The sequence below is a fragment of the Podarcis cretensis genome (assembly GCF_951804945.1).
Source record: "Podarcis cretensis genome assembly, chromosome: 13".
NCBI classification, from domain to species: Eukaryota; Metazoa; Chordata; class Lepidosauria; order Squamata; family Lacertidae; genus Podarcis; species Podarcis cretensis.
The window spans coordinates 35,321,589-35,392,361 of record NC_137182.1 but is presented as its reverse complement, the minus strand read 5'-3'; the positions used below and the strand labels follow the sequence as shown (position 1 = coordinate 35,392,361).

The following is a 70,773-nucleotide window of genomic DNA, read 5'->3' as shown; positions in this document are numbered from 1 at the left end:
ATGCTTCTAACACCAAGACTCTGTCTTGAAGCATGTTAAGTATTTTATGTAAGTAAGTACTGTAAGTAAGTAAGTAAGTAAGTAAGTAAGTAAGTAAGTAAGTACAGTAAGTAAGTGTTTTGCATAATTATCAAATTTCAGCCTTGTACATACTAGGGGGCAATAGCCCTCAACTCATTTACCTGAGGTCCCACCTTCCAGCCCACCATTTTCCTCTGTGCCACAGGACTAAATCTGATCTGCTTCCTCAGATGCAGTGGAAGGGTGTGAACCTATGGCCAGTGTTGAAATAAAATTTGGCTGCCAGTTCAGTTGGTTTCTTTATGTGGAATAAGGAGGCGGCACCATCTTGTTCTTTGCCTCAGGTGGTTACATCTCTTGGGCCAACCTTGGGCCCAGAGAAGGCTAATTGTCTGTTGCCAAGTATTACCATGAGCAAAACAAAAACAAAAACAAAAAAACAAAAAACTTCCACACACATACACACATCAAGTCAGCTATAACACAGTGAAAGATGGGCCAGAACAACTAGAACATTAATGAAAACAGAGACTTGGATTTCAAATCCCGCTAGTCCAACTTGTCAAACAGAAAGAGCCATAGGTAAGGCAAATGAGCACACCTTTGAGTAGAAGAGGGTGGGGGAGTGAGGACCAGCTATGGATAAAAAATCCTGTCATTTTTCAACCAAGAATCGCTATCCAGGTTCACAAGCAATGCTAAACTAGTTAAGCCAACATCAAACCACAGTTTGCTAACAAACCATAGTTAATAAACCATAGTTGAACATTACATGAGAACAAGGCCACTATCTGCTGACATACATTTGTCTCCCTAGCGGAAAGGAATATGAGTTCCACTTGAAAGCCCAGTGTGTGAGAAACTCCTTTGTTTGCACTTATAAACCATGCATCTCCTTTTTTGGCTTTCTCCTACTCCCATTTTGACTCCTCTGAGAAGCAACTGATTCTCTCATCCTCAATTACCTTCCCTCCATTGTCTCCCCACACCATAGAAGCCAACTCCTAGGGACCAGGGTCCCTTCAGCCCCCCATAAAATATTTGAGGGGGCCACCTCGCTTCCCAAGTTGATGGGCACTGCCATTCAAATGGTGTCTGTGCACTGTATCTTGTGACTGATTATGCAGGGTGGGGCTTACCTGGGTCCCCAATATTTTCAAGCTGGCACCCCTGCCCCACACCATCACTCACCTTGTAGCAGCACAGGCAGTAGAAGCAGCCACACAGCTAACGAGAAGGGCACCATTGACATTGTAGTTGCTGCTTCTGTAATCCTGCTCTGAAGAGTCTCCTGAGTGGTTCTGCTCTGAGTCCAAGCAACAAATCCTCTGCTTCAATCTCAATTCTTTTGTTATCTGTGCCCCAAAATGTAATATCAATGGCCAAAAGTATTTCCCCCGAATCCTCTTGGTATCAGCAGGATGGCAAATCCTTGATCTCCCCTTGTATCTGGGATCTTCTATCTTCACCAGCTGTTGTGTTGCTAGACTTGCTGGTAGAGCTCAGGTGACCTTAATAGATGCACAGGAGAATGATGATGTTGATGACTTTGTTCCAGTTATCGTTGATTATGATAATACTTATTTAGTGTTATCAATATGCATGACACTTTTACAAAGTGCAAGGCGGCATGTTTCTACCCCATGGAACCTACAGGGTGGCATTCAATCTTTTGCTAGCAAACTTAGGTTGTACGATTAAAGTGGATTTGGAGCCCTTGTACAAAGAGCTACTTCCCTCCCAAAACCGAGCCTTTTTGCAGTAAGGAATGCGATGGGATAACTTTTTTTCTGGTGATAAAGAAAGTAACAGGATACAAAAGGCCCTGGGAAGTGTGGGATAACAACTGCTTGATGCAACATCGTCTAACCTCCCCAGAAACAAATTTAAAATGAATGCTCAATAAGTAGCTGATGCCATCTAATCTCCTCCTCACAAACTTTGTTCAAATGTATCAGGATGAATGCTCAAATAAACAGGTTGCCTCTAAAAGTGAGCTTACCTAGGGAGGAACGTGAACACTGAAAGATTACAAAGCTAGCAACTCACTATAAAACTGTTAATATCGCCAAAGGCAAAAGCTAGAGGCACTGTTTTTCCAAGGGTAGATACAAGGAAAGAGAGTTGCCAGTCTTTTGCTTAAAGCAGAGGATACTGCTTCCCTCCCACAGCTGCAGTAGAGCCCATGATCATATCTTAATACTCCTCTGACCATAAGAGCAATAAAGCTCTATGTAACTTCTTTACAACCCCTTTCTTGGCTGTGGAGCAAGTCTGTGATTTAATATACAATCTGAAGATGCTGTTTCACCTTTATACAAATAGGTTTTTGGCTCATGCTTTGAAGTGGTAGGAGTTGATTCTGGAAATAGTGCACACATCTGTTAAGCACAACCCTGTTGAAACCTCTTAGACTATCCTTCCATGCCTCTGAAAGTCCTGCTGGGGCAGGTGTGCTGAAGCTTTGGCCAACCAGATGTTGCTGAAAAACAACTTCCACCATCCCTGGCCATTGACTGATGGGAGTTGTAGTTCAGCAGCATTTGGAGGACCAAAGACTCTCAACTCCTGTGCTAGGGCCTAAGCATCCCTGGGAAACGCGGGATTGGATACCCTTGTGTATATTTAATAAATCCATATAGTAGAGATACATTTGTCCCTCTCCAGCTAAGAGCAGCTTAGGAAGGGAGGAGTGATTTACAAAGGGGTACCACAGAATGTCTGTGTTGGAAGGGACCATGATGGTCATGTAGTCTAACCTAAGGTTACCAGATGTCCCCGTTATCCAGGGAGAGTCCCTGAATTTACAACTCAGTCCCCATACAAAATCCATTGAGGTTGAAAAAAAATCTGGTAACCTTAGTCTAACCCCCTACTCCAAAGCATAAAGCAGCTAGAGGCTGTCACTTATCCCTGTATGAACCTTGAGCAAAGAACCGCCCGTTCCCTCCCGAGGAAGTCAGCTCCACTGTAGAACTTCTTAAGAAGTTGCATTTCCACCCATTGGTTCTAGGTTTGTCCTCCTCCTCAGCAGAGAACAAATCTGGCTCAACTTCTGCACGTTAACCCTTCAGACATTTGAAGACCACCACCATGGCTCCCTGAATCTTCTCTTCTCCAGGCTAAACATACCAAGCACTTTCAACCATTCCTCACAGGATTTGGTTTCCAGACATCTCACTATCCTCACTGTTCTCTTCAGGGCACCTGGTGTAGGGGGAAATGGCTGGGCTCCACCTTCCCACCCATGCTGCGGCTGCTTTTAGAAGAAGAAAATGATGTGGGGAGATCCAAGCATAGATCCCCCATGTAATATTAGAATCATAGAATTGTAGAGTTGCAAGGCACCCCAAGGGTCATACAGTCCAACCCCCTCAATTGCAGGAATATCAGCGTAAGACGGCCATCCAACCTCTGCTTAAAAACCTCAAATGCAGGAGAGTACACTGCCTTCCAGGGATGCGGGTGGCATTGTGGTCTAAACCACAGAGCCTAGGGCTTTCTGATCAGAAGGTCAGTGGTTCAAATCCCTGTGACGGGGTGAGCTCCCGTTGCTCGGTCCCTGCTCCTGCCAACCTAGCAGTTCAAAAGCACACAGTGCAAGTAGATAAATAGGTACTGCTCCAGCGGGAAGGTAAACGGCCTTTCTGTGCGCTGCTCTGGTACCATCTCTGAACTCTACCCATCTCTCATCTTCAAATATACAAGCATCCATTGCTGTTCCTACCTGGTTCTTTCTGGGTCCGTTCAATAAGAGTCCCGTATTTGACGATTTGCTCCTGCCTTTAAAGAGAAAAATCCTCTACACAAAGCTCCCCGATGCATTCTTTCTGTGAGATAGCATTATGTCTTAATCACTCAAAATAAACATATTAGCTTCCTGGTTTCAACAAAGGTTCGATACCATCTTTTGATTTTTAAATTGTTTAAAACAGCTGTCTGTGAAGGATGTGACTCAACTTGCACAGAGTGATGTTTTTGCAAAGGTGGGATTTGAAAAAGAAGAAGAAAAACTAAGGTGGAATGCCTCTGTGTATACACCATGCCTCCCTTCCCTGAAGGGAAACACGTAAAAAAAAAAAAGAGCCCCAAAAGTAGGTTAAATAAATAATCACTTGAGAGTTGAATGGTGTCTACAGAATGTAGACTTTAAATGTGAACTGAATCAAATTCCTTGCCTATTCTGAGTAATAATGCATGTTATATAATGCATCTAGTACTAACCTGCTAGATTCAATACTGTTTACCCCCACAAAACCCCAAATCGAACAGTTTCTATAAATACTAATATGGGAAATATGTATTGGGATATTTTATAAGCAAACATTATTCCTTATTATTTTGTTCCTGCTGTAGCTGAAATAGATTGACACACTCTCCATTGATACTAGGGGTAATGAAGGCCAGAGGTTCCCAAGACTTCATATGAAAAGAAGAAATCAGCAGATTTTCTACAGTTTTTACTGCTTGAGGTTCTCAGAGTTCTGAGTTGTGCTTGTTGACTTACATCATTTCAATTAAGAGGCAAACATCCATGGGTTAATGGCTGCTGCACATCAATGTGCATAGTGCCCAGAGATGGTCAAATTATTTTAGCACCAGAGGTAGAAAATTCCATATTTGGCTTAAGGGTTTTGTTGTTGTTGTTAAAATAATAATAATAACGTAAAAACCCAAAAGTGCCCAAGAGATTTGGAAGGTTTTTACTGTATAACTAAAGATACAATCAAACAACAAGCTGTTAAGTCCTTGTCAGCCTTTGAACATAGCAAGGGTCCAGGTGTCACAGTAATATAAAAATTTTAATAGCCTTAGACAGAGAGGACTTTGCCAGGTTGGAAACAAGCTGGGAGGTTGTTCTACATACCAAGCATGATTTAGCCAGATGGAATAATATGTGGTAAATTCTTCTCTCTGTTTTAGCTAAGCTCATATACAGGAAACCATTAAAAAAACTTCTTAATTTTTATTTTCTTTTTGTAAATCCTTTTGTAGTACTTGGGTTTATTATAGCCAAGGGCAATATAAATGTTGTGAAATAATTTAACTACAAACACTATTTAAAGGTCACCTTACCACGACTGAGATTTCCTGTTTTATCCTGAATCTCTCTTCTCAATGTTGGTGCTGCAGATCCAGGAAAAACCTATACTACCAGTTATGATGGGCCTGCCCACCAGTGGCCAAATTTTGGGACCTGATTTTTCTGACATTAATTTAATTACAAAACAGTAAGTCTTTTCTGTGGGGTGTCTGGGACAGATTGAATAAAGACTGTTGCAACAATACTCTGGTCGAACACCTACTAGGTGCAGCACAAATGCTTATAGCCAAAAGTTGGAAATATCTGGAGGGGATTAGCAAAGAGACTTAGTACAGACAGTTCTTTTTTAAAAAAATAGTGATAATGGAAATGAAAAACAACAACAACCAACCAACCTCTATTAAAAGAGTCCCACTTTTGGGGGGACTCCTATGACAGCACTTTATGGCTCAACTGCAAGGGAACTGCAGGCAAAAGAAATGGAAAAGATGGGGCACATAGTTCATGCCCACACTGTACTTTTAAAGCATGGGGCTCCTGCAAAGGATCATGGGAGCTGGGAATTGTTGCTCCATGAGGAGTAAATGATAGGTCCCAGAATTCTTTGATGGAAACAATATGTCTTAAATGTTCTTTAAGAATAGTTTAATGGAAATTTAATACTGAAATTGTCAAGGCCGATGGCTAGTACAGTTCGGCTGATAAAACATACCAGCACAGAGATTAAACTGGCATGCCTGTAATCTCATTCTCACTGACTTACTTTTTACAGTATTACTTCTTAGTCAGTTGTAAGGAGCCTTACTGTAGAGTCAAGATAATAAGAGTATTTTTTTTAAAAAAACCCTCAATAGGCGATATATGTATTTTATTTTTTTAAAAAATTGTGACAACATGATGTGTCACTCACTGGTGTGACTCATTTTTTTTTAAGAAGTCAAGCCTGGGAACTTCTGGTTGAGACAGTTTTTCAGAAACCTGCACCATCTTTCTCACACTCACCTTAATGAGGGCAATTCAAGGAATTTATTGAACTTACCTTCAGTTTCCTTGTCCTCCAGGGATGGGCAAATCTGTACATTTTGGTTTCTGTCAGTTTGTCACTTTTCCAGTATTAAGTTCAGTTCTCCACATTTTTACATCAGCTTGCATTAAAAAAAAATGCCCTCAGGAAAACTCACCAGCATTTTTGTAAGAATTTCTCTTAAAATACATTAAAAAATTCCTTCCAGTAGCACCTTAGAGATCAACTAAGTTTGTTAGACAGCATCTTAAAAAGCAGAGACATCACCTTGCTGACAAAGGTCCGTATAGTTAAAGCTATGGTTTTCCAGTAGTGATGTATGGAAGTGAGAGCTGGACCATAAAGAAGGCTGATCGCCAAATAATTGATGCTTTTGAATTATGGTGCTGGAGGAGACTCTTGAGAATCCCATGGACTTCAAGAAGATCAAACCTCTCTATTCTTAAGGAAATCAGCCCTGAGTGCTCACTGGAAGGACAGTTCGTGAAGCTGAGGCTCCGATACTTTGGCCACCTCATGAGAAGAGAAGACTCCCTGGAAAAGACCCTGATGTTGGGAAAGATGGAGGGCACAAGGAGAAGGGGACGACAGAGGACGAGATGGTTGGACAGTGTTCTCGAAGCTACCAGCATGAGTTTGATCAAACTGTGGGAGGCAGTGGAAGGCAGTAGTGCCTGGTGTGCTCTGGTCCATGGGGTCACGAAGAGTCAGACACGACTAAACAACAACAACAAGTTTGTTATTGGGACGAGTTTTTGTGTGCATGCACACTTCTTCAGATACCTGAAGCATACACATGAAAGCTCATACCAATAACCAACTTAGTTGGTCTCTAAGGTGCTACTGGAAGGAATTTTTTTATTTTGTTTTGACTACAGCAGACCAGGATGGCTACCTATCTGTAACTAGATTCTTAAAATACATGTTTGTATGCAATTTTGCCCAATATACCTGTTGCAAGTTTCTCCTAGTCAATGAAGACAGACATGGGTTCTTTGAGAAAGGTCTTGTTTATTAAGCTGTGCAGTGGCTTCAGAGAGATATTTGCGTGGACAGGCGGAGTCCCCAGATCCCGAGTGGTCCCCCCCCGTCATGTGGAATAACGACTCTAGACAACGTGCTATGGGATTAAATTGGCCACAACTTTATTAAATTTCAATTTGGCTCAGGCATTGGGCGTTCTCCCTCCCCAGTCCCCAGCCGGGGACCTAGGGAGCATCAGGGTTATCCAGTGTGTGTGTGTGGGATGGGCCGGCTCTGGAGAATATATGTTCAAGCAGAGATAGCCGCCCCCATTACGCTGCCGCAGGGGAGAGCAATGACGACCTTTCGGCGTACGGCCAAAGCCTCCCTTCAAAAACCCCTTTAACGGGGAACCCTGGTATCGCCGCCGCAAAGAGGAAGATGGACTAAAGGATTCCGCCCAAGGCCTGATACCGCCAAAGTTGTGACGTTTTGCTACGGGAAAGGTGAAACCTGCCAATGCAGGGAAATTCCTTTCCGGCCCTTTAACAGCGACCTTATCGTAGCAGCGCCCGCATACCTGTGGAGAAAGGTTAACCTGCAAAACCTATGAAGAAAAGTTAACCTGCAAAAGAAGACATTAACTGAGGGTGGGTAGGGTGGGAGAAGCTCTGGAGCCAAGTGAGGATTACCAGGTAAGATCCACCCTCTATTGTGTGGGCAGGTAATCCCTCCCCCTACCTGGCCTGGTTTCCCTGGCAACGCTTCTCCCAGGTGGGATTGGACAACTCACTGGGGTAGACGGGGACCTCCAGGTATCCCACCTGAGGGAAGGCAAAGCCTATGCTGATGGGGCCACTCCAGATCCAGGGCTGCACGCGTCCACACAAAGGGCGCCCTCCATTTTAAGTGGGGAGCGGTCATTCTCAAAGACTGAGTCCCAAATATAGGCGGGGGCTCCTTTATATAGATTGTGACAAACAACATCTATATCAGTCCTATAGCAAAATGCATGTATAAGCAAGATTATACACCCGTTACACACAACTCTCACCATTCCCTTATCTTGTAACATGTGTTACTCTTACTGTTCCAGGAACCTTACCCCCCCCCCCATCTCTGGCTATGGAGGAATTTACAAAAGACCTTCTGGTAATCTCTCGGGTGAGGGATGTTGTGACAAATAGATTCTAACTTCTTCTTCCCTCATACCCAATTTTGTAAAACAAACAAACAAACAAACAAACAAACAAACAAACAAACAAACAAACAAACAACTTCCCCATATCTAATGCATTTTTGTATGTTCCCTCCCCCAAAACTATGCATTCTGTGCACACTTTGCCAGAGTAGTTGCATTTTTGTACACATTGCTTGGTTGGAGAGTTGCATTGTGAAATTCAGAGAAGCATGAATTTTGAAGTACGGGGCTGTGTTTGGGTTCACCTAGGGACAAAGCATCCAAGATTTCCACTGCCTTGTTATGATCCCTTGGGAAGAGCTCTCCTGAAGGCAACTTCAGCCCATCTCCCCTTCTGTTTCTCTAGGCATGTTAACAACCAGTAGCGTAGTCCAACTGGTCTATGCAATTGGAGGAGGGAGGACACAACAAACTCTTGACTGTGTTCAGAAAACAGTACATGCAGCCCAGAAATGCAAGTGAGCAATTTATTTCATAGGATCACATAAAACACGGAAATGGGAGTGGGGAATAGTGAGTATGTAGCTCAACATGGAAATGAAGCACTGTGGAATGTTGGTCTAACTGTTCCTACACTGGAACAAATTCAACACAGCTAACCCCATTCTCAACTGCACTGGCAACTTGTGATGTAAGTTTATTTATTCATTTAATTCCATCTACAAATCACGTCCCATAAAATATTTCAAAGTGATTTCACAATTCCATATATGAAAACAATCTGGCATATGCAAACAATTAAAAACAATCTCTAATCCAAATTGCATACAGACTGGGATAAAGAGCCATGCTGTTGGTTTAAGAGGTCAAGAGCAATGAGGAAGTTGGCAACAATCCCATTCAAAAGGCTCTTGGCCTAGTTGGGTTTTGAATGATTGACAGGGAGCACTGTTTAGACAATTGAATGAGTGCCACGCAGCCAGAGGCTAGAGGATGAACAGAAGTGTAGAGTTGGAAGGGACTCCGATGGTCATCTAGTCAACAACCCCTGGAAATGCAGGAATCTCAGTTAGACATTACATGACAGATGACCATCCAACCTCTGCTTAAAAACCTCCAAAGGAGGACAGTTAATTGCCTCTCATGGGAGTCTGTTCCACTGTTGAACAGCTCTTACTATCAGAAAGTTCTTCCTGGTGTTTGATTGGAATCTCCTTTCTTGTAACTTGAATCCATTGGTTCAGGTTCTAGCATCCGAAGCAGGAGAAAACAAGCTTGCTACATCCTCCATGCAACAGCCCTTTGGATATTTGAAGGTGGCTATCATATCTCCTCTCAGTTGCTGCGGCAGGGAGACGGGGTTGCCAGAGGGTTGGACAGCAGTTATTTCATCAAGATTGTGCAGTAGGAAGTTGACCAGTAGGACATGATCCCTCAGCCTGGGCAGAGTGGAGGATTAGAGGAACTGAACAGTTTTAAAGAGACATTAACTTGGGGTCCAGATCACAAGACATAGGATGTCTGAGCAGGATGCAGACTGTGGTGTGGGAAGCTTTTTATCCAGCCTTTAACTTGGTGCCCTCCAGATGTTTTGGAGCAGAGCTTCCACCATCTCTGACCATTGGTCATGGTGACAGGAGCCAATGGGAATTGTGGTCCATGATATTTGGAGAGTTCCTAGTCAGGGAGAGCTGCTTTAATCCTTTGCCCTTTCTGGTCCTGATCAAACCCAGTATCCTGAGCCCTGAAATTTGCAGTAGGAGGAAACAGCTAGTTGATGTTCCTTTCGTTTACTTAATAACTTTTTAATGATTGCTAAGCGGAAGAAAGGTTCGCATTTATCCTGATGCTGAATTGTTTAATGTTTCTACAAGGAGGGGGCTTAGACTGGTGAGAACTGGCTCCTGGTGTGAGATGCAGGGATAATTGTACACACTGCCACCCACAAATTTCCACTCATAATTCTGCCAACGGGAATCCACCCAAACCCTCAGGCTTTTCCAGCGTAGTTTCCCTCTTGAGTCCCCTAATCCTTTCCCCCACTATTAAGTCTAATCCAGGTGGTGACAAGGCTCTTCTTCTATAAATTCATTGTTACCTCTTCTGGTTCTGTTCCCCACTGCAATATTTATATGGCTGAATGACAGGTGGAGGAGATGTCTAGGGAGCAGAATACACGTGATGGTTACATGGTGTACAATATGGGTGGGATCTAGAGGGCTTTGGGTAGCAGGCGGGACTACTGGGTTCTTTCTCCAGCTATCACTCAGTCACAGTGGGGATTTGGTTCTGCAGCCAGTCCTAGAAGGGGACTTCTAGTGGGTGAGATTGGAGCAGGACCCCTGGGTTCTCTTAAAGGAAACAGGATGCCTAGTGATTGTAAAGGCTAAGAGCCAGCGTACCCGAATTCTCAGAAGATTTAGCTCATAAAATTTCATAGATTTGTGGTGGGGTCACAAGTGAGTTAAAACAATGTTGTCCGGTGGACTTTAGACTCTCTACAATCCAAGTTGGTTCACCATGTTTTTTAGGGAGAAGTAACAGAAAGAGTGAATCGGTTGACACTCTGGAGTTTCCTACCCTACTTTTGGTTGGACTCCTGGGTTCTTCCTGTTTTTTTGGGGAACATTAGTTCCCTTTTGGTTGGGTATAACAGCTTCTTAGACTCCTTCGTAAACCTGATTGTCTGCCTGGAGATATCTGCTCATCCGGTCCTTCCCTACACTGAGGTCGCCAGACAAGAGGGACAAGGTCTACACCATGGCCACAAAAACAATGGGGTTCTTGTTTCTTCTGATGCTGCCCCTGATGAACAGTGAGTACAAGAAATAGTTCCTGCCTTTCTCTATACTCTCCCCCTGTATGCTTGATTATTGCACACATCTTCATTCCCATTCTGACTTTATTTATATGAAGCCACATAGGATTTAAAGAAAATACATTTATTAATACGAAACATTTGTAGACCACATTTTTAACAAATCACAAAGTGGTTAATAGTTAGACATTTTTTAAAGACAAAATAATGAAGCCATTTAAAACAAAGCAGTACAATCAAAATTACCCAAATTACAGAAAAGTCAGAAGAAAATGAGACCCAAGGGCAACACACCATGTCACTCAAATGCCTGCCAGAAGAGAAGGGTGTTACATCCTTTCTGGAGCTATACAGCTGCAAATAAAACCTTTAAAGTGTGTTTTAGGTGCAATATACAATGTGACACTGGATGGTGCTGGTGAGCCTTATGGAGAATTCAATGTATTTTTAAAAACATTGTTTTTTTATTATTTAAAAAAGCATTTTCAGAATGGTTTTTATATGCGTGTGTGGAATCCCCCTTGGTAAAGGAGTTTCTTAACATTTTATTCAGTATTTGTTTTTCAGCTATGTACATAATTCTTGTCCATCGCATCTGAATATGTTGAATGCATAGGTGAACAAAACCATCGTGGCACAGAAGCATGGGACACATTTCGAACCTTTCCCATTTATTTTTTAAAAGTAAATATTTATAACAAAATAAATAGTTATAACTATTAAGAACAACATTTACAGTAGAGAAGATCTTTCGTGCAAATAAATCTCGAAATACTATACCCTCTTCATAAAGTCAACAGAAAGGAAATATTTTGGGCACAGTTTGCTGGCTGAGGAACAATATGATTTGGCAGAAGCCCAACTGTGGTGGCAGAATATCAGCTACAGAGCCATCATGGCAGGGATCATTCCCAGGATCAGGGAGGAAAGGGCCATTTTAAAAAAATAAAAAAATAAAGCAAATAAACATGCACCTAGATTGTAAGGGGTTAAAATACCATTAATTCAGAACTTTTTAACAATTTCTCTTTATATATACACACATTATGTGCGTGTTGAGTACAAATTAAACACCAGAGAAGGTAAATTATCACTGAAACACACCGGCAATGGTTTTTGTGCTTTAGCCTAAAGTTTTTGTGTTATCTCTTTAAAAATATTGTTGTACATCTGATGACCAATTGGAAAATACAACCTAATTTGGTTATATACTGTTGTGTTATGAGATGACACTTGGTGATATAAAAGTCCTGTCTCTGGTGGTATTAAATCAGGGATGAATTAATTAGCAGATGGGGATTGTCACTAGCAGCGGTGGAGGAAGCCGCGAGGGCACCTGGGGTGAGGGTGGGGTGAGGGCGGGGCGCACTGCGGGGCCTCCGAGGCATCTGCCTGCCTCCTCCCACTCAGCTGCCCTACAGTTGAGGGGGAGGCAGCGGGCGGACCATTTGGGCAGTGTGGAGCCTGCAGAGGCCCAAGCCACTGCGTCTCTCCCAGGAGAGACACATGGCTCGGACGTGCTGCAGGCCCCGCAGTGAGTGCCACCCGGCATTTGGTCGCCCCCCTCAGTGGTGACACCTGGGGTGGCCTGCACCCACTGCACCCTCCTTCCTCCACCCCTGGTCACTGGACTGTGTAGTGATTAAGCAACGAAAGAGCAAGTATGATCCTACTGAAGGGGCATTCCTTGGGCTGGGAAGTGTCTCTAGCATTTTCCCACGAGCCCCTTAGAATAGGGGAGTGATGTTTTTAACCAGGGTTGTGGGATATAATAATAATAATAATAATAATAATAATAATAATAATAATAATAATTTATTTATACCCAGCCCATCTGGCTGGGTTTCCCCAGCCACTCTGGGTGGCTCCCAATCAAGTGTTAAAAACAGTACAGCGTTAAATATTAAAAACTTCCCTGAACAGGGCTGCCTTCAGATGTCTTTTAAAGATAGGATAGCTGCTTATTTCCTTCACATCTGAAGGGAGAGTGTTCCACAGGGTGGGCGCCACTACCGAGAAGACCCTCTGTCTGGTTCCCTGTAACCTCACTTCTCGCAATGAGGGAACCACCAGAAGGCCCTCGGCGCTGGATCTCAGTGTCCGGGCTGAACGATGGTACATGGGGGCACAGCTAGGCTCCAGTTGAAAACTTTCTTTTCCCAAATCATGGTTGTGTTGAAAGAGTGTTGTGTGATTAGGAGACCATGAATAGATACATGTACATCTGCAGGATTCCCTCCCCACCCCCAGTGGAGTGGGGAGTACATGGTGAAGTAAAACACTGAAAGAGGAGAGCAGGCCAATCCCTCACAAAAATGGAAAAGAATAGCGCTGGTACATTTTGTTTCATATCTTGCTTCTATAGAATCTTACTCCTTTTCTTTTAAATGAAAGCTGGAATCTGGGGTTATATTTATGGGGGTGGGGAGCAAGGAAGCTACTCCCTCCACTTCTTTGTGGGCACCCATGCATGGATGAAGAGTTCAGATTTTTTTAAAAAAGAATGCTGAAACCTAAAAATGCCCTGGAAGCTACACTCTCAGAGCTGAAATGCCATTTCCTTGAATGTCGCTGTGCCTGCAATTTGGTGACAGCTGCTCTGTGGTGAGGAAAAGGCACTTTGCATGTTGTCAGGAGAACAGTCGTCTTTCTGATGGCTCTGCTAAGCCCTGGCACTGAAAAGGGATTATGGCAAATTCTGTATGAATGTACATGTGAGAGATTTTCTGCTTCAATGTTTCCATTGCTGTCTTAGATACTGCATTGGATGATTTGTTGCAGATATTAATATTGCACAGTTTTGAAACGACTGGAAGCATAAGAACTGACTCCTTCTGGAATAAATTATTGTCCAGGCGCATAAAAATATTATTCAAAATTTTACTGGCATGACTCTTTAAAACGAAACAGAATACAGTAAGTGATTCCTCCAAAACACCCATGCAATGTCTTGTGCTGTCCAGCACAGGCTCAGCATCTTACAAAATATGAAATAATCCAGACCAACCTAGGAGCAAAGGCCTCTCCTTCTCCACAGTCTGCATTCCAGCCTCCAGGCTGTTTACTCTCCCTTCAGGAGAGCTTCATTTACATCTTCACTCCATTGAGTTTGGGAGACAACAACAACAACTTATTTATACCCCACCCATCTGGCTGGGTTTCCCCGGCTACTCTGGGCAGCTCCCAATAAAACATTAAAAACTTCCCTAAACAGGGCTGCCTTCAGATGTTCTCTAAAAGTCAGGTAGTTGTTTATTTCCTTGACATCTGATGGGAGGGAGTTCCACAGAAAACTCCCTTCAAAATGGAAATTTTGCAACCTAATACCTCTCACATGATCTAAGGTTACAACACCCTCATGTTAACTACCAGTGGACAACAATCCATTAGTTAATCATTAACTTAGCAAGTGTTCCCTCAGCCTGTCTCATGCAAGGGCTAATTCTACTTCCCACAGCACAAAAAGCTCTGCAACTCCTGCACATTTTATTTTTTATTCATTTGCCGACAGGTAACACCTTTGTTTGTATGAGATAGCTGCAGGTGGAGAAAGAATGAGATTTGGTTCAACACTGCCCCCTGATGGATTGTTTGCATGCTGGAGCCTAAGGTGTGGCGGATCCGAAAGCTCACCTTCCCCTCTCACAGCCTCTTTCCCAACACTGTGACTTTAGGATGTAAATACATTATCTAAACATTATGAAAGGATAACTTAAGAGATATCTGCAGTGGCCGCCATGAGTGTTACAGGTGTTATGGTGACATTACATTTTTTTGAGGGGTGTGTGCAAGACTCCCCAAAACAGAGTGCAAAGGGATTACATGACATCACAGAAATGGCACAAGCAAATGGCAAGCACGCAAGTGCACAGTATTGCTATAAGCCGCATAAATGAGGCAGCCAGCAGAGGCAGCTCATTGCAGTGGTGCACTGTGAAGCCTTCCAGTGCAATCGGATACACGCTTACTTAGGTGCAGGTCTCATTGAGTCTATGCACACACCATACATCTAAAGCACTTTCCCACCTCCCAAGAATCATGGGGACTGCGGTTTGATAAGGGTGCTGGGAACTGTAGCTCTGTGAAGGGCAAGCTACAGTTTCCAGGACCCCCCCGCCTTCATTTATGCTTACTCCCCACCCCAAGCAAGTGTGCACAGGACTGCAGCTTCAGAGTTTGGAGGATTTTTGAAAAATAAAAAGATACATCCTCTTCCCAATGCTAATAATAATTTACTTCTTTTTCCCTCCACCCCCCTTTCTTGAATTCTTTCCTCAGGGGCAGATGAATTGTTTTCAGGTAAGAATGTCACCCGTGCAATACAAAGCAAACTAGCCACCTGGGCTCTGTCCTCAGGTTCAGCTTCAGAGTGGGTTCCTCATTTTGAGTGGAGGGGAAGCAAGGGGTGTGTGCCCTGGGAATTATGACCTGTGGATTCTCCAGAGCATGGGTCAGCAAACTAAGGCCCATGGGCCGGATCTGGCCAAAATTGCCCTCTGGATCCGGCCCGCAGACAGTCCTGAAATCGCAGCTTGGATCGGTGTGAGCATTTGGGCTGTGCCATTTTTTTGCATGGGGGGGGCACCATTTCCCCCCCTCCCTCACACACACTGCGGCGGCACCTTCTCACCTCTCCTCCTGGCTTCTCCCTGCCCTGCAGAAGGGAACTGGGCTTTGATTGGTGCCAGCCAATCCGAAGCCTCGCCGCCTACACGCTGAGGCGCAGCCCAGACTCGCCACCCGCCCGCTGGCCTCTCTGTCCATGGCCGCACTGTGGGCATCGTGATGGGCTGGAGCTTGGCATGCCTGCTGGCCCCGTGCCTGGCGCCTGGGAGAACTGGCCCAGAAAGGAGAGGTGCCACCGCTGGCTCCCAACCACAGGCAGGAGGAAACTGGTTTGCAAAAATGTGTGTATTATGCAAAACTGCATATGAACATATATATTAGGAGACATTTGCACTGTAAGCCTGATGAATTTTCCTGAGTGCTTTCCTTTCTCTGTTAAATCACAAACCGATGTGTAAATGTGGAGAAGTGAACTTCAATTTCGGAAACAGAGAAACTGAAACTGACATATTCACAGTCATCCCTGCTACAACATCAGGAGGACCACAGGCTCAAATTTGTACAGTAGAGGTTGGGCATCCTAGTGTAGAAAGGTAGGGTGACCTAGTACTTTCAGGCAGTTAGAACCCAAACAGGTGTGATGTGGGAGATCTGTGATTGGCTTTCCTTAATCCTCTCTTTTAAAGCTGGTGTGGGGAGCCCTGATTTTGACAGAAGCAATGGCATTGGGATCAAGCCTATTTCTGTGTGTGTGTGTGTGTGTGTGTGTGTGTGTGTGTGTGTGTGTATAGGAGAGATATGGAGGAAGGGAGGTTTAGAACATGAAAAAGGATGCTAAAATACATGCTGCCTCCCATAGGTATTATTAAGCAAAGAAGGAAAAGAAAATAAGATAATCTGGCCATGTTTGCTTTAGCTCCCAGGAGCTAAAATATCACCAACCTTTGGCAAGGAAACAATCAAAGTGCACTTTTCCAGCTGTGTTGTGATCTATGCATTTCCGTGTTCTTCTTTCCTCTTCAAGTCTGTGGTCAACCAGTGTTGTCTGACCGAATTGTGGGCGGCCAAGCCTCACAGATTGGAGCCTGGCCATGGCAGGTCAGTGTCGGTTGGAAGGGGAGGCATTTTTGCAGTGGGTCCCTCGTGGCACAACAGTGGGTTGTGTCAGCCGCTCACTGCTTTAGGTAAGTACCAGCAAGGAGGTAGTGACATTTCACCGGTGTGCTTCAGAAATGTCTCAGTCTTTCTGCCTGATGGGGCCAGCTAGGCATGGCAACACGAGCAGTTGCATTAATATCATGTTAAAATGAAAAGCTGGGGAGTCCCCTGATTTGGATTGGGACTCTGGTGGTGGTGTGTGTGGCATTTAACTCTATGGCGTTTAACCCTTTGACTCCCTGCTGACATTCCAGTCCGAATAAGGCCCTTTGCACCTGCTAATAACGCTAAAAAGGAACTTGTTCAGTGCAAAGGCTAATAGTATGGAGGTGTCAAGACTAGTATGGACCACTGTTGGCTTTGAATCACAGCCTGGAGGTTGCTGGATCCTGGGAAACCCATTTTTAAAATGCTCTTTGACTGTTAGTCAGCGACTCCATCCCTTGCTGCAGTATCACACCCCAATGCATTTTCTTTTTTGTTTCATTTCTGTTTCTCAGACTGAATCCTTTCTCAGACATCACCGTGACCTTGGGAGCATATCAACTTGCAAATCGAAGCTCTAAATCCCAGACCGTTCCTGTCACCCAAGTAATCCGTAACATAGCATTTAATGGGACTGGGACAAGAGGGGACATCGCCTTATTGAGGCTCCAAAGACCCGTGAACTATACCCCATACTTCCTCCCAGTGTGTGTGCCATTTCCTTCGGCTATGTTCCCTGAGGGCATGGCGTGCTTTGTGACTGGATGGGGAAACATTGGATTTGATGGTGAGAGCCTGGTGAGAACATGGGGTTGGAGGTCAACCTGAAATGAATTCTGAAAGAGAGTGGCATGTTTTGGGAGGGTTTATCCTTGAGTCATGGGGATCCCTTGAGCCAGAAGTGGCTCACCGGATAGCACAGATGGCTATTCTAGCTTCTTGACAGAGTGGTTGCTTACTGGTAGGGAGAGGGAATGGATCTGCTGGTGTTTGTGCAATGTCAACCTTCCCACACCTTGCCTCTCTCCCTCCTGGTGGCCACCACTGATAAGGCCCTGCTCTAACTGATGTGAGTCTAGTTTTTGTGAATGATGGTACCTGAAAGAAGCCTTTTTCAGAGGGGGAAAGGTTTATATGGGAAGATATGCTGATTAGACTCACGTCCTAAGCTGTTTACAGCTTTAAGGTTGACACCAGTACTTTAACTTAGCCCCCATAACTATTTGGAGGTAGCTGGTAAGGACATTTGAAAACTAGAATTGTATTCTCCCTGTGGCTGGCTCCAGAGAGTAGCCAGACCACCATGTTCCAGTAAGGCTTATCCCTTTTGTGTTGCCTGTTGACCCTTGACTACTGATTCAGTCACCGTGCAGATCTTTACAGTGCAACAGGTTTGTTAAACAGAGTCATATAGAGACTCTTAATTCAGGCCTGCAGCAGAGTTTCTCCTTGGCCACAAGAAGAAAGGGAGAAGGCAGTCTTGAGGCAGGGTTGCACAGGGTTGCACATTCACCATGCCTGAATGCAACTCACTTTTCTTCTCCTTTGCATTCTTAGAACCACTTCCATCCCCTCAGACGCTGCAACAAGTCCAGGTCTCTCTCATAGATGTTGACAGATGCAACGAGATGTTCAATGTGCCCCCAACTGGGTCCAATTCTGTCAAAGACACCATGATTTGCGCTGGATATAAAGAAGGAGGAAAGGACGCTTGCCTGGTGAGCAATTTGACAGTTGTCTTGAATGGTTTCTCAGTGTTTTCAGATGTTCCTGGCCTATTTCTCAGAGACTGCTACAGATGCTCAATAAGGTCTCTATGTGGTCAAGGAGCAGGAACTGAGATATTGGTTGCCTGGGGAGAGATTTCGAGGGGGCGTTATTATTCCCTGCTTCTGCTTGTTTGTTTCTAGGGTGATTCCGGGGGGCCCTTGGTCTGTGCCCAAAATGACTCCTGGTTCCTGGTTGGCATCGTGAGCTGGGGACAAGGCTGTGCACTCCCGTACCGCCCCGGCGTCTACACCAGAGTCACGTCCTATGGCGATTGGCTGCAGCGTTACGTTCCTGGCCTGCGGTTTGGAATTGTGCCCATCGCTCTGGAGGGGGGAGGGAACCATTTCAGACTTTTCACTTCCACTCCTCTTGTCACTTCCTCTCTTTCCCTCCTCCTGCCTTTCTTGCAGTGGGAATTCTTGAGGTGAGGAGTTCCTTGCCAGCTTGCTGCTGTAGAATCAGTGCTGAATTTGGGTACATTGTAGGCAGCCCTACATTGTAGGTTGTGGGGAACCTTTGGGCCTCAAGATGTTTCTGAATTACGACTCCCACTGGCCATACTCACTGTGACTGATGGGAGTTGTAGTTCAGCAGCACCTGGAGGGCCAAATGTTTCCCACACCTGGTTTCCTGCTTGAAGGATGATTTGGGTTGCAGCTTGAAGATCAGTAGGGCAAAGCATTTCTGTCCCATAGTAAGTGAAGGGTAGGTGCCATAATTGTTCTGGTTCCTGGACAAGAGATTACCAAAGCTCCGTAGAATTCTTCACCTTCTGCCTTCTTGTGACAAGATCCTCTCGTTTGAAAAGTAATAATATAATCAGGTTTCTAGTCCAAATAGCAGTGAAGACAAATGTGAAATCACGTTGACTATCCCAGGGGAAATCTCAGAAGCCAGGAAGGGGACTCACCCCCTGTTTGTGGGTCTTGCATGGGCTTCTGGTTGGCTATTGTGAGAAAAGAATGCTGGTCTGGATAGGCTAGTTCTCAAACTTTTTTCTCTGGGCCACACTTTCAGAATAAAATTTTCCTCATGCCACACCATTTTAAAAGTTGATAACCAATACATTGGAAAACAAAAAGAAACAACTCATAGCAGTGCTTGATTTATAACATAGAACACAGCTACTTTATAATATAATCATGGGATATCCAGAAAATATAAAACAATGCATACTACTACTACTACTACATCATTTGTACCCCACTCATGCAACTGGGTTGCCCCAACCACTCTGGGCATCTTTCAACAGAACTAGAATCACTCTCAAAAAATAATATTGATTGTCCTTGAATCTTCCTGCCACACTTGCCACCCTCTCCTTGTGAGGTTTGAAATCCAAAGAGCTAAGTCCGTTTTGGCGCTGGGCTGGGGAATGGGATAATGGAAAGTTTGTGTGTATATGTGTTAACACTGTGCTGAAATCTGTCATCCAATTTTTGGAAATATTTCTTTGTTGCAATAAAGGCTTCTGTTTATTTGCCTCATCACAGGTTGCTTTCAAATTACTTAATATTTCAGTGAGTTTGGGATTGAGCTTTCACCTTATCTTTCCAAGGGGGCTGAAAGTAGTGTGTGTTCCCCTTGACACAGAGGGTCAAAGAGTCTGACCCCCTGCAATGCAGGGATCTTTTTGCCCAATCCTTTGTGGGGCTTGAATCCACAAAACTGTGAGATTAAGAGTCTCATGCTCTACCAACTGAGCTATCAGCCAGGCAAACGAAAGCATCTGAGGATGGTGCAGAGCAGGTCTGAGCAGGGCTGTGGCTTGGAGAGAGTCTTGAGAGTCAGATAAAGGGGCAATACACCTACAATAAAACATGTTATTGACACAAGTGCATTCATGGCAGATTTATTCTGCTTTATTACTTCTGGGATGCTTCCCCAAAGCTGCCACATTATTGCTGCCTGGTGGAGTTATAGCACAACAAAAATGGAATACTCCCCCCCCCCCCGCACTAGAGAACATGTATGGCACAAAATGTTGCAGGATTTCAGCAGGTAATTACAGGATATACCTTGATTGGAAATGAAGCAGTAGAATGTCCTCCACCCCCCCAAAAAAAAGTTTTGCAGGAGCAAATATTATTGAAAACATGATCACTTATGCAGGCATGAATATAAATACTCATGATGCACAATTAAAGGGTCATCTGGAGGGTCGTTTGGCCCTAAATTCTGGGAATTTGCCCATGTGAATCAGGGCCTGCATGCTCCCTCTTGAGTACGCCTTCCTTGGTTCACAACAACACCATTTAGCAGTTCTACCACTGAGAAAATGGAATTTTCGCACAACGTAAGTTGCTGCGGGTTTTCATTTATTCCACAAAGAACTGGCACCAAGTTCGTATCCGGAAAAAGGCACACTAACAGGTATCCTGTTTTGTTTATTCAGGCTAACACAGCACAAGATGGATTTCTCCCTCCCTCCCTCCCTCCCTCCCTCCCTTGCCTTCGCCCCTGCCACTCTGCTTGGAGAAGTACCTTGTTTCTTGGAAGAGGGCCTTAGATCTAGGAATCTAAGTTGACCAAACTCATACGAATATCACAGCAAAACCTGACCAAGCTGGGAGGGGGCAAAAGGCCAGTAAGGCGTGGTTACCTGGAGGGGACAGAAAGCGTAGTGGGTGGGCAGACAGGTTGGGTCACATTCTCCCAGGAGGCTGCCAGGAAGTGCCTGCCTGTTTCGTGCTCACCTACGTTCTCGCAGAAGCAGAAGCAAACCTGGAGGGCTGTAGGTTTGAGGTTGCCCTGCTCCCCTGGAGGTGAGGCAGGGCCCTTCTGCACTATGAGAATCTTCCTCTCCTTTTTCTGCCTCTCTATGCCACCCCTGATACAGGGTAAGTCATTGTGTGTGTGTGCATGTGTGTGTGTGTGTGTGTGTGTGTGTGTGTGTGCGCACGTGCATGTATCTAAGATTCTCTTTCTCTGGATAAAACTCAAGTGGGTGGTAGTTTCCAGTGGGGTATCTGGGCTGTTTGGGAAGAGGCAGAGGTGATAACAGGGAAGTTACTACTCCAGAGTTTTGCTTTAGAATATAAGAAAGGAGGTGACACTAGGACTTCATTGGTTAGAAAGTAGATTATCCTCCTCCCCCGCATCTGCTTTGAAGACAAGTGATTATATAGGACTGTGTTTTACATTCTGTGGAATCATGTCTCTGTGCAAATGATGTTCCATGCTAGATACTGTGCCCTTGCTGACTCTGCTCACCAGCCCCTTGTCATTCCTCCAGATTCACCCCGTAGAGCTTTCCCTTCACACCCCATGCAGCTACTAAGTTTGCTCTTCACTTTCCCAACCTCATTTCCCAAGCCACTTCTCCCTTCTATCCTACAGCCCCACTTTGCACCCCATTTTCATCTTCACCCCATGTCCATATCTTCCTCTTTCTTTTGTGCAACCCCACTTGCACACAATCCACTTGCAGGGTAATCTCCTGCATCTTCTACCTCTCTTGCATTGCAGATACTGAACACCCTTTTCATTTTTTGTCCAACTATGAAGCCACCACCAGCTCCTATTCTTTAGACCCTTTCATGTCCTGGCATTCTGTTTCAACCCCATTTCCATGCCTCCTTCTCTCTCCTTTTTTGCAACCCCCTATGCAGTTTCCATTTTCTCTTCTGTTCTTTCTACTTTTCTCAGCTCTCCCTTGTACACAAATCAACCCTATTTCCACCTCCTCATCTTCCCCATTCTGCAGCCTCTTTTATGCCAACACTTTATTCGGATATATATTACAGTACTGTAGATTCTTAAGAGGAAGTACGTTGGCTTATTCTGCTAGAGAAGGCTAAATTCTGTTGATCAATGTTGTGTATATATATCTGTATATTACTACAAAATTTAGACGCCACCCCCAATTTCTATTTAACTGTGCCACGATTCTAGGAGGGTTCCAGAATCTCACCCAGTATCTGTGTTCCTTTGAGAATAAAAACGTGGCAGAGACTGTCATAGCTTTAGGAAATATTATCCATATATTTACACCTGTGTTTGCTTGGAGGGAGTTCAGATTTTACAGGATGGTCATTTCAAGCGTGGCTTGTTCCCTGCATTTCCCCCAGTGTCCCTTCAGCCATCCTGCCAAAGATGGATCTCTGTCTTTGTTTCCCCCTTCTCGTTCCCAGCACACCTTGCTAAATGCACTCTTTTCCTGTCACCTCACATGCACACCCTGTCACATTGCCAACCTCTGTCTGTTCAGGCCCAATGATTCCTCTTAGATGGGCCATCAACCCCTTTTGTCATGTTAACACCTCTATCCCTGGTGAGGCGTTGGCTTGGAAAGGAAGCTTAACCTGTATTTTTCCGCTGGTCTGGAATCTTAATATTAACAAGGTTCTGACATTCATTAATTTCTTGGCTTTAGGGGGTCCCTCCCCTCAGATTCATAACATCATATCTATCTATCTATCTATCTATCTATCTATCTATCTATGGGTGTCCACTTTGACAACACCCCCCAAAGGCTCATTCCTCTATTGTCTCCTGAGACAGACAGATGCCAACAATTTTTTCTCTTGTTAATAAAATATGTCTTCAAAATTACTGCACTGAATCTGGTAGACACAACACATGGTGTCAGGAGTGAAATACATTGTGTGAAACTTTTGAGGGCTATTCATCCTTTATTCTGTCACCTGAAACAGCTGAGGAATGGCCAGTTTTTGTTCCTCGTCTTTCCCTTCTCACTGTACTCAGACAATGGCAGAAGTGTGAGGGTGGTGGTGGTGGAGACCATCTGAGATGAAATTTGTGGTTTTAAACAATGACAGAGGTTTGACTAAAGCATGGATGGAATAACACAGAGGGTTTTTTATTAAAAAAGCAACAACCCCAAATCCTAGTTTTAACAAAGAGAAGTAGCAGAGATGTGCACTGTGTAAAGAGATGTGGAGATGTCATGGAGGGGATGGTCAGTTCCTGAGGAGTGGGAGGAGATCAAGGGTTTGGAGCTAGATGACACAGGGGAGCAGGTGGTGGTGAAATTGGGGTCCCAAGAAATATCTGAGCCAGAGAAGGGGACTAGGGATGAAGAAAGTCAGGAGCTGGATCTTGGGGAGGGTCCAAGCAGGTTGACAGAGAGGTGTGCTGCCCCTGTGTCACTGAGCACCTCTAGTCAGGCATCTCCTAAACTTGAGCTATTTGCCACACTGAGGGTTGTGTCCACCCCACTCTTCAATTGGAAGAGACAGAAGGTGTGCCGCTTCTTGGATCAGCATCTCTGCTTCTGCTCAGCCATGTAATTTGCCTGCTGTGCCTTTTAACTATTGCCCTGCCTCATTAAAGATTTTGGGAGAAACAGAAGCCTAAGTTTGAATTCTTCAGTGCGGGCCAGGACAACAACATCGAAGCTAACACCACAGAGCTGTTGCCAACTCTTTCTTCTGTTTTAAACTGCCACTCTCCCTGCCTTAGTGCCACCCCCTGCTCACTCTATTCAAACCTCCATCATTGTTTGAAACTACCAATTCCCCACTCTGTTTCCTCCATCCCTGCTTTTTTCAAACCTCTGGTGTTGCTTAAAACTGCCATTTCCCTATGTCCTTCCACTCCTGCTCTACTCTAACTTCTGCTGCTGCTTTAAACCACTGCCTCTGCACCCTCAGTGTTGATCCCTTCTTTCTCCCATGTCATGGCCGCTGCTGTTGTGCACCCTGCCTTCTCCTTTGCTCCCCTCCCCACACCCTGACATCAAGCTATCCAGGTTTGTGATGAGGCACTACAAATCCTGCAATGGGGGCTGCACGATTTTATGTATACAGGAAGATATTTGGGTGGGATGACTGCTGACCTTCTTGGGAGGCAGTAGGGCCTAGTGATTTGGGCAGATGAGTTGGGAAATGGGGGGCTCCCCAGTACCATCTCCAGTGGTGGAATGGGAGTGGGAGGCTGTACGGATGTTTGACGTTATTGAATGTGTTTCCTTCTCCAGACTTCATGCAGTTATTATGTGATAGAGATTAAAGGTAAAGGTAAAGGGACCCCTGACCATTAGGTCCAGTCGTGACCGACTCTGGGGTTGCGAGCTCATCTCACTCTATAGGCCGAGGGAGCCGGCGTTTGTCCGCAGACAGCTTCTGGATCATGTGGCCAGCATGACTAAGCCGCTTCTGGCAAACCAGAGCAGTGCACGGAAACGCTGTTTACCTTCCCACCGGAGCGGTACCTATTTATCTACTTGCTAGGTTGGCAGGAGCAGGGACCAAGCAATGGGAGCTCACCCCTTGGGGGGATTTGAACCACTGACCTTCTGATCGGCAAGTCCTGGGCTCTGTGGTTTAACCCACAGCGCCACCCGCGTCTGTGATAGAGATTACACAGGGCTAAAAGAGGTGGCATTTCAGCATTATTACAGGGCACACTCCTGCACAGGCTTCTCAGTTGTGAGTGACTGTGGGTTACGTCCCTCAGTTACCTGGATCCTTGTCTGTGTGAAGTTAACATTTCTGGAATGCATAGAGATGTGTGCTTGTGTATGTGGGAAAATATGGAATTAGGAAAGAGGATCAGGATTCCTGGGTTCATTCCCTAGCTTTGCAGGGGAATGCTGTCAAGGAGCCAGCACTCCTGACTTGGGGGTGGGCAACCAGAACTTTCTGGAAGCAGACTAGAGTGCAGTTTGCATAAGAGCAGGTGAGTATGGCTGCCAATTGAGCATTTTCTGGCTGGCTTGTCAGGCGTCTGGGTTGGCTGCCAGACTGCAAATGGGAAGCTCTAAGAAGAGAAAAGCTTTCTTGTTTTGTTTGCTTCCAGTTCTGGCTTCTTCCCCTGCTTGTTAGGTATTTTGCTAATTCAAAAACAATTTTCAACATGCATGCATTGTGCATGCAGGTATGCCTGTGCAGAAGAAAGTTCACCTGGAAATTTTTTTGGAAGTGTGTGTGCACTTGGAAGGCACCATGTGCTTGAAAAGGTCTTCCTGCTGGTGGCACCCAGTATGTGGAGATGTTGTCTTCCACTTTTCCAGTGTCCCGCCACTATTTGAAGATTGTTCTTTCCTAGTGAGCCATATTGGCAGACCCTCCCCACCCCCACCCCCATAATGTCCCTGGGCACAATTTGTATGTCATGACATTGTATCATTCTTAGTGACATTCTGTTCCAGGAACATGGACAGGCTCCAAAGAGCAGCCAAGTTCCTGCTTGAAGAGGAGGAAAGCCTTTTGTTTACATATATATATATATATATATATATATATATATATATATAGGGGGGGGGAGAGAAAATCCCATATATATATATTTAATTGCATTTTCAGTTTTACAAACAGTAACAAAAAAGAAATAAAAGGAAACAGAATACAAACAATGTATCCCCTTTGACTTCCCTCCCCCCTTTTGTGGATCATTATGTTATTATTTTCCTTTTGCATCTTCTCAATAATTCCAGTTATTATAAACCCTTAATCAATCCAAAATTCCATTTTTTACTATGAGATTTCTGTCAATCCAACTAATGTGTGTTTAAAATAATTTTTCAAATACGTTATATGCTTTACCAATTACTTATTATAATTTGATTCTTCCTGGTTCCTGATTCTTCCTGTAAGTTTTGCCATTTCAGCATAGTTCATTAGTTTTATCTGCCACTCTTCCTTGGCTGGACTGTATCTTCTTTCAATCTATGAGCTAGCAAAGTGGCAGCCGTGGTCGCATACATAAACACTTTCCTCTGGTATTCTTGGTTTCCTTGGACGGTTTAATGAGTCAGGATCTAACCAGACTCACTTTTTTTAATGACAAAGCAGTTGCATGCTGTTTGATTGGGGAACCAGCACAGAGGGAGGGGATGTTTAACCCTTTCCTACTGTGTCATTGTCATGATCTCAATGGCTCCCACCAATTCCAAATGGATCTCTAGAAGGATAGACAAATACAGCAGCCTTTTTCCAGGGGCAACTGAGTAACAATGTGTATTCTAAGTGCCTCTCTCCTAGTGCCACTACTTCCGTCATATCAGAAGTCCCATGTAGCCTCTGTGAAGTACAAACCACTTTCTGGAGTACCTGGTCATTGCACTCCTGCATCACATCTAGTTTGGTCTTTTGATCAAAAGTGTGGGATCTGTGACTGCAGTACATGGGTGGTATGTTTGCAATTCTTCCATACTGTTTGTCACATGCGCTAAGCACACCAACCTTTTGCAGAAAAATAAACTGCCTGAGGAGTTTACTCTGTTCGGGTCATTTACTCAGTTAATCCTATTTAACAGACTGAGTTTGCAGTGAGATCCTACTGTAAAAGTTTTTTTTTTTTGCTTCCATGCATTTAGGTATTTAGAGAAAGAATAAAAATTACCGGATTTTTCGCTCTATAGGACACACTTTTCCCCTCCAAAAATTAAGGGGAAATGTGTGTGCGTCCTATAGAGCGAAAAATACGGTCATAAATGCCAGTCCCCCCATTGCCCCGTCTCCTCCACCTTGCAAAATCTGCTTGCCAACGGGTGTCCTGTCGAAACTGCACTTTGTAGTCAATGTGACTCCCTGACTGCCTGGTTAGTGTGTAAAAGCTCAATCAATTCTTACAAACAGTTGAGGGGATGGATCTGTGTCTGAACTCTACCACTCCAGACTGTAGGTGAGAGTTCATATGGTTCAATGCCCACTTGCTTTGTGGGAAATAAATGAATGTCTCTTCACACAGAAAACTAGCATGTCAAGGGCAATGGTGGTAGCCTAACCTTAACCATGAAACACCAAGGCCGTGTACACACAATATCTTTAAAGCACATTTGAAACACATTGTTTGCTAGCCAGCCTTCGGCTCCACAGCAGCATGAGGTGGAAAATGGAGAGAAAGCCCTGGAATAAGGAAACTGCAATTAAATAACAATTTCAATAGGAGCCTGGCAAACCTTTTTTTTTTTCCATTTGGAAAGAATGTTCTCACTGTTTGTGGGGACAAGGCCTAAGATAAGGAAACCACAGTTGCTCTGAACCAGAATCTCACAAGAGCCTATGTGGGGCAGATGTTAAGTACACAACAAGCATTCATATCTGAAGCAAGTTCTGTTGGAATTATGTGTTTTAAGAAGCTGTGCCCATAAAAAGGTGTGGCTTGGAATGCTCAAATGACTACCAGGCTCCCCCTGGGCTCCAAGAAATGGCAGGGTGGGGGAAACATAACAATTAGTGTATTCCAAAATGGTTATCATTTTGCAGCTTTCCCTCTGCCACACTGCCACAGGCAGTCCTAAGAGTCTCAAGACATACCTCACCGAAGAGAAAGATTTCACCCTCAATCAAAGAGCTCAATCACTTCTCTGTTGTTTTTGGAAGGGTGGGCAACAATATTACAATGGGGGGGAGGGTCAATATTGTAACAATATTATATGAGAGTAAATACGGTAACAGAGATCACGAGTTGTTGCCATCCATTTGTCTCACATGGTGCAACTTTGTGGGTGAAGTCAAACTGTTGGGAGGTTACAATGCCTGCTGTGGCTGTAGAGACCAATGCGGGAGAGACATGTTTTGTTGTAGCTTTGGCAGATGAAGGTGTCTGGTTGTGCTGCTGCAGATGCACCATGGAGTTTCTTCTCTTCAAGTACTGCAGGGTTCCACTCCATTCCAATCCGTTTCAGATGTCTAGCCACCTGAGGCAGTGATGCCTTATGGCACAGATGCCCCGATGAACCTGGTGCCCCAAGTTGTCACCTGGGTTGTCTTGGCCCTGACTCACCATTGTTCCTTCAAGGACACCTTCTGTTTACCTTTTTCTTTTTTCAATGTTATGATTTTATTTGGCTTCCTCTTCCTGGTTCTTGTTTATACCTAAACAATCTGGTTCCCAAGCTTTGCCTCTGATGATGTCATTTAATCATTTTTCACTCAGGTGTCCTGAAACATGAAACTCAAAGCGGTGAGTATCTCTTTCATCTGGACCATGTGCAAAATGTATTTATGGTACTTTGAACCGTGCACTAGATATGCTAAGCAATGTGTGTGCTCAGACAGTAATCCTATAATCTACAAGGAAATGTTCTCCCCCCTCCCCTGCAGAATTGTTAACATTGCTGTTATTGTAATGGCAGGAGTTAAGGCAAAGGCTGTGTACACACCATAAGCTATGTTCCATCAAAATTGTTGCAGTGGGTATATTATTTATCAAATTCTTTCCTAAAGTTGGGGATTTTGTAGAATGCAGTCTTGTTTTTCTTTGATAATTGAGAAAGATTAGGAGAAATTATCACATTCCAAAGAAAAATTGGGTAAAAAAATATTGCTTCTTTTGAACATTTCTCACCACTTTTCATTTTGGGAGGCCCATATGACCTTTTGCTTGCTGCCCAATATTCAGGAAATTATGATTTAATTTGGGTTTCTCAGCTCTGCATCAGTAATCTATATTTTAGAATTTTAATGCTAGCACTTTACGAAGTTTCTCATGGTATTAACTTCATTTATCTTATTTTCTGTAGTGCTCAATTAAGTTGTATTAATTAAATAAAATTGATTTTCTGTATGCTTGAAGATTCATAATTGAACACTAGATTTTCTGTGTGCTTATATGAAGGGGTCTAACTTCCCCTTCAATGTGGTAGTTGCTACAAAGGGAACCATTTCTGCCACATAGAAATCACACTTAGATTTGTCCTCTGAACAGAGCAAACTTCTCACAATGGAGCAAACTTCTCACAACAGAACAAACATTTACTTATGGAGATGTAAATGAATGAAAACAGATTTCATATGCATTTTCTGGAATTGTAGCAAAGTACTGTAAAAAGATTCTGGTCTATGATATTTGACACAATACAGGAAATTGCATAATATGCTTTATCCCCAAATTCTAAAACAATCCTTTGAGGATATTGATCATCAATTAATACAAACTCTACTGACCATATCAAAACTATGTATTGCCAAACTTGCAAATGTACCGCCACCCTGACTGTTACAGAATGGCTGAAGAATACTTGGGAAATAATACTGCCAATAAAGCAAATATATAATAGAAGAACACTTTATAATAATTATCAAAACAACTTCATTGAAATACAGTCTACACTTATAGAATTCTGGAATGACAAATTAACACAATATATCTCCTTATAACTCATTTACATTAATCTTATTTTCTATCTGTTTATTTCTCACTCTTCCTAATGCAACTTTGCTACTCATATTTTCTCTTCATTTTATTCTTGCGCAGTTATACTAGAATTAATTAAAAAGATTAGCAAGAAAACAAATCTCGCTTGATTTTTCAGTGCTTGAAATCAGCATCTACATTTTTTAAATCAAATGTTGAAGCCTCCAACCTAAAATAATGAGATAAGGTACTTTGTTGCTCACTAGTTTTGCTTTTAAATATTGCTTACAATGTACTGAAGACCCAAACCTCCTGTTTCCTCTCTTCCTCTTTTATTTTTAGGAGATGTGGGAAATGGCACTCAGACAGGTAAGAGATCAGCAAAAACAGGTTCTCTCACCGAAAACCACAGGGTTATTGTAGCAGCACAGTGAAATTAGGGGGTGGGCTCTGAGGAATATAGCCTGGCCCTTGGCTTCTGTCCTTCATACTGGGAGTTTCCCCCTTTGCCTGGACTTCTTGGGGAAGAGGTCAAAACCGAGATGTTTGTCAATTTCCTGCCAACTTCTTTTTCTCTCTGTTTTGCCAGTGTGTGGTCGGGTGATGCCCCAAAACCGTATTGTGGGGGGAAAAGATGCTTCTCGTGGGGACTGGCCATGGCAAGTCAGCCTCCAATATAATGGACAGCATGCCTGTGGAGGGACCCTCATCAGTGCTGACTGGGTGCTGACAGCAGCCCACTGCTTCCCCAAGTGAGTAACAGGGAGAATGGCCTTGGAGTGTGTAATGGGAAAAATGAGTAGGCAAAAGATCTGACCTAGCATTTTCAAAGAACACAGAAGCAGGACTTGTGAGAGCCTGCCTTACACACCCTTTGAAGATAGTACAGGTCCGTCCCTGCGTCTTTAGTGTTCATTTTCTTAAAAGCAAGTCACTAGCCCTCGTGGAGGAATAAGGAGAGGCAGAATTCCCCCTATTTGTTCTCTGTGTAGTAACAGATATTTAAACATATTAGGCCTCTGGAATTATGCTCTGGCTGTTTGGCAATGATCCACTGCTGTGTTAGGTCCTCTCCCCACAAAGTTTTCCTTCAGCAACTTTAAAAGAGCACCTGAAAAGGAGCTGTGCAAGGCAGAACTTCGTGGTGAGAAAGGCCTGCTCACAAGTGCAGATGTAAAAAGACAATGTTTTCCATTCTGCCCTTTATTTGTAACATACAGCACTGTTTGTTATACTGCTGTTTGTCTTTACTCAAAACTATGCTATCTGTCCCTCTGCCCATTGTGGCAAAATTATTTAATTTACATAATTAATTACATAAATTATGTAATTTCCGTTGGAATTATCTGATATCCCTATTCACAAGTCTTCAATCCTGTTGTTCTCTGTTCTCTCCCTTGAGAAACCCAGGAGCTTCAAAAGACAGCCTACCTGATATGTCAGGTCATCTGAGCTTCTACCCCATTCCCCTCCCACCCCAAACACATAATCCCCCCTCAGCTTTCTCTTGTATTTCTTGTTGCCACTGGTCCTGCCATCATCATTAATTAAATTTCTACCCCACCCTACATTGCAAAGTGACGTGTGTATGATATTGTTCATGCACAACGTAAACCAAAGTAGCCGCCTCGGGTAAACAAACATGGTGACTAACTTTCTGTTTGTGTTACTGCTGCAAAACAGAACAGGGCTGTGGGGAGTGCCTCTGGCTCCACCACGGTGCTGCTCTTATGTTTGGCTGCTGCTTTTGAAATGGGGAGTCTCCCCCCACATGGAGGTCCCAATGTATATTTGAATCCTATGCCCAGGTATTCACTTGTACATGCAAGTGACCAACTGTGGTCACATTCACACTAGGTAAAAAAAAGGTAAAGGACCCCTGGACGGTTAAGTCCAGTCAAAGGCGACTATGAGATGCGGTACTCATCTCATTTTCAGGCCAAGGGAGCTGACGTTTGTCCACAGACAGCTTTCCAGGTCATATGACCAGCATGACTAAACAGCTTCTGGCGCAACGGAACACCGTGATGGAAGCCAGAGCTCATGAAAATGCCGTTTACCATCCCGCCACAGCGGTACCTATTTATCTACTTGCACTGGAGTGCTTTCGAACTGCTAGATTGGCAGGAGCTGGGACAGAGCAACGGGAGCTCACCCTGTCATGGGGATTCGAACCACTGACCTTCTGCTTGGCAAGACCAAGAGGCTCAGTGGTTTAGACCACAGCACCACCCGCGTCCATAGCTGTCAACTTTTCCTTTTTTTAAAGTGAAATTCCCTTATTCCGAATAGGATTCCTCGCAAGAAAAGGGAAAGGTTGACAGCTTTGCCCGCGTCCCCTACATTCACACTATCCATTTAAAGCACTGTGATAATACTCAAAGCTGTCATAACTGATAATTTGAGTAAAGCTGGCAGAGGAACCTTTGGCTTCCAGACGTTGCTGAGCTACAACTCCTATAAGCCCCATCAAGCATGGTCAATGTCTAGGGATGATGGGGATTTTAGTTCAGAAACACCTGGAGGCCACAGTTTCCCCACATGTGGAGAACATGATACAACACACCCTCTTTTTAATTCAGAAACGACCCCACCCCATGTCCTGACTCTTGTTTGTTTTTCCTAACAGGACGTCAAAACTATCTCACTTCCAAGCAAACTTGGGGAACTACCAGCTCTTGAACTCAGAACCCAATGCTAAGTGGTTGAAACTCTCCCAAGTGATCGTGAACAAGCACTATGCTGGAGATGGGACCAGTGGAGATATAGCTCTGGTTCAGTTGGAACATCCCGTACGCTTCACCAAAAGCATCCTCCCAGCCTGTCTCCCAGATGCCAAGGTCCAGATCCCAAATGGCACCCTTTGTTGGGTGACGGGATGGGGAGCTCCACAATATGGAGGTGAGGTGCTGTAGCTCAGGGGCAGACAGCTGTTTTGATTGCAGAAAGTTCCAGTTTTAATCCCTGGCAAAGATCCTTACCTGGAACCCTAAAGACCTGCTGATGGTTAGCTTGGAGCTGAACTTTAGTCTGACTCGCTGTAAGGCATGTTATCCAAAATGGGCTAAAATGGTTCAGCTGCGTTGCAGTTTTGGAATGGGTATGGATTAAGGTGCTCAGTGAGGTTCATGTTTGCTTTTAACCTGTATTTTAATAGGCTTTCTCCCCCACCCCTTTGTACATAAACCATACTGGGACCTTCTTCTGCAGGGCAGTATAGAAATGTCTAAAACAAACAAACAAACAAACAAACAAACAAACAAACAAACAAACAAACAAACAAATAAATAGGAGCACAGAGAACACATGGTTCAGAAGGTTTGGGGATTTAAGGTGACAGATAACCTCTGTAACCACTTGACTGGAAGTATGATGTGAGATATAACTGCTTGGAATAATACAGATTTGTGTCTCTGGGGGTGGGATATTAAAAAAATACAAAATAAATTGTTATTGTTAATAATAACAAATAATTTGGAGTTCATGTGGTGAAAAGGGCAGATAAGGAAGGGGCTTGATAGGGTCTGGATACTTAGAAGGTGCAAATCAAGGGGAACTGAGATGCGAATTACCGGTACTTCATGAGGGATACCTTTAGCTGGGTGCCAATATGGTTCCCTTTAGATGTTTTGGACTACAACCCCCATCAGCCCCTGCTGTTGCAGCTAGATCCAAAACATTTGGACGGCACCAGGTTAGCAAAGACTGGGATAGAGAGAGCAGCTTAGACCAGAGTACTTAGCCATGACTGAGGTGAAAAGAAAAGGTGAAATTAGTGGCAAGATGTTTGAAATTCTGTTGCTACGTGGTTAGTTCAGAGATGGGCAACTTGTGGCCCTTTAGATGTTATCCTCCAGCTCTCATCTGTGGCAAGGTTAGAAGCAAGTGTCTCACATTTTCCCAGTGCATTTTCCTATCACTTTCCACATCACAACAAGTCAGATCTTTTGGGTAAGTGGATTTGTTGTGTAAGACCTCCAATCAACTACATTGTGTGACCTGAATTTGCCAGTATATTTTTGAAAAACCCACTGTTGTTTCTGAGGTGGATTTGCATCCCTTTCCTCTTGCAGTATTTAATTTATTCTGAATTGCTTGATTTCTCACTCCTCCTCTTCTTCCATCCATGCCATCTTAATTTTGCCTCAAGCTACCCTCCGGGCTCCCAAGACCCTGCAACAGCTCCAGGTGCCCTTGATAGACACAAGATCCTGTGATGCCATGTACCACATTGGCACTGGTATCCCCCCCAGTATCCGGCAGATCCAGGATGACATGATCTGCGCTGGCTATGCCGAAGGAGAGAAAGATGCATGTTTGGTAAGAAAGGAGTACCAGTGGATATGCAAATGGCAGAGCAGCAGTGAGGGCATAGGTCAAGGATGAGGAACCTGTGCCCTTCCAGATGTGGTTGGATTTCTCCTAAATCCATTCCGTCTCACTTATTCCCTCTGCACCCTCCACTTACTAATAACCCTATAACTGTGGGCTACAACTGTGGCACAAAGCCAATCAAATAAGATATTATATTTAACAAAAGCGTTTACATTTATTTATATCAAGAGTAGAAAGTGAACAACCTTATCTGGTTTAAAATAGTACTGTATCTTTAAGTCAGTATACACTTTGGTAGCTTGTTACTGTCACTTTAAATATCAACACATTGTATCCAGCTATTAATGTTAAAGTGAGACAGCTTTAAGGATGCAGTTGCCTCCCCCCCCCCCGCTGCACCCCAGTTAAGTCTCACCAACAGTCGTACCTTGGAAGTCGAACAGCTTAGTTCCTGAACGTTTTGGCTCCCAAACGCCGCAAACCCGGAAGTGACTGTTTCAGTTTGCGAACTATTTTTGGAAACCGAATGTCCAGTGTGGCTTCTGCGGCTTCTGATTGGCTGCAGGAGGTTCCTGCAGCCAATCAGAAGCTGTGCTTTGGTTTTCAAATGTTTTGGAAGTCAAACGGACTTCCGGAACGGATTCCATTCGACTTCCAAGGTACGACTGTAGTTGAGGACTCTGTTGGAAGCCTCTTCTCCCAACCCCTTACTGACTTATCAAAGTGTATGTTTGTCTTGCTGTACTACTTGGAAATTTCGCCTCTGGGATTCCTACTGCTCATCAGAAACCAACATTCCAGGTTGCTTCTCATTTCCCCCCGTCCAACAATTCTCCCCTTGCCTCTTCAGCCTAAGCCAAGCAATTCAGTCAGCCCAACAAGTATTTGGCCACCAAACTGCTCTACCTCCATCTTAGGTCTGCTTTCTTATTCCATTACCCTCATCCTCTGCTGTCTTCTTCTTCTGGCTGAACACCAAGCACCAACAACTCCAACTGTCTCACTGCTGACCAGCACATGGCTTTATATATACTTCCTCTAGGCCCTCTAGTCCAGTCCCAGCCAATCAGAGTGTCCAGCTGAAAATTCTAAACCTGCACCCACCAATCAAAATGTGCAGGCATTCTATACTTCTTTTGCATACGGAGAATTCTAACACTAGCCTTTCTTCACAGTTGTCAGTTAAGGCTTCTGTTGACAGTTAAACTGACTTTGGCCATACCAAAACAGAAAACTTCCCACCTAAAATACATTACAATCAGTGCTTTTCTTCTAGAAAAAAAGGGTGCTGGTACTGCGTACCCTTGAGCACACCCAGAAAAAAAGAACTGATTACAATGTATATTACAATTCAGATGTATTTTACACATTACACAATGCTCATTAAAACCTGATTCGAATAAATAGGATTTCCCTCCATACAATCTGAAGAAATTAGGAGAACCAGATGTCAGCCACTAGGGGGAAAGTTGCTGCTACTAGCTGTCGAGACTCCAAGGAGTTTTGTCGCTGTTGCTGTCACAACTACAAAACACATGGGACCTATAGTGCAAAAATTGTGTTTGTGTGTAGGGGGATATTCAGGGAAACTTCGTGCTCCTTCCTAAAATTTGCTGGGAAATGTTCTAGTAGGACTATTTAGCTCAGCTTTCACTACACCTGTCTGGAAGTCCTTTAGCCTAACTCCCAAGGTAGGTTTAGCCTGGTTGTTGCTTCCTAGTCTGGAGGAGAGGGTGTACTGTCCATGCTCAGAGGCAGCCTGGAAAAGGGACTTTTTTATTCTAGCTATACCTTTAGTATAGCTATACCTTTAGTATATACCTCTGTCATAGGTGACAGAGATCTTACCCAGGGAGATGGTTGTCAGGGGCATGTTACAAACTCTCACCAGCTGCTTTCCTTAACCTAGGGTGACTCCGGAGGTCCCTTGGTCTGTCAAGAGGATGGCGCTTGGTTTGTAGTGGGCATTGTGAGCTGGGGTGAAATGTGTGCCATTCCCAACCGCCCAGGCGTCTACACCCGTGTTGGCTTCTACGAGGACTGGATAAAGAGGCACTACGCAGGAGCTCAGTTTGGCCTCGTGAATGTCACTTATTACAGAGACGCTTCATCTGCATTGGCCTCCACCCTTGTCCTCAAAGAGTTCCTGCTGCTGCTCACTGCCTCCTGCCTCACTGCCATTCTTCTGACATAGAGGGATATGAGTGTGTTCCAATGTTTCCCTCACTCAAACGAAGTGTTATGGGAAACAAACAAACAAAAACACAGGTTATTTTCACACACACAAAAAAATGTGTCTGAAGATTACTGGTAGTTCAGTAGCTTCTGCTGTTCTATCATATACCTCTGGGATGTATCAGGAATGCAGTTCTGAGTGGATGGATTCTGGAATGTTCTGGAAAGTTCCATGTTTTGATGAAGAGAACAACAAGAAGGACAACGTTAGACTTTATGGACTTATAGAACATTGGAGGTGTGGGGAGCAATATTTTCTGGTGAGGGAGCAGGACTTCTTCACTTGGAACACTGCCCTCTAAGCTCTCTCCCTCTCCGCTGCTTAAAATATCCCTTACATTGGAACAGGGGTTCTTGCATCCTGCCCTAAAAGGTGCTAATTTTGTGAACTGTTGACTATACACATGCACATTTGCACAGTCTATGCAGACCACAACATTTCTTACTTCACGGAGTAGAATTTGAATTCTCCTATTGAAATCTCCTAACAGCTATGGCTGTTGGGGGGAGCCCATGCATTAAAAGGAGGAAGTTGTGGGGCTGTATGAGCAAAACACCCCTCACTGCCACCTCCATGCTCCCTGATGTCTGCCTCTTAATCAAACGTTTTATTCCTATAGTGATACAAATACACCATACATTTGAAGCAATAGGATACCTGGGACCTCTATGAGGATACCTGGGACCTCTATGTGTGTGTGGTAGTGCTGTGTGGAGTATGCAGGGCTTATCAGCATAGCCTTTGAGTCCCCACCACACCTTCTTTTGACATGTGGAGGGAATCATGTGAACCCCCATAAAGTGGTCCTAATCAGGGGAGTGACTGGAAGGTAGTTTTGTACAAGGGTGTGTGGTGTGGTGAGGGACAGAGATGACAACCTCCTCATGTGATTACAGTGGTACCTCGAGTTACAAACACCTCAGGTTACAAACGCTTCAGGTTACAAACTCTGCTAACCTGGAAGAGTTACCTCGAGTTGAGAACTTTGCCCCAGGATGAGAACGGAAATCATGTGCCGGTGGCACAGCGGCAGCAAGAGACCCCATTAGCGAAAGTACACCTCGAGTTAAGAACAGTTTCAGGTTAAGTTAAGAACGGACCTCCGGAACGAATTAAGTTCGTAAGTAGAGGTACCACTGTAGTTTGGCCTCTTTCCCGCCTCCCCTATCCTGCCCTACGTTTTCCAGGGCAAAGATGGCCTCAGAATCCAAAACTCAGCAGCACGCCATCTTGCTGCCCACTTCCTTCCCTCCTTCCTTCCGGAATTCACTGCTCTGTGGTGTGTGAAGAGTTGGGGATGCGTGAGGAAGGGTGTCATTTCAGCGTTTAGCAACTTGTGCCTAAAAGACTAGTGAGAAACACACACACACCTACTTCCTTACATGGCATATTTACTAGAAGGAAATTACAAAGCCTATGCCAGAGAGCCACATTCAGACCAAAGAGGCTAGTCCCCATGGTGCATTGAAACTTCTTGCCACCAGCACCATATTGTTCGGCTTTTAGCTGGGCATTGCTGTGGTGCATTACCTCTTCTTATTTGTGGGGAACCAGAAAATAAGGAACCACTGCTGACTCCTATTTTGCTCCCACCATGGTATGTATCTTTCAAAACCTGTTACCCACTGCCACTTTATATCTGTAACATGCTGTTTACCAAACCTTTCAGTGTAATCCAGTGGCTGTGGTACTTTAGATGTGATACAAAAACCAAGCAAACAACTTTATCAGTAGTAAATACAAATAACAAGATGTTCTTTATTTATTATTAACTATAAAAGTAAAATAAGGCAAACACTATGCCTAAATTGGTTACTGTTTCTCTGAGACTTGTGGTTTTTTTTATAAGGGTACTACTGTTACAAATGGCAGCTGCTTTCAAATACAGAAAGTTACTTATGAGTAATTTGTAATGCATAGTTCCTATTAAATTTATATGCCAGTTAGTCTCTCTTCTCACCACTGCCAGGCAGATAGGACTTCTGCTGGTTTCCTATGAACCAGGCATGCAGGCACTTCTCTCTTTGGTCAGCTTCAGAAGCCTCTCTGCTAATCTTTGGCTTAAGCCAATGTTTCAGCTTCTGGAGGGCAAACTCAGTCTCAGACAATGATTCTTTCTGAAGTGTTAAAACTAGCCTATTTATGTTCCAGCCCCACTGCAATTCAACCAGATTTGAGTGGCACATAATTCTCTCCCATCACCTGACTACTTTTCCTATCCAATGAGTGACCAAGGACTTCAAGCCAATCAAGGAAAACCCACTCTTTAGTGCTAAATTGGAGCAAATGTCAATCTGGAGAAAACCTGAATTCCCGGTTTGCTCTGACTAAGCACTAAAGAGCAGTTTTCCCTGGGGGTGGGGGGAAAGAGGAAGTGTGGATAAGCCCTAAGCAACCACCAGCCACCAATGGATACTTAGCATTTTAAACTTAACCGTTCACATGACCCCAAATGCACAATATTGTAAAAGGTGATTTCTCCACAATTGCAGAGACATTGCTGCTTTCTCACTGAAACACATGGCAAAAGATGTTTGTTGCTCATTGGGTAGTACAGATGTCTAGTGGTTGACAGCTGACTCATGGCACTTTATTGTTTCCAACCATTCTTCCCAATTTGTTGGAGTTCTGGTTGTAACTGAAAACACACCTGCCTTTTGACACCGCCTTTGTACGTTTTTAGGACACACCTAAATTCTGTGATTGTAAGTTGTTTTAAGCTATTTTTAAATATTGTGTTTTAATTGTTGTAACCCGCCCTGCTGCTGCAGCAGCAGCAACAACAACAACTTCCACATCCCAGCCCCCAACTCTGAAATCTACAAGTGAAAGAGGGAGTTTTTGCAGTGGATTTGATTTGATCATAGGCCAAATGTATTTTTATTTCCATACCACAGAGAGTATCGCTATACTACAAATATTGGTTTGATATCATTTGAGGGGGGTTCCCTGAAAACTCTAGTTTGGCTCAGGTACTGAGAATTGTCTCTTTGAAGCACCTCCTTGCCTGCCACCCAAACTAGGCATTGCCTGAGAGATGTGAGATGTCTCCCAGTATGTGTGCTCATAAATCTAAAGTTGTTGTGCAAGTTTGCCTGTTTGAGAAGAAGGAAGAAGTGGAGGCTGCTGGACAAGGGGCTGTGTGGCCTGAAGGGCTAACTTAACCCTTTCCTTTCTTGCATTTGTCAGTTCGTGGAACTGTGCACTTGTAGGTTATTTGCATGTATTACTCAATTAGTGCACTGTCTGTGTACCTTTATTTCTGTAGAGCTTTTGTACTAAGCTCTTCAGCCAAAAAGGCTCTCTTGAGTGGTTTATATACCACCCATTAGAACAAGACAGTTCCTGTCTACAGGCTTACACCCCCCCTTTTTTAAAGGACATACAAGGGAAAAGGAACAAGGAGGGAAGAGGGAAAAAAGCAAACCCAGGTGCCAATTCCTAAATAACAGCTCATCTAATGACCAGATGGCATAGGAATAGTTCAGGGGAAGGAGGTGTGTGATGGAGCTGGAATGAGGCCTGCTTCTCATTTCTCCCACTGAGGCAGCCTGATGGAAAGGCTACCACTGGGTGGCAGTAGAGGGAGACGGTGCCCTATTGGAACAAGCAGCCATTTGAGTTTTCTCCAGATAAACGCTTGCTCCAATTTAGCACTAGAGAGAGTGGGTTTCCCCTGGGAAAGGAGCAGGATAAGGGGAAAACTGCTCAGATCCATACCTAGAAAGTGTGGGTCAAAGGGAAAACTGCTCATACCTGTGCTTTCTCAGCACGGGATGAGTGGAAGTATGAACGAGCCCTAAGTCCTACTTCCCATTTCTCCCACTGATGTAGCCTGATGGAAATAGCTGAGCTGTACACCAGGGGTAGGCAACCTAAGGCCCGAGGGCCAGATGCGGCCCAAGCGCCTTCTCAATCCAGCCCGCAGATGGTCTGGCAATCAGCATGTTTTTACATGAGTAGAATATGTCCTTTTATTTAAAATGCATCTCTGGGTTATTTGTGGGGCATAGGAATTCATATATATTTTTTCAAAATATAGTCCGGCCCCCCACAAGGTGTGAGGGACAGTGGACGGGCTCATGGCTGAAAAAGGTTGCTGACCCCTGCTGTACACATTAGCAAGTGTACACAAATACTTGTATATGGGGTGTCAAGAATCTGGTGAATGGCTGCTTTGTGCATTCAAGAGCAGAATTATATATTTATAACATTTCCTAAGAGAGTGTCACAAGACTATTTCTCTCCTAACCCCCTCCCCCCTGCATTTGATACTATCGCCTAATAAAGGCCTGCAGAGCAACATTGCTCAAATTCCTCTCAATTTAAGAGTCACCTCAGGTCAGAGAGAAGTATTTCTCAATCCAGGTGTCAAGGTTCAAAGAGTTTATTGTGAAGGGAAGGAAAGAGATAGACAAGGAAATGCGGGAGCCCACATACCAGACGGGGCTCCTTTACTCACATGATGGGTGGGGAAGAGGATTTCACCACGGAGTTACGGAGTTACGTGCGTGTTACAAAAATATGTCACATGATACACAGTACAAACAATAAATAAAGTCATAAATATATACACTTGGCACCATGCTGGTAAATCAACTTCATGTCATGAAATAAACCAGGCCAGAATGTCTATAGCAGCTGAGATTTTGCATTGGTGAGAACAGCAAAACCCCATGAACAGAGGTAGCGAATGGTAGGTTTGGTGTATCTGATATATATGTTGTTGAAAGGAAGAAAAGGCCCTTGGGTATAGGGCGGTATATAAATTCAATAAATAATAATAATAATAACTCCTGTGCCCCCCAAACATCCACATCATACATTTGAAGCACTCTTCTATCCCTTTAACAGTCATCATGGCTCCTCCCCCAAAGAATCCTGGGAACTGTAGTTTATTAAGGGTTCTGAGTCCACAGACCTACAGTTCCCAGCACCCATAAGAAACTACAGTTTCCAGGATTCTCAACGACTGGTATAGTTTTAAAGGTATGGTGTGGTTGTATGTCGTAACAGACTTTTTATTCAGAAGCAAGAAAGAACCGGTTTATCCTGAGTGTGAGGCTAGCTTTCCTCCTCTGCTATATCTTTAGGCAGTATAATTCCCAGAGCGGGATAGTCTGGGCTTTAGACTATCCACCCCCATCTTTTAAGACACCGAGGATCAAACTGCACATGTTGTTAAGAGATCTGTCCAATTTCTGTGGTTCTCAAAGTTACAGCAACTGTGGAGCCCCCCTAAATTGGATCACAGGCACGGGAGAAATAAGGGGCAACCTTTCCTCCTCTCCAAATTCCCTGCTCTTTTCAGGAAGAGGTCTGCTCTATACAACACTCTGTGTTCAAGCATCTCTTGCCTACCTGGCAAGCTTTCCCCATGAAAACCCACCCCTTAAAGCTGAATGAGAGCAAACGTCAATTCGGGTTTTCTGTGGATTGACGATTGCTCTGATTGAGCTTTAAAGAGTGGGTTTTCACAGGGAAAGCTCAGGAGCTTAAATGATGCTCAGGTTTAAATTGCAGACTGTGCCTGGAAAGAGCAGAGGAAAATATACGTGTGGATAAGCCTAGAGTGTGTGTAGTCCCATCTATGTTTGGCTCTGACTCCCTGAACCCCTTTGACTCTGAGCCTGAAGGCTTTGAAAGATTACCTCAAGGGAATGCAACCTGCAACAGCAAAAGGTTGCCCATCCCTGCTTTAGTAGCTGCATGACAGGCAGAAATCACATGGTTGACATGAGTCATTAGTGCTTTTTTTTGCTGCTGCATCACACGGTTGTCATGAGCCAACCATGTGATGCAGCAGCAAAAGACGCTAATGCTATTCTAGGCTGCATCAACAGAAGTGTAGTGTCCAGATCAAGAAAAGTAATTGTACCATTCTGTTCTGCCTTGATCAGAGCACAACTGGAATACTGTGTCCAGTTCTGACTGCCACAATTTAAGTAGGATATTGACAAGCTAGAACGTGTGCAGAGGAGGACAACCAAGATGATCAAGGATCTGGAACCCAAGCCTTATAAGGAACAGTTGAGGGAGTTGGGTATGTTTAGCCTGGAAAACAGGAAACTGAGAGAAGATATGATAGCCATCTTTAAGGGCTGTCACATAGAAGGTGGAGCAAGCTTGTTTTCTCCTGATCTGGTGGGGCATGGATCAATGGCTTCAGGTTACAAGAAAGGAGATTCCAACTAAATATCTGGAAGAACTGGAAATATCTGGAAGATTCCAACTAAATATCTGGAAGAACTTTCTGACAGTAAGAGCTGTTTGACAGTGGAACAGACTCTCTTGAAGGTCAAAACAAAATAAAAAAATTCCTTCCAGTAGCACCTTAAAGACCAACTAAGTTAGTTCTTGGTATGAGCTTTCATGTGCATGCACACTTCTTCAGATATGCACACGAAAGCTCATACCAATAACTAACTTAGTTGGTCTTTAAGGTGCTACTGGAAGGAATTTTTTTATTTTGTTTTGACTATGGCAGACCAACACGGCTACCTATCTGTAACTGTCTCTTGAAGGTGGTAGACTTTCCTTCCTTGGAGGTTTTTAAGCAGAGGTTGGAATCCATCTGTCATGGATTCTCTAGTTGAGATTCCTTCATTGCATGATTTGGACTAGATGACCCTTAGGGTCACTTCAAGCTCTACAATTTATGATTTTTTGAAATCAACAATAGGTGATATTCTGTCCATTGCATCTCCTCCATGCTAGGAAGAAGGCCCACCTGCTGATTTCAGCCTGCTTGCTAGCTGCTAGAGGTGATGGACCCTGAGGGAGGGGGCTTTTGCTCAGTGAGATACAACACATGCATGCAGAAGCTACCTGGTTGGACACCTGGAATTTATTGATAGGGATGGGGAGAGCTGCTGCCAGCCAGTCAGTAATGAGATAGATGGACCTGACTTGGTATAAAGCCACTTCTTGCACTGACCGGCTAAATGACAGCAACCCTATGACCTTTTCCTGGAGCTTAAGACAGATCTGAGCATGGATATGAACATAAGAAGAGTCAGCTATCTTAGGCCAATGGCCCACCTAGTTCAGCAGAAGAAGATGAAAAGAACCGTTCTTGGGAACTGGAATCCTGCCTGCATATCCTCACATTTTAAGGAGAGAGGCCTCTGATAGCCACAAGAGCAGAGCCACTTCCAGATTTGAGGGCTCCCCAGGCAAAGTGCCTTCTGATGGGGCCCTGACATTAACCCTGCAACAAGCTTAGTAGTGGAGGGCAGCAGGAGTAGTGTGATCTGTGGTGAGTGGACCACAATTGTAACTACCCACATTGTCCCAATGGAGCACCACTCCATAGGCAGTTTAAGCCAGCAGCTTCCCAGCCACTGGATAGCTGTTTTGTAAGCCTGAGCCTGGGTTGAAGGAGGACCAACAGGGCCACAACATGTTTTAGCATGGATATGGCTGAGGATGCCAACTGAGTACTATCGCTGGGCATGCTCAGTGGCTGAGAAAAAAAATATCCAGGTGTTAATCTTTCTGCTCCAATCCCTTGCAGCAAAACTTGTTCCTGGAGTGGAGGACTGAGTCCATGAAGAAAAACGTGAAATAAATTTCAGAAATGGTAATGCGGATGGGATATCCCCTTAATTTCTGAATGCCCACAAATTTGTGTATCAGAAAGGCCAAGAAGGACTGCTTTAGCCGACAGTCACTTCTTAAAACCGTACAGCAGCAGAGCTTGAAGTCTCCTTGATGGCCTCACTGGCAGTTCTGATGATCTCCATCCTCTTCCAAACTAAGCCTGCAGGATTGACGCAAAGGTCTCCCCAGGAAAAGGGGCTGCCCTCCTTTTCCAGAGAGTCTACTCAGAAGATAGTAGCAAAACGACAGTGGCTATGATGATGGAGATGAAGCTAAGACTTCCAGTTGATGCTCCATTGATGGTGCTTCTGTTGTTCACCGTTGACCCATGGCCCTTGGTTTCCGCGCTGGTGAAAGTCAGCTCTGGTATCAGGCTGTGGATCCATGACTGATAGGATGTGACACGGGCATAAACACCAGGGCGATTCTTCTGTGCACACCCTTCTCCCCAGCTCACCACGCCTGCGAGGAGCCAGGAGTCCCCCATTCGGCAGGCTAGTGGTCCTCCTGAATCACCCTGTGCAAAGAAAACCCAAATAGATTATGGGAAATGCAGGCACAGGCAGTGGGCAGAGCAAGCCAATTGGCACCTGGGGTGGCGCGTGTGCCCTGCGCCAAGGGCCAGGGCCAGCCGCCCACGGGGCAGGGCAAGCCAGGGCAGGACACTCCAAGGAGTCTGCCTGCCTCCTCCCATTCAGCCACTCTACAGCTGAGGCGGAGGCAGTGGGTGGGGCAGCATGGAGCCTGTGGGTGCCCAAGCCATCGTGTCACAGGAGAGATGCGTGGCTCGGGTGCGCTGCAGGCTCTGCAGTGAGTGCCGCCAGGCATTTTGTGACACCTGGGGCGGCCCACCCCCACTGCATCCCTCTTCCACCGCCTCTGGGCACAGGGAAGGGAGCTGATGCCCAAGAGCTATGGCAAGGGCAGTGGCTCAGTAGCAGAGCATCTGCTTTGCATTTGGAAGGTCCCAAGTTTAATGTCTAGCAGATTCAGGTAGGACCGGGAGGGAGTCTTATCTGAAACACTGGTGAGCTGCTGCTTCTCAGTGCAGGTGAGATTGAACTAGATGGTCCAAAGTTCTGGATGTACTAATAATGGACTAGAACTGATCTGGGTCTCACCTGGCAGGCATCCCGATGTCCAGCAGCAAAGCCAGCACATATCATGTCATTTTTAATGTCCTTTGTGAGTTTGAGCTCTCCGGAGTCTTGGTGATAGAGGGCATTGCATGTGTTTGTGCTGATTATGGGGACCTCTAGCTTTTGGAGTATATCAGAGGTTCGCTGTTTGTCTGAAACAGGAGCAAGATAAGAGAATCAGTGCCATTGTATAATGAAACATTAAAATGGTGATGCTCTGCAACCAAAGGGATTTCATTTCTGTCTCCCTGGAGTTATTGGAACAGACTGGGAATGATTGCAGACTGCATTCTTTGCAAATCCCTGCACATGGATCAGGTCTTCGCTACCTACCAGATTTTGCATGTCACAGAATGGTCGCTGCATTTATCAGAAATTTAGAGCTATGCAGATTTCAGATTTAAGTTTCAAAACACTATATATATATATATATATATATATATATATATATATATATATATAAATATATATCCGCTTGAATATGTATTTTGAGAGAAGATACACTTTATAAATCTTTTTTTTTAAGAGGATTTCATAAAACAAACAAATTCAAGTACAAAATGGAATTATGGTTAAAATTATGTGAGTGACAGGTTCTAGACATATATCCCTGTTTGTATAATTGGCTTACAAGTTGTCACACATCACCCAAAAGATTTCAAGGAGAGACTCCTTTGTTAGCTGCAATTTATTTGCAAACCTGACACTAACAGACTTTGGATTCAATAGGGGATTAGGAATGGCTCACTCACCACAAAAGGTAATTGTTCCTGTTTAGGCATTAATGTACATTATTCATCTTGCTTGGCCAATTCATCACCAGTTGGGAGCATGTCACACCCACTCTTTTTCCTCTTTTGATGGGATCTCATTTTCATTTTTCTTGGCATACGATTGTGGCACACCTGTCTCTTAGATTGCTCAGCTTTCGGGCCTCGCTTTCTAAAGACATTCTGACACTCTATCATCTATCTATCTATCTATCTATCTATCTATCTATCTATCTATCTATCTATCATCTATCATCTATCTAATCTATCTCTATCATCTATCTATCATCTATCTGTCTGTCTGTCTGTCTGTCTATATCTATCTATCTATCTATCTATCTATCTATCTATCTATCTATCTATCACCTATCTATAAGTCACATTGAGCTACATGATTTTTTTCTTCTGAACAGACACATCACATTGTTCATGTTTAAGGTGCCATTTGGTTCATTGTTTTTAATGAGAACTTAGATTCTGTTGTTGGGAGCTAGACCATTAGGGTAGAGATTACCTCCCCTGGCTTTCCCCCTAATGGATTTCTATTTTATCTATATTATCTTACAATTCATCTTTTGTAAGTTGCTATTCCCATTATACAAAAGTGGTAGTAACAGTAACAATAATAAAAAAACGGTAGTAGTGGTAGTTTATTAATGCTTGGGCCATAGGCCATTCACATATATAAATAGGTACAATACAAAAACCAATAGTATAAAATACTGCATAAAATCACATTGCTACCTAGCAATGATAAAAATTACAAACATTTTATAGGTGATATAGAATATTTTTTTGATTATAGAATGCTCTTATGAACAAAGCTGGAATTATCTCTAGTTTGTTTCCCTTTTTGTCTTTCTCTTATTTTGGGGAATCCTTTGCACTATGTTGCACAAATGAAAACGCACTTTGTGGCAGCCATAATTGTGTGCTCCTCTCCCCACTGCCCTTGGAACCAGGCATTCAGGAGGAAAAAATGGTAGCTACCAACCAAACTTTTAAATAGCTCTTCTACCCCTGGGCACAACTTTATTTGCCTTTAAGAGCTGTATAAATAAACAGAAATCCAGCAAGTAGAGCATTTCCTGACCTGCAAATGCTGTTACAGCTGGATTTCTTCACTTACAGGACTTCTGCCTGTCACAAAACTGTTAGAGACACAGTAGCCAAAAATTACAAGCTCAAGACTAGTCCTGCTGCCTTGTGTCTGTGAACTGCTATTGTTAGGGATTAACTGGAGAAATCAGAGAGAGAGAGAGAGAGAGAGAGAAGAAGAAGAAGAAGAAGAAGAAGAAGAAGAAGAAGAAGAAGAAGAAGAAGAAGAAGCTGGAGTATTATAGACTCAGGCATGCATAGCTAAGGTCTCTCGCTGCCTAAGGGTACACCAGTACCATAAAGTACTGTATATATTGGTTTCATAACACTAGAATTGCTGGGTCTTCTTCCAGAAGGATCTTGGGAACTGGAGTTTGGTGAGGGGTGATGATTCTCTGTTAAAGATTCTTAACTCATCCCACACCCAGAATTATAATTCCCAGGACTCCCAAGAAAGAGGGAATGGCTGTTAAACCACTTATAGTCTGGAGCATAAATTCCCCTCTAATGCAGCCTTCTCCAACCTGGCACCTTCCAGATGTTTTGGACTACTGTTCCTATAATTTCCTCACCATTGGCCATGCTGGGGTGGCTGATAGGAGTTATCCCTAGTTTGTTTCAGCAGAGGCAGCTAGACTGGTGACTGGGAGTGGCCGCCTGGACCACATAACACTGGTTCTGAGAGATCTGCATTGGCTCCCAGTACGTTTCTGAGCACGATTCAAAGTGTTGGTGCTGACCTTTAAAGCCCTAAACGGCCTTGGTCCAGTATACCTGAAGGAGCATCTCCACCTCCATTGTTCAGTGAGATCCAGCGCCGAGGGCCTTCTGGCGGTTCCCTCGCTGCGAGAAGCCAAGTTACAGGGAACCAGACTTTTCGGTAGTGTCACCCACCCTGTGGAACGCCCTCCCACCAGATGTCAAAGAGAAAAATAACTAACAAACTTTTAGAAAACATCTGAAGGCAGCCCTGTTTAGGGAAGCTTTTAATGTTTAATAGGTATTTTAGTGTTTTGTTGGAAGCCGCCCAGAGTGGCTAGGGAAACCCAGCTAGATGGGCGGGGTATAAATAAATAAATAATTTATTATTATTATTATTATTATTATTATTATTATTATTATTATTATTATTATTCTCTCTCTCTTTTGAACCTACCTCTGCCTTGCACATCTCCCCAACCCGTGACCCAGCACATGTGTCCTGGAGGGAAGATGACATCGGAATCAGGGACACAGATGGGGACGATCCATTGAGAGAAATTCACTGGCCTGTCCAGCTGCAGCAGAGCAATGTCTCCGGATTTCACATCCCCCTCGTACGTAGGATTGAGGATGATGCGTTTCACAGCAGTAGTGATGGAATGGGGACCAGGACTGGAGAGTTTCAGTACTCCGAGCATCACTGTGAAGTTGGAAGGTGTGCTGAGCCTAGAGAGACACAATGGGGTTGAGGAGACAGAGAGAATGTCAGCGAATTCTTATCCTTAGGGTTAAGTAGATGGAACAGGTTAAGGAGTTGGGTTGTGTGAAACAAATCCCAATATTTCCCATTTTTAATTTGCACCCCCAATTTTAAAAAAGTTCAATTTGATTTTTATCAGCTGATCTTTCAGGATTATCTCTAGATAAATAAAACTATTAAGTAAGCATTCAAAATAATGCTGTTATTTTAAAATAATGATTTAAAATAATTTAAAAATCAGCTGAAATCTATTCAAAAACTAGTTAAATAAGAAAGTTTTAGCCTGGTGCTGAAAGCTTTTCAAGTTTGTTGGCAGACAAGCAGCCCAGGGAGGCATATTCCAGAACCAGGGAGCCACCATTGAAACAGCTCATTTTCCAATCACCATCCACCAACGTTCTGAGGGTGGGGGCACCCAGTGAAGGGGGACCGAGACGCATCTTGGAGTATGGGCAGATTCCAGTGGAAGGATGTAGCACTTCGGTTCTTTTCGTTGCAACCTCCTTCAATATCCCTTCAATTACTGTTCGGTTTAGAGATTTGGAGAGAAAAAAACCACCACCAATGTGTAAAATGGTGGTGTAAAACCTCAGGCTTTGTGGGGGGGTGGGGGTGGGCTACTTTCACTGGCTTTCCTTCAGGGCTTTTGCATGGCTGGAATGTCAACTCTCACTTGCCTGGATGGACAACAGGGAGATGTGTCTATATGCATATAAGGTAAAGGGACCCCTGTCCATTAGGTCCAGTCGTTTCCGACTGGGGTTGCGGCGCTCATCTTGCATTATTGGCCAAGGGAGCCGGTGTACAGCTTCCGGGTCATGTGGCCAGCATGTAGACATGACTAAGCATGACTAAGCCACTTCTGGCAAACCAGAACAGTGCACAGAAACGCCATTTACCTTCCCGCCGGAGCAATACCTATTTATCTACTTGCACTTTGACGTGTTTTCGAACTGCTAGGTTGGCAGGAGCAGGGACCGAGCAATGGGAGCTCACCCCGTCACGGGGATTCGAACCGCTGACCTTCTGATCGGCAAGTCCTAGGCTCTGTGGTTTAACCCACAGCGCCACCCGCGTCCCTCTATATGCATATAGAAGCCTCCATTTTCAGTGTGGCTGCAATGCAGCCTAGTGTATAATGGTAAAAATCACAGCCTTTGCCTTGCATACCTTTGCCTCTGCTCCTTTCCCCGCTGACGTGTGTCCCACCACAGGAGATTGTCCATGAGAGTATGAGGCCTCAGACTGGATCACCATCCTTCGTGTAAACCACTGGGCTGGTCCAGCCCAAGTTAAAAACTTATATAGTACTGGAATCAGTGGGCATTTTTGGACTCAGTGCTGTCCACCAGTGCTGCCTACAGCTGTGCACAAGCCATTAACCAGTGCATGTAGCTTAAGTTCTTTATTTTGTTCCAAACAAGCCATGATCTGAAGATTCATTCTTGGCTTCCTGCTTGCTGTTCTGCATCTATTTTCACACAGCTTTCGCTGAAACTGATGCAGTGAAGCCGATGTAGACAAAAAAACAGAAAACCCCCGACTGAATTAGGCCAGTTATAATAAACAATATTGTCCTGAGAAATCCGTGAGCATGAAGAGGCCCTTAAAAATGAATATTTCAACATTCAGCATTGAAAGCCAACTTTGTAAAATGTGTGTGAAATCTAATTTCAGTGATACTTGAGGGATGGATGGGATTGGAAAGGCATACTTACAGTTTAAAACAATGTGAAGCTGTGATGACCCACTGATCAGTGATGAGGGACCCTCCACAATGGTACGCTCCATCCAACCTTATGCTGACCTGCCAAGGCCATTCTCCATCCTGCGAGTCTTTTCCCCCTATGATCCGGCTTAGGATTCCCTGTTTTCCACATTCTGAGGAAGATATCATTATTAGGACAGGTCTCTCACTGGCTATTAAGCATAATTGTTAAATAGAGCTTCTGTGTTCTGATGCAGCAGACAAGTATATATGGCATACCAGTTACTAGTATAACTGCACCAGTTGCTAGGGGGACAAGGCAACACAGGATGCTTCTATGGTCCTGAACGCATCTACTTGGCCACTGTAGGTTGTGGTGTGGTTCAGGGAACCAGCCAGCCTGCCATGCCCCTTTTCAGGCTACTCTATTCCATATTCTTTCCCCTAAGTTTTCCACCCATCCCCACACAGTAGACATACCATTTTGTAGCCAGTGAGCATGCCCAGTCCTTATTATAATATTTTTTCCAGCCCTTCAGTTCCTTCTCCCATATATATATTACTTCTGCAAACCATGGGATTCACCCAAACTTGCCAACATCACCCACTTGACAGTCACATTCTGGCAGCATAAAGAATGGCACTCAGAGAATCAGGCTATGTGTACACCATACATTTAAAGTATCCGTCCTTGTAAGAGCAACAATTCCCAGTACCCTTAATTAACTACACTTCTCAGGTTTCTTGTGGGTGGGAAATGTGCTTTAAATATATGGTGTGTATGCAGCCTGTGCCTCATGTTCATCTATAGGGTGATATTGCAGTTTTAGGGTGCAGGTCCTTGTGAGGCAAGACACTAGTGCTATTCTAATTTGATAGGGTTATAGCAGCCATGATCCACAGGGCTCTGTGACCAAGACCACCCTTCTCCACAGGGATTCCTTATCTCTAAACATTTCAATTGAATAATTTTCCTAATTAAAAACTCATCGGCTTCAAGCACAATAAAAGCATATAGAAATAGTACTCACTTCTGCTTGCATAACTTGGGTTGGCATCTGAAAAGAAAAGAAAAAGGGGTCAAAACAAAATCAATGTATTGGAACTAGAATCTACAGTCACACCTTGAAGGCTGCTGAACTATCATACCTCTGCCTAGGCTGGCTTTGGATCATCTGGGATGGGGCACCAAGGAATTTCTTTGACAGTCTGTTAGTGCTGCTCCCAAATGCTTCCCTAATTACAGTTACCCAGCAACCCCAACACACTCTCTTCTGACCCTTTCAAAATGGTGGGAAAGTTACGTTGCACAAGCAGAAATCCTTGGACTTGCAGATCTGTTTTGTTGGATACTGCCCATTATCTTGAAATGACTTGCCAGATGGTTATATTAAATGTAAATATTGTGGCTGAGAGCTATACATTCATCCCCCATGACTAAACATGTTGTTTTGGATTCAGAACTAGCCTGCGTTGGGCAGTGTAATTGTTGCAGCTAAGATGTGCCTTCCTTGATTCTGCCAATGCATTTAAGGAACCAGCCAAATACTCAAAACATGGCTCATCTTCCTGACTTTCAAGTCCAATCTACTCTGTTCATGGTGAGAATGAAGTGAAAAAAGACAACACATGCATTTAATCATCACATTAATTTATATCAACACAGGAAATTGCTTTATCCTAAGTCAGAACCTGGGGCATTTTGCAATCAAAACACATGCTCTACCACTGAGCTACAGCCCTTCAGACTATATACTGAGAAGTATATTTTTTAAAAAAATACTTCAAAATAAATTGCTTTAAGAATGAGCAGTTGATTACACTTGTCATTAGTTCTATCTTTTTTTTTTTAAAAAAAATCTAACGTAATCATCTCCTATTTTGGTTGAAAATATAGCCTAGTTGTAAGACCTTGGAACTAGCCCCTCTAGAAACTCAGATTCAAGATGATTAATTTTCACTAAAGCAGTTAAGGTCTTGCAAAGTCTGCTTGCCACACATCGATCAGCACCAACTGGCAGCTGTGGTTTGGCAAATGATAACTTGACTTTAAGATGTATTGTAAACATTTTCACCCCTAAATACCGCTACTAACAGCTTACAATACCCTAAGCCAATAAAATCATTAAACAAACTAAAGCATTAAAAGTAAAGCTTAAAAGCAAAGACATATAGAAATAAAAACTTCAATTTTGTAATTAAACCCCACTGAAATTCAGATAAAGTAAGGCACTTTTTTCTGCCCACCTAAAAATCATCTGGGTGGGACTAATCTAACTTTTCTTGGGAGTAACCAGGATCCTTCCAAAGAGAAGACTGTCTCATGTTCCTATTAGCCAAGTCTCTTTAGGTGGTGAGAGAGAAAAAATGAACTTTGATGATAATTGTAACCCTTGGGCAGGCTCATATAGGAAGAGACAGTCTTTTGGATAATCTGGTCCTAAACCATTTATGACTTTGTAAATGGTGGCCTAGTTCTTGCAAAGTTGACTTGGTTTGCTTTGTTCTGGAAAACTTAGCTCAAGCAAAGCATATCTTAATTTCAATTGATTGAGTTTAAAAGAAATTTAGGAATGCATATCCTATTGTCCAATGACCAGGCTGATCCGATGTGGGGAAGTCCTCTCATTCCTCAGGGTGGAATGCAAAGGGCCAACAAGCCAAGTGAGGCTCATTCTTACAGTCTTTCACAATGCAATTCACCACCCATCACACAGTTTTTAAGTCGGTCCCCAGGACAGGCACTGGTGGTAGGCCCTCCTGCTGGGATGCTGATCATCTTCTCCAGATTACTGTGTGGTGATGTGGGGTGGAGGGTCCATTGTGCCCCCTACTGGTGGTGAGGAATATTAACTCATGCAGAAAAATGTTCCACTTACCCATCAGCACCTGCAGAAGCATCAGTACCGTCAATCCCATTAACCTTCTTTTCCCCCCTGGCACTTGTCCTTGATGCCCCATATTGCTACAGCTTTCTTCTTCTTCTTCTTCTTCTTCTTCTTCTTCTTCTTCTTCTTCTTCTTCTTCTTCTTCTTCTTCTTCTTCTTCCTCTTCCTTTTTAAATTGATTGTAGGTAAGCAGAGGTAGAATATGGCACTCTTTCAAGAAGGAGCATCTGAGACACACTTTACTATTTATGTGGTGCAAGCTTTGGGTGGTTATATATGGCACCCCAGGAGGGCGTATTCACACTGGGAATGCTGCCAGATATGGGAGTTTGTCAGCTGGGAATGTTACGAAACCTGTTGGGTAAATGCTGCTTGATGCTTCTAACCTGCCTCCTTCCTTCCAAATGTCTTCATTTCCCTGTTTCTAACTCTATTGTATATCCATTTCCCTGTTTCTCATGACTGCTATGTGGCCTTAATCCTTCCTTCCCACTCATCACAGTGGTTTCTGCATGCACCATAAGGTCAACTCTCTCTGTCTTCAAAGACATCTCTACAATGTTCAGTCTGGTTTTCACCCCCTGCAGCTACGAGTTCATGTATTCCTTCCAGTTTTCATGGGAAAGTGCCCACACAGTGTCATTTCAGCTATACCTTAACATGTCCTAATCCACCTCTCCATTCAATAGGGGTGGTACATGGGTGGACCTCAAAGTCCACTGTTAGAATGGTGGGAGAGGTACCGTATTTTTCGCTCTATAGGACACACCTGGCCATAGGACGCACCTTGTTTTAGAGGGGGAGAATAAGAAAAAAACCCTCTTCCCCTCTCTGCACAGCACCTCTTCAGCGAAGCCCCTTCCATTTATCCTCCTGCTTAGCTGAAGGGACGCTGCGCCTTAGCTGAAGGGGCACCTACCCTTCAGGGAAAGGAACCCGAAGCCTCCGGAGTGCAGCGGGAGCTCCCGCCATGCTCCGGAGGCTTCAGGCGGCTATCTGGAGAGTGAGAGGGGTCGGTGCGTACCTACCCCTCTCGCTCTCCAGATAGCCTGTGGTTCCTTTCGTTTGTGGGGCTGGCGGTGGGGAAAGCTGAGCTTCCCTCGCCGCCAGCCCCGGGGAGCAGCGGGAAGGCTGCACGAAGGCTGCACGCAGCCTTCCCGCTGCTCCCCGCCCTGCTGCCTTCGGAGCGCAGCGCGAGTTCCCGCTGCGCTCCGCAGGCTTCGGGTTCCTTTTGCTGAAGCCGGGAGAGCAAGACTCTCTGGGCTTCAGCGAAAGGAACCTGATGCCTCCGAAGCGCAGCGGGAACTCGTGCTGCACTCTGAAGGCTTCAGGCGGCTTCAGCGAAAGCAAAGCAAAGTCTCCAGAACATGGAGGGAACGCTCCCTCTGCGCTTCGGAGGCTTCGCGTTGCTATCGCTGAAGCCAAGGGGCCTGCATTCGCTCCATAGGATGCACACACATTTCCCCTTAATTTTTGGAGGGGAAAAAGTGCGTCCTATAGAGAGAAAAATATGGTAGGTAGCTGATGATGGTGTTCTCATCTGTGCATCTGTGTTACTGATCAAGCCTATTGCTGACCAGCGTGTTGGGATGCGGGTGGCGCTGTGGTCTAAACCGCTGAGCCTCTTGGGCTTGCCGATCAGAAGGTTGGTGGTTCGAATCCCCACGATGGAGTGAGTTCCTGTTGCTCTGACCCAGCTCCTGCCAACCTAGCAGTTCGAAAGCACACCAATACAAGTAGATAAATAGGTATTGCTGCAGCGCTCTGTGCGCTCTGGTTTCCATCATGGTGTTCCATTGTTCCAGAAGCGGTTTAGTCATGCTGGCCAATTGACCTGGAAAGCTGTCTGTGGACAAATGCCAGCTCCCTTGGCCTGAAAGCGAGATGAGCACCACAACCCCATAGTCACCTTTGACGGGACTTAACCATCCAGGTATCCTTTACCCTTTTTAAAACAACAACAACAACAACATTTATAAGAGTATTTATAAGAGTATTGGACCAGGATTTAAATCCCCACCCAGTCTATTGGGTGTTCTTGGACCACTCATTGTCTCTTAGCCTATCCCACCTTACAGGGTTGTTGTGATGATAAAATTGAGAGTGGGGGGAACCATGTATGTAACCTGGAGCTTATTGGAGGAAAAGTGGGATATACATGTAAGATCAATGTGCTGTGTTCAGTACTAATCCTCATCAGAGTAGAACCATTGAAATGAGTGAACATGAGCAACTTAGGCCCATTAATTTTAGTGCGTCTCCTTTGAGTAGGACTAGCACAGAATACAACCCATAAATATGATATGACATTTTGCTGCAATAGATGGACAAGATGGTGTCCTTTTTCATTCCACACACAGCTGACTAGATTGGAAGTTGAATCTCATTTCAGCACCGGCAATGGGACAGCATTCACTACACTTGAAAGCTGCAGGCTAGTAAGGGTGCAGGCACACATAGGGTGAGATGTGACTAATAAATCCCATCAGTGGAAGTCTGCACAATGGGGCTTCCTCCCTCCTTCTCCTGCTCCCTTCAAAATTGGCTCTGGCAGGGTGGGAGAATGCCCAGAACTTCAAAGGCTGGGGAGAGGGGGATATGGAATTGTTCCATTTGTCAATATGAAATCTTTGCTCTGATGGAATGATAGACATAGCACAACATAGAATTCCTCCCAAAGCTCTGCCCTCCAACAGAAGAGAATATCCAAGGGTTCTGGAGGAACAGCACCTGCAGCCTGAGGCGACCACCTCACCTTGCCCAATGGTAGGGCCAACCCTGTTACTGATTGTTTGTTAATGTATTTGCAGATGAAAAACACGGCATTGCCCAAATAGTCTTATGACCTCCCAAATATACTGAAAAATTAATCCTGTGTGTTGACTCCAGTAATTAATACAGTGGTACCTCAGTTTAAGAACAGCCCTGTTTATGAACGATTCAGTTTATGAACTCTGCAAAACTGGAAGTAGTGCCCCAGTTTGCGAACTTTACCTCAGTCTAAGAATGGAATCCAAATGGCAGAGGGGCACCGGCATCAGGAGGCCTCATTAGGGAAAGTGTGCCTCAGTTTCAGAACGGTTTCGGTTTAAGAATGGACTTCCGGAATGGATTAAGTTTGTAAACCGAGGTACCACTGTATGCTTTGTTTTTAACTGCAGGTTTTTACCCCATCCTGATTTTATTTTTCAGTTCTTTTTATTGAATCTTTGTAAAAAGCCTTGCACATTTTTTTTTTGGGGGGGGGGGAGGAGAATGCGTATCTCTCCAAACATTCACATATTTTAAAGGTATAATAACCTGTGACACGTGTTTAGTTATGGAGAGGCCTAATTCAGCAATGAATTACCATAATATGTACTTTAACTATACCAAATGTCATCAACAAATTGCCACAAATTGAACCCCAAGTTTTGTTTTTTGTTCTTCTGTGGAAAAACCAATAAAATATATATTTTAAAAAAGAAGTAGTATACATTGTCTTGAAGTCCAGACTGCAGATAAGAATTATGATGGATTTCAAAATTTCTCCAGTTTAACAGGGGTAGTTGTTGTTTTACAGATTGTATTGGTATCACACTCCAAAAAAGTAGTCTGGAAAGCTGCTTGGGGAACGTTTGGCCCCACAGTGTTAAAAAAACAAAACAGAAAAAGAGCAAAGTTAAAGTAGATCCTCTGAAATCAAGTGACTTCATTTACTTATGACTAGTGCTCACTGGTTTCAATACATCTAATTTGAGTTGCCTACAACCAGGGCTTTTTTTTTTCAGTTGGAGCTCACCTCTATCACCTCTCAGGTGGGTGCCATTGCCATTCAAAGAAAACAAGGGAGAAGCTCTGGTGAGCTCTGGCACTACTTTTTCTAGAAAAATAGCACTGCCTACAACCCAAAGTAAACAATGGAAGGGTTCCAATGTGTCTTGATTTTTCATTGACACCATACAATTAAAATATGTCACTTCCCCTCCCCCCCAGAATCATGGGAACTGTAGTTTGTTAAGGTTTCTGGGAATTGTATCTCTGTGAGGGGTAAACTGCAATTCTCAGAATTCTTTGGGGGAAATCATATGCTTTAAATGTATGGTGGTGTATACCATATTTATTTATTTATGCTAGAGTGTTGCTGGTCTGGCTCATCTCACTGCATGCTTCAGTTGACCACGCCAATCTCTTTGTAAATTACAGCCTCTGGATGCATTTGGTGAGGATTACAAGCTGAACTGAAAACCAGAGAGGCCAGGCAGGGATCCTCCTGACAGAAGCCCCCTTTTATTTTTTTGCAAAAATAAAAAAGGAAGTAGGAAGAGCCTCCTCCTTCCTTTCTGCCACCCACTACAGTCCAAGAAAACTGTGGGTAAGTATTATTCACTCACACTTTTTCATGTTTCTGTGGAAGACCCAAAGTAGTAGAAAGCAGGGTGCAAGTGGTGAAATCTTCATTACGGGTTTCTAAGGAGAGGCTGGATGGCCACCCATCAGGGATGGTGTTGCAGCAGCAGATTTATTGAACCAGAAGACAGCTGGACTAGAGGACCTCTGAGATGCCTCCCAAATCTATAATTCTGTGTATCCCCCACCAACGGGGGCAGTCAAGCCATCACGAGAGACAGGGGAATTGGAAGCACAAACACACACAATTTAACACACACACGATTATCTTTTAATAGCTTCATTTCTACTAGAAGGAAAAAATAATAATAATTCCAGCCAGGTTATTCAGCTCTCCTTTGTGTGATTCAGCCCTTTGAATATTTATGCCTGTTCAACTGGCAAAGGGTCTATGTGGAAAGATGAACTTGTAAGCTCTGGGTGTGGAAATGCATTAAGAAAGAAGTTTTCATGACTGTCTTCTCCAGTAAACAGTTCAGGGGTGATTCATTGAGGGAAACATCTATTGCTGTTCCTCATGTCCTGAGCTTTACAAAATCAGGACAAAAGTGATGTCATGACATTCTAACCATGAATCATGCCGACCGCCCCCAAAAATGACCGAACACAAAAATGAGGTCACAAAAAACAAAAAACTCTCAAGGCAAAGGGCCTTCTTGGTAGTGGCACCCACCTGTGGAATGCCCTCCCATCAGATGTCGAGGAAATAAACAAATATCTGACTTTTACAAGACATCTGAAGGCAGCTCTGTTTAGGGAAGTTTTCAATGTTTTATTTTTTATCGCTTATTATTATGAATATTAATATTCTGTTGGGAGCCACCCAGAGTGGCTGGGGAAACCCAGCCAGATGGGTGGGGTATAAATAATAAATTGTTGTTGTTGTGACAGTTTGTTTACTTTATTTATTGACATTTGTACCCCACCCTTTAGCCAAAAATGGCTTACAAAAATTAGTTCTGAGATTCTCCCTGTCCTCGGGTTCACAATCTAAAAAGAAATGATGCACAAGGAAAAAGGAAGCGGAGGGAGAAGGGAACAGCAAGCTCATGCAGAAGTTCTCTAAGTTACAGCCAGTGTCACCCCGCCCCGATGCTCTCTTCCTGTTCGGATCAGATCCAGGAGTAGACAATGGCCTGGTGATAATGTCCTTTGTTAGCTGGATTGCTGGTCAATGACTGTTTCTTGTGTGGGGAGCAAATGGTTAGAACAGGGCAATACCGGTAGTCCAAGCAGGAGATAACCAGAGCATGTACCACTTTGGCAAACAGTGCACAGGCAGGTAGGGTCTCAGCTGTACCAGATGGAGCTGGTGGACAGCTGCCCTGAATACTGACCTGTGCCTCCATGGACAGCTGTGAGTCCAAAATGACCCCAAGGCTGAACACCTGGTCCTTTATGGACACAGTTACCCCATTCAGGACCAGGGAACCCCCCCACTTGCCCCCACAAACAGTATTTCCGTCTTGCCAGGATAAAACAGAAATGGCTTGAAATAAATGAAGTTCATTCATTGTACACTTTTACAGATTTCATTATTTCAAAAACTTGGAGACAAGTTTTATCCTTTAGGATTAAGACCAGATTCAAATTTTCTTATAAGGAAATTTTGACAAGAGCTGCTTGGAGTCTCCTTGTCAGCACATACTACGAAAGAATAATGTGTGTGTAAATGTATGATTATTTCCCTAAGAGCAGATCTGAGTTCATATTTCCAATTGATTTTCAATTAGGGAGTATTGATACTAGAAGCCTTTATACAAGGGAACTGCTGAAGACATGTGTGCAAATATTCTATTTATAAACACAGAAAACCACCCCTTCTGATTTACAAATCATAGCAAAGGACAGGTTTTCTATTTCTTTAGTGTTTCTTCCTTATTAGCTGTTCCCTGCTGTTCAGCTCTGGCTTCAGCAGAGTTATATAACATTTTGGGGAAAATATGAAACGAGCAACCCAACACTGAAGGCTAAGATAGAGAAGTTCTCCACAGCTACCATGTATTTCCCCTTGGTGCTCAGGTAGGAGGGAATAAAGGACAGCCAAACACTGCAAAAGACCAACATGCTGAATGTGATAAACTTGCCTTCATTGAAACTGCCTGGTAACTTTCTGGCAAAGAAAGCCACAGTGAAATTGCCAGGCCACTCATGTAGATGAAGACACAGTATAGCATTGTCAAAGACCCCTCATTACATTCTAGTATAATTTCTTCAGTCATTGAGTGCATGTCAACATCTGGGTATGGGGGAGAGGTTGCCAGCCACACAGTACATATGCCTGCTTGAACAATGGAGCAGGAAAGGAAGAAGGGACAGGCTTAGCCTTTCCATCACCCAATTCTTCATCCTGGATTCTGGTCTTGTGGCCATGAAGGCCAAAAGCACAGTGAAAGTTTTTGCCAATACACAAGAAACAGCAATTGAGAAGATGATACCAAAGGTTGTTTGTTGAAGGAAACATGTCACTTTCGAAGGGTTGCCAAAGAAGAGCAGTGCACAAAGGAAGCAGAGCAGGAGAGAAATGAGGAGAGTGTAGGTGAGGTTCCTGTTGTTTGCAATGACTATGGGAGCGTCATGGTGCTTCATAAATGTACCCAGCACCAGAGCTGTGATCAACGAAAATGAAAGCTAAAAACAGACTAAACTGATGCCCAAAGGTTCTTCAAAAGACAAGAAGCTTATATCCTTGGGAATGCATGTATCCAGATTCTTGCCTGGATAGTCTTTGTCTGAGCACTTATTACACTCATTCATATCTGGAAAATACAGGAAATGGCTAGGTATTGTGCCTGTGGTATAGTCTTGTTTAATCAGTTTGGAGCCATGTGGTGTTGCAAGGAAAGCGTATCAAGGGGCAGGCTGGGGCAATGCCACAACCAAGACCATTCATGTTCATGCTATCTGAATGTATATTCACTACAGCCTGGGTGGAGCCTGTGGAAGTCAGAGTGAGAAGTCCCCCTCTAGATATGAGCTGAACCACATACCATCTGACTACTCTCAATGCATTGTCATTTTCTTTTGATTAACATATTTAGAATATCCCAAGGGTAATGATCAAAAAGAGGTAGACACACACATACACACACGCACGGTAGATTATCATATCTTCTGAAATTGAAACCCAGCTGTCCTTACATCACTGTTCATTCATAAATACTGAGTCTGGATCCAATGAGTCTATTTATATCTCTTACCATCCTGGTTTGCAATCTTCCCCTCTGGGCATGGGATGCAATCATAGCAGCAAGGTGGCTGTCCCTCCTTCACTTCTTTGAGATTTACAACTCTCAGTACGGACAAAAAGAGGCTGGTTCTAATCCATAAATGAAACAGCAGAAGGGTCATCATGAGAATAATAAGTTTGGAATCTTTCAGGTTCTGGGGCTCTTGCCTATGCTACTAAACTAACACAGCATTTCAGTAAGATGGGGAACTGCTCTACGGAGAACATTTCTTTCTTTCTTTTTATTACTAGTAGTAATATTTGAAGTGGTGTGACAGGCTGGAACTAGACACATCCCAAAAATGTTTCAGGTAAATGTGTTATAAAGCTCATAATGGGAAATTACGTTGCTGAGGGATTGAACTTTACAGCACTATTTGGTGTCATAGTGTTAAAAAAACTAGTGTAGCTGAGTCCATAGTCCTCTATTGTTCTGGGATATGGAGGTGTTGTACTTGCATAGCTATTGGAAACATACTGTGAGATATCTCTTATCTTGAAGACTGGTGCATCAATTCCTAATGCCCTGTCTCTTGCTCTTCACACCTTTCCTGTCAGATGCTACCTTCACTCTCTCAATCCTCACCCGTTCTCTTGCTTCCACCTTTTCCACTGGTCCCCTTCGAAGTTTATGAGTCTTCTGCACCTGCTCCTGCCTGTTCTCAGTTTTTCTCTCGGGAATTATAATGCCTCCTTGTGTACCTCATCACTTCCCTCAACCAGTGCTTTGTTGCTAGGAAAAGAATAAGTGTGTTTATGCATTTTAATTCTTAATACTTCTTGTTTATTTATTTTTAGATTATATCTAACATTAGCTATTTTCAGAATAGTCCCATTTAGATTAAAGAATACAGTGGTACCTCGAGTTACATGTGCTTCAGGTTACATACGCTTTAGGTTACAGACTCCACTAACCCAGAAATATTACCTTGGCTTAAGAACTTTGCTTCAGGATGAGAACAGAAATCGTGCTCTGGCGGCGTGGTGGCAGCAGGAGGCCCCATTAGCAAAAGTGGTGCTTCAGGTTAAGAACAGTTTCAGGTTAAGAACAGACCTCCAGAACGAATTAAGTACTTAACCCGAGGTACCACTGTATGACTAGCCTAAGTCCATTAATTCCAATGGCTTTACTCCAAATAAAACATAGTTGGATACAGTGCTCTGTTTTTTGCTGTTTGTGACAGCTCTGATTTATCACGTCCCGCCCCCCTGCAAGGCAGCCCTATGCATGTTGACACAGAAGTAAGCCCTAATGATGTGACTTACTCCCAGGTAAGTGTGTGATGGGATTGCAGCCTTGGCCACCTTCATCTAAATGTCCAGGAATCTCTCAGTTCATGGCTGTTTGTTTCCTGTTGTTTGTTGCCAGGGGTTGTGTCATCTGTTGTTGTTTTCTCTGTTGCAATTTCCTAAACTGAGTTTCCTTTTACTCACTTTGGCAACATGACAAATTCAGAAAATAGATACCGGTACTTGATGAATGATACGCCATGCCAAATTCCTTCTTTCTTCCCTCTTGCAGTGTCGTCTTACAGTGACAGGAGCAGAACCCCACTCCAGAGACCCACATAGATTGTGAGTTGCACACACATCACAAAGGGTTACATTGCCTTTCCCCTCAACACCAGCAAGGGCAGTCTGAGTCCTCTCACTCAGCTGCTTTTTACAAAAAGCTGCTTGTGGCGATCACACAGGGCCCCCGGACGTTTCACTGTCTATTGACCCTGTGCCACCACTGTGGTTGCTTTCTTCGCTACCACCACCCCGCTTCTCACGGGGACACACGGAGTCCAGACAGTTGTTAACATAAACAAATAATAAAGTTTATTTTTACGTGCAGGAATAAGCGTATGGTTTCAGTTTATTTTTCTCTTGTCAGTTTCTTAAATCTTAGTTCCTGCAACTTCAAACTGAATTATTCCCAACTATCTATCTAACTCCCTAACAATTCCTCTCACTCTCTCACAATACAACTCTAGCAACCCACTGCCTATTCCACCCTCTTCCTTCCCCAACACCGAAGCCTCAACTCCCAACTGACAAAACTCAACTCCCAACTCCTAAACCTCAACTGTCTTTTCAAAACCTCCCACTCTATCTTTTACTCCCCCCTTGCATTCTCACTGGCCAATCACATCACACCCATTTTTAACTCTTTCCTTGATGCATCCTAGGGGCAAACGCCACACTGCTTTTTACAGCCGCTTTTTACAGAAATAAAATAGAAATAAATACCAACAACCCATATGGTGCTGGACCTACAAATATTTCTGGGGTGAAGGACAGATATACACCTCTCTATCAGAACAGGGGTGAGGGACACATTTTAGACTGAAGGTCACATTCTCTTCTGGGCAAATGTTTGAGGACCATATGCCAGTAGTGGGCAAAATCTCTCCCGGCCCTGCTTGGAGATGCCAGGGACTGAATCTGGGCCTTTCTCTACTACTGAGCTTTGGCTCTTCTGCTAGCCTAAAGGAGAATAAGATTTGAAATAGGTGCTTTGTGACAGAAAAAGAATGAAGGCTGGAAGGATTCTGCTTCTGCCCATCCAGACGGAAGATTGAATTTTCCCCATCCCAACTTTACAGGGAGTGGGAAGGCGTTAGGTTGGCTTTTGTTGCTCTCACATGGTGTCTTGATGCACCAAGTGACCTCAGACTGGGCAAATACTTTGCAAATGGAGATCATGGGTTTTGTTTTGTTTGTTTTGCTTTGCTTCCCCTTCCTTCTTCTGGACCTTTTGTCATGCCCAAGAGGAGGAGGAGCAGGGGACATTGTAGGCAGCTCTTTAGTAGTTATGGTGAGAAGTTGGCAGGGGAAATGGGATCACAGACTTGAATCACACCAAATGTTTTGCAATAGTAAAGGTATGAGCAATTATTATGGGGCACAAGGTTGCCCTCTGCAGGGCAGATTGAATGTCGCGGATGGTGTGTTTGTATGTGTGATATCCTGATAGATGATTTGTTGTACAGTGTTAATGGCAGTGGACCATGGTAGTGGAGCATGAATCTATTTTTTTGGGGTGGGGGAGTTACAATAGTTGAATCCCATATATCTTTTTTTTTAATAATAATTTTTATTAAGTCTTCCATTTAACAATCCAATCATATCACATTAATTATTCCAAATTATACCAATACATATTATGTAGTCCAAATATTTTGCCAGACTTTAAATTTTGTTGGGGGTTCCCATGTTTCGAGCTCAGTGAGGGTCCAATCATCTCATATTTCTGCTGCTTTTGATGTTCACAAATCCCATCTTCCAGTCTTCTTGTTATTATCATTTTTCTTCTTAATAACCTCTGAGTTGTTTCTGCAGGCGAGTTAAACCAAACATTGTTATTTTTCTGTGTGAACTTTGTAAGGCTCTCCTTAAATCACAACACGCTGATCCAACAGAACTGCTCAAGCGGCAGGCACCATTTTAGTTTGTTCCGATGTAATAAAGTAGTGTAATCCCATATATCAGTTGTCTCCCACCCGCAACAAATGTGGTGGGTTGGTTTTTTTTTGAAAATTTGGAATAAAGGTTGCAAAGCAAACAGTCTCTTGATCTTAAGACCAGTGGGCCAAGTTTGAGAAAAACAAGTCTTGCTTTTCTTTATGATATCATCAAACAGGATCTTCAGCAAAATGTTGCAGTAGGCAGTGCTCTTGTTTACAGTGCCATCTAGCAAGCCCATGCTCCATTCTATTTTCTCCCTTCCACCCAGTTTTCTGAATGCCCCCTCTACAGTCAGGTAGTATTATGTGGCCACTAAGTGCTCTGTTGGCTGTTTGGGGTTTCCATCCTCCTTAGGGTTTCCCCCTACTAAAGTTTTTGTTTGTTTGTTTGTTTTTACATTGAGAACTTTCAGGGTGGGTCATATCTGGCTACTTGTTAATTTTAAATTTGTCAGAAAACTTTGGGTCTCTTGTTACCACCCAATCCAATCCAATAGTTACCATGGTTTATTTAATTTAGGAATTTATGCCCTGCTTTTCAACATTGTTGCATGCCACCCCATTCTCTAAGCAGAAAGGAGATTCCAGGGGTTCCAGGCATTTGCCCAGGGTTTGGTTTCCTTGGAATGAGGGACAGCAGAGACTGTGGTGTCTTCATGATATATGGTTTATTGACACATATGTACAACCTGAGCCTATGATGGAGGGGCTCAGAGCATTAACACCCCATAAGGTGTCACTTCTCTCCAAGGCTCACATTCTCAAGTTTCTGTCCACTTCTTGCTCAGATTTCTCCCACACTCCATCTGTAGTTATTCTCACTGCCAGCTAGGTGAGGGATGGGCCATCCATTTTCCTTCTGGCACAGAGCAACTTCCTTTCTTATACCAATGACCCATACTTAGGGGCCATTATGACCCTTGCCTGGCTAATTCAAGAATTGGGGTCCTCCATTAGATTTTAATCCCTGCTGGATCCAGGAATTAGAAGAGACTCAGGCATATGGTCACCACCTTTGTTCTGGCAGAATACAAGACAGGGTGGGGTGGTTGGAGCTGTTCCCCCCTTTCATCTAGTGACTTCAAAGCAACCCATTACAATCTATTGCAGCCTAACAGGATGGAATTTCTCCCTCTCCCTCTCTCTCTCTCTCTCTCTCTCTCTCTCTCTCTCTCTCACACACACACACACACACACACACACACACACACACACACACGCAAACACATTTGCACATGAATTTGTAAATCTGTTTGTGCTTGGCTACCCAGAGCTTAAATATATGACCTTTCACACACCCTTTCAAACATGCATTTGGAGAGGATCCCTAACTTGGCAGTGAGAGAGAGAGAGAGAGAAAGAGAGAGAGAAAAGTTGAAATGCAGGATAAAACTGTATCAATACAAGATGTAGCATTTTACATTGAAATGAGGGATAATCCTGTATTATACAGGACAGGTGGCAACCCTACTCAGGCATCATACATCATACTAACCCCACCTCCCCAAACTTACAACAATATGTTACCAGTGTGGCTGATAACAGCAACAATGCTATAATAGCTACAACAATCCTTTTCAGCCAATTATTTTTACGATTTCAGTGCAAGGCCTTGGGCACTAGGTGGAAGCAGATAGCCGTGAATGGAGAAGCAAAGTCACTTTTGCTGCATTCCCTTGGAGTGAAGGAGCTGGGAAGAAGGAGAGGATAATGATGAATGAATGCCTGTGTTTCCGGGCTAGCAATACATCTGTTGTTAGAAAGAGTGGTGGGAGGGAGCGACCTTGTATTACACAGGAACTGATGGGAACGGGTGGGTGGAGGAATGCATATTTCAGGGCTGGTCAGGGTTCAGGACAAGTGGGGTTCAGTCATTCAACAGCAGCTGTTGAATTCTGGGAAATTCAGCATTCTCAGACAACTCAGAGTGGGTGATGGTACACAGCCAAAACTTATTTAGCTAGTTTCGGTAACATGTCTTGATGTCTTGATTTGTGGACTAATTACATACATTTTATTCACTATGATTTATTTTTTTAAATGTGTGGTGCCAGTTTTAAATCCAGTCAAACTCATTAAGACATACCAATGCCTTGAATTGATGGGTACCTTCCAAACAACAGTAGGAAATATGGAATGAAAACAGCAAAGATGAATGTGTCTCTGCACATGGGCAAAGTGCCAGCGGAAACTTACAGGAGAAAGGAATTCCAGTTCAGGAGGTGGTTCTTGATAGGTCTGATCCTCTGTGGGTCTTGGTATAGAAGGCAAGTCCTCTGTAGCTGTGGGATGGGATTCAATCTGCTTCACATTTTAATGCGAGCCTACCTCATTTGCATTTCCTGAAACAATGCGCAAAGTGCAATGCATTCACACTTCTCCAAATGTTGAGATGCGCTTCCTCAAATAAAAAGAATGAGGTGCAAAAATGAATATATTAGGGTCAAATGTGCATAATAACACATCTATTGCTGCAAACAGCATACAAAATGCATCACATCAGGGAAAATAGCTTGCTAGAATATGTATATCAGGTAACACTGCATACAAAAGTATGTTTATTAGTAGAAATAGGCTCTAAAATGCTGACATTTTTGTGACCACTTTTTAATTATTAAATACAAACTGGGGCAGAAATATGATGAACTGCACTTAAAACTGAGAGAAACTGAAACTGACAGATTTTTTCCACCCCAACTCCAGAGGTACTCTTATCTCTGTGGCAGACCTAGCTGAGATTTGAAATCAGAGTTTTCTCCAATGCTAGTCCTACTCAGAATCGACCCATGGAAATGAATGACTTGACATTGGTCAAGTCCATTAATGTCAGTGGGACTACTCTAAGTAAGGCTGGCATTGGACACAACTCATAAGTACCTCTCTACCCACTGCCACAAATCTTAATTCTACCTTTACTACATTTCCTTCCAAAGGGGTGGAGGTAGAAATCTCTAGGTCTCTTAGTTCTCAGACTACTTGGCAATCGCTTACCACCCAGGAAAATCCAACTGCTTTCCACACTGGCTGGAACTCTTGTCTTTAAGCCACAAGTAGGTGGAAAGACAAACATAGTGTTCTGTTTCCTTCAGTTTTTGCATGCAAATTGGCTTGTTCGCCTCTCTCTTAAAAAAAAGAAAAAAGAAATAGCAGTGTTTTATTGCTTTACCAGGAAGGATGGGTTGGATGTGTTGGAAAGCCTGAAGGTGCACACCTCAAAAAAAAAAAAAAAAAGCATTTTTATAGCCTGGTAGTGTGAAGCTGAGGCAATCTAAGGTAAAAGGTGCAAACTCAAGAATCTTGGTTCCGTTCCCAGCTTGATAAAGGGATTAAAGTTTTGAAGAAATCCTACATGTCCCTCTGAATTAGTGTTGTCCCTGTCCCTGTTTGTTTGGCACGGTGGAGATATTCACTATCCCTTTAATTCACAGCACTCACCTTCTGCCTTTTGGCCAATATGTTCAGAGTTTAAAACAATGGCCTACATATTTAATAGGCATGATACAAAGTGGGAAAGGGACTGGGAGGGGAGAGGGAAACAAGCCAGTTCAGGTTTAATGAGGCAGTTATGGCAAGAAAGGAGCCAGATAGCAAAAGAGTCCAGCTAAGCTGATGAAATGGGCCTTGCTTTCTCACCTCTGTCTCTGAGGCAGCCAGAAAAAAAGTCTGCTGATGGAGGCAGTTTTGGGAGGAGAGGAGTCAAATAACAGTAAGACCTAGCCTATAAATGAGGAATGGAATCTCTGGCTCTCCAGATGTTACTAGGCTCCAACTCCCATCAGCCTCAGCCAACATGGCCAATAGCTAGGGTTGATGGGAGTTGTAGTCCAACAACATCTGGAGGGCCACAGGTTTCCCATTGCTGGGCTTGGTCCAGTAATGGCTATTAGTCATGATAGCTCAATGGAGCTTCCATATTCAGAAAAATCAACCTCTTCTTGGTAGTGGTTCGCTTACTCTGTTCTTTCCCCTCGCTGATTGCAGTTCCAATTGTGAGAAGGTTATCTAATCACTGAAATATGAGCTGGTGTCTGCTTGCCACATGGAAACATCTTGGCAAACAGTATTACAAAGATTTTGGAAATTACTTTTACATTTTGCCTCGAGCCGTCCTTGAGCTCAGAGGCCTCTGCCCCTCGTTTGGTTGCTCAGATACTGATATTTGATTCTGTACACATTGGGTAGGTACAGAGAAAAACAAGATGACCAAAGTACACCCCCTCCACACTTACAAAATACATTTTACTTAAAAAAGTGTTTTCTCTATGGATGAAGTATGGGGCTATATATTCACATAGTTTTAGACCCAATGGTCTTATGCCTCTGGACTTCGTGATCTCAGGGGTGGGAGTTTCTTAGATGGACTTCACTTACTGCAAACGATCCTACAGATTCCTCCCTCTTTAGATGGCAAAGTGAGGTGTCCTACCTAATCATGTGGTTGCTTGTTCTGCTGTGTAGGGCCCTAGGCGTCCTATCCCCCCTGATTCTTCCCTGCCAGCCCCACTGACAAATAAAGAGTTACACATTGGGCTGTGCACTGTTATCCTTCACATAGTGCCTCCCCCAGAGACAGTGTCTACATTTTGCACATACCCATTCTATGCATGAAAGGAACGACTCATAGCCACTTTTTACAGAAGCATTGACCATGGACCGGCAGCGAGTAACAAAACAATCACTTCATTCATGTCTTTTAAATTTCTGGATCAAACTTGCCAGTTACCAGGGGTACTGAGTGGGGAATGGACGGACAGGGGACCAGGCCCCCTATTTCTGTTGAAAGCCCCCCCCCCCAGTTTTGCAGTGGCCACGCACACACGCCACAGGGTGCGTTTATGTCAAGCTCGCAAGCTGTGGGGCATATGCACGACATGTCAGCATGCTCCACAGCATGCGCGAGTGACGTTGCTTGGCCCTGTGGCCCCTCAATTGCGGGGGCAAGGCGGCGCGTGTGCCAATTACAAAGGAATCTGCCAATAAGTGCTGTGCCTTGGTAGTGCAATTAAGTCCAGGATGATTAATCCTAGCTGGTTTCATAACACAGTGACACAGTTCCTTGAATAAGTAAAAGAGAATTCAAACACTCCCCAAATCCCATGGGGGAGCCCAGCAACACATCGCTATTACGATACCCAGTGCACCTCATTCAGGCAAGTGCTCGGTTCAGGAATGTTTCCAAATTCATGCATAAACAGATGTGAAATGTATACATTTGCAGCAAAGAGTTGGAAGAGTAAGGAAGCCAAGACCACATTGGAAGGGAGAACGGCTTCCTGGTGGGTCTTAAGGAATTTGCTCTAGCTACAATTGGCTATAATTAAGGTTGGGACACAGTACTGTCAAGCCAACACATGCATTTAAGATAATACATTATGACTACACTGCAGATGTAGTAATGACAGATTGGGAGGGCAATTTGGATCAGGAAAATTGTGGTGCCCCCAGCTAGACTGTTTCATTTTATTATTTTTCAAACTAAATGTCTAGAGATCATTTCTGGCTTTCCTGATGCATTTTGTAGACTGGCCCTAAAACACCTCCAGGTGTGTTCGTTCTCTCTCACTCCTCTCACACAGGGATAGATGGATGAATCTGTCAATTTCATCCCCCCCCACCCCCCGGTTTCTCATTTTTCTAATCTTAAGTTCAGTTCTTCACATTTCCAAATAAGTCTGCATTCTTTTTTAAAACTTCTCTTGAATGTTCAGCAGATATTTTATCCTTATATGCATGTATGTTAATTTCACTATACAGTGGTACCTCAGGTTAAGTACTTAATTTGTTCCAGAGGTCTGTTCTTAACCTGAAACTGTTCTTAACCTGAAGCACCACTTTAGCTAATGGGGCCTCCCACTGCTGCCATGCCACCGCTGTGCAATTTCTGTTCTCATCCTGAAGCAAAGTTCTTAACCCGAGGTAATATTTCTGGGTTAGCGGAGTCTGTAACCTGAAGTGGTACCACTGTACAGTGGTACCTCGGGTTACATACGCTTCAGGTTACATACGCTTCAGGTTACAGACTCTGCTAACCCAGAAATATTATCTTGGGTTAAGAACTTTGCTTCAGGATGAGAACAGAAATTGTGCTCTGGCGGCGCAGCGGCAGCAGGAGGCCCCATTAGCTAAAGTGATGCTTCAAGTTAAGAACGGACCTCCGGAACGAATTAAGTACTTAACCCGAGGTACCACTGTATACATTTCATGCACACTTTGTCCTGTACATTTTTGCACACATTGCTTGGAGGGACAACCACACTGCACAATTCAGAGAAGCGTTAATTTCAAAGGATAGTTGTGTTTAAGTTTGCTTATTATTTTCGAAAGTGCAAATTTTGATAGATTCAGCTTTCAATGCATAATGAACTGAATTTCTTCTCTGTCACAATACTTGATTTCCCTTAGATATGTGCAACATGTAATGAAGAGTTCTGCAGTCAATAATTTTAATCAGCTCATTGTTATATATGCCTCAAACTCCCAGCATGTTTTTCAGGACACTGAAGCTGCAATTCCAAGCACACTTACTTGGCAGTAAATCTTTTTCTCCTCCTTGAAGCATACTTTTGAACAGAGATAGGTTATGTTGTGCTGCCAGGAGAACAACAGTTCCCACATCATGCACATGCACTACGCAAGATTTCCACAACACCCTGCTGTGTCATCACCTCAGTTTACCTAAATCCTGCAAGTCACACCCACCTTGCAAGTTGCAGCACTGGCCAGTTTTATATAAGCTCCAAGAGGTGGCGAATTGCTTGATGCCCAGTCTGTTGAGAAACCTCAGGGGCTTCTCCTGGTGATGGCAGTGTAGCTTCTGAGTCCAGGTGGATGCTTTGGGTCTTTCCAGACCACACACACACACACACACAGACATTTCATGATAACTCTGGATGCATTGTCCCCACCACCGCTGATGTTCCAAATCTGGC

The 70,773-nt window shown here is 43.8% G+C and overlaps 4 protein-coding genes across 8 annotated transcripts in view; 2 read left to right on the top strand and 2 right to left on the bottom strand.

Annotated features, from left to right (window-relative positions):
• The window catches only part of LOC307201830 (prostasin-like), a 12,871-nt gene extending 7,358 nt beyond the window's left edge, over positions 1-5,513 (bottom strand). The window contains exons 1-2 of one of the 3 annotated variants that reach the window (XM_079951299.1): positions 5,461-5,513; positions 1,213-1,532 (exon numbers count right to left, since the gene is read on the bottom strand). In XM_079951299.1, the coding sequence (XP_079807425.1) occupies positions 1,213-1,273 (61 nt within the window). In that variant the 5' untranslated portion in view covers positions 1,274-1,532; positions 5,461-5,513. Of the gene's footprint in view, positions 1-182; positions 274-1,212; positions 1,533-3,748; positions 3,777-5,460 lie in introns of those variants that run through there. The other 2 variants (XM_079951298.1, XM_079951300.1) reach the window with 2 other exon arrangements.
• Positions 5,514-10,369: 4,856 nt separating this feature from the next.
• LOC307201831 (serine protease 27-like) lies at positions 10,370-19,252 on the top strand. 2 transcript variants are annotated; one of them, XM_079951301.1, is made up of 6 exons: positions 10,370-11,008; positions 15,290-15,310; positions 16,602-16,761; positions 17,236-17,507; positions 18,278-18,438; positions 18,631-19,252. In XM_079951301.1, the coding sequence occupies exons 1-6, from the start codon at positions 10,954-10,956 to the stop codon at positions 18,916-18,918; spliced, it is 957 nt and encodes a 318-aa protein (XP_079807427.1). In that variant the 5' UTR covers positions 10,370-10,953; the 3' UTR covers positions 18,919-19,252. The 2 variants fall into 2 exon arrangements, with proteins under 2 accessions (XP_079807427.1, XP_079807428.1); XM_079951302.1 differs by having other exon boundaries at positions 10,945-11,008; positions 16,602-16,675; positions 18,631-19,251.
• Positions 19,253-21,155: 1,903 nt separating this feature from the next.
• Positions 21,156-36,150, top strand: LOC307201829 (serine protease 27-like). 2 transcript variants are annotated; one of them, XM_079951296.1, is made up of 7 exons: positions 21,156-21,330; positions 28,337-28,363; positions 29,879-29,905; positions 30,126-30,288; positions 32,166-32,437; positions 33,687-33,856; positions 35,781-36,150. In XM_079951296.1, the coding sequence occupies exons 1-7, from the start codon at positions 21,279-21,281 to the stop codon at positions 36,063-36,065; spliced, it is 996 nt and encodes a 331-aa protein (XP_079807422.1). In that variant the 5' UTR covers positions 21,156-21,278; the 3' UTR covers positions 36,066-36,150. The 2 variants fall into 2 exon arrangements, with proteins under 2 accessions (XP_079807422.1, XP_079807423.1); XM_079951297.1 differs by lacking the exons at positions 21,156-21,330; positions 28,337-28,363 and adding an exon at positions 29,697-29,783.
• A 6,826-nt stretch (positions 36,151-42,976) lies between these two features.
• On the bottom strand, positions 42,977-53,137 carry LOC307201828 (serine protease 27-like). The gene is made up of 6 exons (XM_079951295.1): positions 52,766-53,137; positions 50,918-50,944; positions 49,897-50,059; positions 47,873-48,144; positions 44,831-45,000; positions 42,977-44,226 (listed from the first exon to the last, which is right to left on the bottom strand). The coding sequence occupies exons 1-6, from the start codon at positions 52,845-52,847 to the stop codon at positions 43,930-43,932; spliced, it is 1,011 nt and encodes a 336-aa protein (XP_079807421.1). The 5' UTR covers positions 52,848-53,137; the 3' UTR covers positions 42,977-43,929.
• Between the last annotated feature and the right edge of the window lie 17,636 nt (positions 53,138-70,773).

Coding starts and splice junctions, on each gene's coding strand:
- LOC307201831 (XM_079951301.1), top strand. CDS start 10,954: ATGGCCACAAAAACAATGGGGTTCTTGTTTCTTCTGATGCTGCCCCTG. Junction 16,762..17,235: donor TCAGCCGCTCACTGCTTTAG/GTAAGTACCAGC, acceptor TCTGTTTCTCAG/ACTGAATCCTTTCTCAGACA. Junction 17,508..18,277: donor GGGAAACATTGGATTTGATG/GTGAGAGCCTGG, acceptor TTGCATTCTTAG/AACCACTTCCATCCCCTCAG.
- LOC307201829 (XM_079951296.1), top strand. CDS start 21,279: ATGAGAATCTTCCTCTCCTTTTTCTGCCTCTCTATGCCACCCCTGATA. Junction 28,364..29,878: donor GAAACATGAAACTCAAAGCG/GTGAGTATCTCT, acceptor TTTTATTTTTAG/GAGATGTGGGAAATGGCACT. Junction 33,857..35,780: donor GAGAGAAAGATGCATGTTTG/GTAAGAAAGGAG, acceptor TCCTTAACCTAG/GGTGACTCCGGAGGTCCCTT.
- LOC307201828 (XM_079951295.1), bottom strand. CDS start 52,847: ATGGGGCATCAAGGACAAGTGCCAGGGGGGAAAAGAAGGTTAATGGGA. Junction 50,945..52,765: donor GCTTCTGCAGGTGCTGATGG/GTAAGTGGAACA, acceptor TTTTCTTTTCAG/ATGCCAACCCAAGTTATGCA. Junction 44,227..44,830: donor GACATCGGGATGCCTGCCAG/GTGAGACCCAGA, acceptor TTCTTTGCACAG/GGTGATTCAGGAGGACCACT.